Consider the following 72,089-nt stretch of genomic DNA (forward strand, 5'->3'; position numbering starts at 1 on the left):
GAGTGTCGACATGTTGTCTTGGTCTATTCGATCACTATATCTGTCTTTAGTCACGCACATATGGGACATCATCGTACACCAACTCGACCTCTTTTGTTGGCGTTCATGAACAGCATTCTAAGGTGTGTTTTCCAACAGGATAGCGCTCACCCACACACTGCTGTTGTAACACAACGTACTCTACAGAGTGTCGACATGTTGTCTTGGTCTATTCGATCACCATATCTGTCTTTAGTGGAGTACATATGGGACATCATCGGACACCAACTTGAACTCTTGTGTTGGCGTTCACGAACAGCATTCTAAGGAGTGTTTTCCAACAGGATAGCGCTCACCCACACACCGCAGTAGTAACACAACGTACTCTACAGAGTGTCGACATGTTGTCTTGGTCTATTCGATCACTATATCTGTCTTTAGTCACGCACATATGGGACATCATCGTACACCAACTCGACCTCTTTTGTTGGCGTTCATGAACAGCATTCTAAGGTGTGTTTTCCAACAGGATAGCGCTCACCCACACACTGCTGTTGTAACACAACGTACTCTACAGAGTGTCGACATGTTGTCTTGGTCTATTCGATCACCATATCTGTCTTTAGTGGAGTACATATGGGACATCATCGGACACCAACTTGAACTCTTGTGTTGGCGTTCACGAACAGCATTCTAAGGAGTGTTTTCCAACAGGATAGCGCTCACCCACACACCGCAGTAGTAACACAACGTACTCTACAGAGTGTCGACATGTTGTCTTGGTCTATTCGATCACTATATCTGTCTTTAGTCACGCACATATGGGACATCATCGTACACCAACTCGACCTCTTTTGTTGGCGTTCATGAACAGCATTCTAAGGTGTGTTTTCCAACAGGATAGCGCTCACCCACACACCGCTGTTGTACACAACATACTCTACAGAGTGTCGACATGTTGTCTTGGTCTATTCGATCACCATATCTGTCTTTAGTGGAGTACATATGGGACATCATCGGACACCAACTTGAACTCTTGTGTTGGCGTTCACGAACAGCATTCTAAGGAGTGTTTTCCAACAGGATAGCGCTCACCCACACACCGCTGTTGTAACACAACGTACTCTACAGAGTGTGGACATGTTGTCTTGGTCTATTCAATCACCATATCTGTTTTTAGTCGAGCACATTTGGGACATCATCGGATACCAACTCGACCTCTTGTGTTGGCGTCCATGAACAGCATTCTAAGGAGTGTTTTCCAACCGGATAGCGCCCACCCACACACTGCTGTTGTAACACAACGTACTCCACAGAGTGTTGACATGTTGTCTTGGTCTATTCGATCACCATATCTGTCTTTAGTCGAGCACATAAGTGACATCACGGGACACCAACTCGACCTCTTGTGTTGGCGTTCATGAACAGCATTCTAAGGAGTGTTTTCCAACAGGATAACGCTCACCCACACACCACTGTTGTAACACAACATACTCTACAGAGTGTCGACATGTTGTCTTGGTCTATTCGATCAGTGTATCTGTCTGTAGTCGAGCACATATTGGACATCATCGGACACCAATTCGACCTCTTGTGTTGGCGTTCATGAACAGCTTTCTAAGGAGTGTTTTCCAACAGGATAGCGCTCACCCACACACCGCTGTTGTAACACAACGTACTCTACAGGGTGTCGACATGTTTTCTTGGTCTTTTCGATCACCATATCTGTCTTTAGTCGAGCACATATGGGACATCATTGGACATCAACTCTACCTCTTGTGTTGGCGTTCTTGAACAGCATTCTAAGGAGTGTTTTCCAACAGGATAGCGCTCACCCATACACCGCCGTTGTAACACAAAATACTCTACAGAGTGTCGACATGTTGTCTTGGTCTATTCGATCACCATATCTGTCTTTAGTCGAGCACATATGGGACATCATCGGACACCAACTCGACCTCCTGTGTTGGCGTTCATGAACAGCATTCTAAGGAGTGTTTTCCAATCGGATAGCGCTCACCCACACACTGCTGTTGTAACACAACGTACTCTACAGAGTGTCGACATGTTGTCTTGGTCTATTCGATCACCATATCTGTCTTTAGTCGAGCACATAAGTGACATCACGGGACACCAACTCGACCTCTTGTGTTGGCGTTCATGAACAGCATTCTAAGGAGTGTTTTCCGACAGGATAGCGCTCACCCACACACCGCTGTTGTAACACAACGTACTCTACAGGGTGTGGACATGTTGTCTTGGTCTATTCAATCACCATATCTGTTTTTAGTCGAGCACATTTGGGACATCATCGTATACCACCTCGACCTCTTGTGTTGGCGTCCATGAACAGCATTCTAAGGAGTGTTTTCCAATCGGATAGCGCTCACCCACACACTGCTGTTTTAACACAACGTACTCTACAGAGTGTCGACATGTTGTCTTGGTCTATTTGATCACCATATCTGTCTTTAGTCGAGCACATAAGTGACAATACGGGACACCAACTCGACCTCTTGTGTTGGGGTTCATGAACAGCATTCTAAGGAGTGTTTTCCGACAGGATAGCGCTCACCCACACACCGCTGTTGTAACACAACGTACTCTACAGAGTGTGGACATGTTGTCTTGGTCTATTCAATCACCATATCTGTTTTTAGTCGAGCACATTTGGGACATCATCATATACCAACTCGACCTCTTTTGTTGGCGTCCATGAACAGCATTCTAAGGAGTGTTTTCCAATCGGATAGCGCTCACCCACACACTGCTGTTGTAACACAACGTACTCTACAGAGTGTGGACATGTTGTCTTGGTCTATTCAATCACCATATCTGTTTTTAGTCGAGCACATTTGGGACATCATCGTATACCAACTCGACCTCTTGTGTTGGCGTCCATGAACAGCATTCTAAGGAGTGTTTTCCAATCGGATAGCGCTCACCCACACACTGCTGTTGTAACACAACGTACTCTACAGAGTGTCGACATGTTGTCTTGGTCTATTCGATCACCATATCTGTCTTTAGTCGAGCACATAAGTGACATCACGGGACACCAACTCGACCTCTTGTGTTGGCGTTCATGAACAGCATTCTAAGGAGTGTTTTCCGACAGGATAGCGGTCACCCACACACCGCTGTTGTAACACAACGTACTCTACAGAGTGTGGACATGTTGTCTTGGTCTATTCAATCACCATATCTGTTTTTAGTCGAGCACATTTGGGACATCATCGTATACCAACTCGACCTCTTGTGTTGGCGTCCATGAACAGCATTCTAAGGAGTGTTTTCCAATCGGATAGCGCTCACCCACACACTGCTGTTGTAACACAACGTACTCTACAGAGTGTCGACATGTTGTCTTGGTCTATTCGATCACCATATCTGTCTTTAGTCGAGCACATAAGTGACATCACGGGACACCAACTCGACCTCTTGTGTTGGCGTTCATGAACAGCATTCTAAGGAGTGTTTTCCGACAGGATAGCGCTCACCCACACTCCGCTGTTGTAACACAACGTACTCTACAGAGTGTCGACATGTTGGCTTGGTCTATTTAATCACCATATCTGTCTTTAGTCGAGCACATAAGTGACATCACGGGACACCAACTCGACCTCTTGTGTTGGCGTTCATGAACAGCATTCTAAGGAGTGTTTTCCGACAGGATAGCGCTCACCCACACACTGCTGTTGTAACACAACGTACTCTACAGAGTGTCGACATGTTGTCTTGGTCTATTCGATCACCATATCTGTCTTTAGTCGAGCACATAAGTGACATCACGGGACACCAACTCGACCTCTTGTGTTGGCGTTCATGAACAGCATTCTAAGGAGTGTTTTCCGACAGGATAGCGGTCACCCACACACCGCTGTTGTAACACAACGTACTCTACAGAGTGTGGACATGTTGTCTTGGTCTATTCAATCACCATATCTGTTTTTAGTCGAGCACATTTGGGACATCATCGTATACCAACTCGACCTCTTGTGTTGGCGTCCATGAACAGCATTCTAAGGAGTGTTTTCCAATCGGATAGCGCTCACCCACACACTGCTGTTGTAACACAACGTACTCTACAGAGTGTCGACATGTTGTCTTGGTCTATTCGATCACCATATCTGTCTTTAGTCGAGCACATAAGTGACATCACGGGACACCAACTCGACGTCTTGTGTTGGCGTTCATGAACAGCATTCTAAGGAGTGTTTTCCGACAGGATAGCGCTCACCCACACTCCGCTGTTGTAACACAACGTACTCTACAGAGTGTCGACATGTTGGCTTGGTCTATTTAATCACCATATCTGTCTTTAGTCGAGCACATATGGGACATCATCGGACACCAACTCGGCCTCTTGTGTTGGCGTTCATGAACAGCATTCTAAGGAGTGTTTTGCAACAGGATAGCGCTCACCCACATACCGCTGTTGTAGCACAACGTACTCTACAGTGTGTCGTCATATTGTCTTGGTCTATTCGATCACCATATCTGTCTTTAGTCGAGCACATTTGGGACATCATGGGACACCAACTCAAGTGTCGTCAACAGGCTTAACCATCCCTGTATTGGCCGACCATGGAACTCCCAAAGACTGACATCCGGCGTCTCTATGGCAAAAAACACTCAATACGATTTATTCAACATTCTGGAGGTAACGTCGGTTATTAATTTACCAACATTTCACAATTGCGATGGCTTTTCTCGCACTGGAATTGCCTTGTGAACTTGAGACGTTAATCACTAATCTATGTTACCTACACAAGTGTAATCCTGATTTTGAGTACTCTACATTAATTATTTCTTCGTGTTGCGATTTTCTTTTCCATCAGTGAATGGGTACTAAGTTCGGCTGAAGTCGATCCAGTGGATTAGGACATGCTGAAAAAGTGCATATGTGGCATACATTGCACAGATACATGTCTCAATCTCCGCTGTTTCACCCATACGGCAACATATTGGATGTTAAATTTATGTGACTTCGCCTCAGATCCCAATACACACTAACAAAATTATTGGCTTGCTGCAGTACACATTTCGCGACCTGTTTCACACATTGAAATAGAGACAAATTGCAGATCAAATATTCCAAGTCAACTACGTACAAAAAATACACTGATCAGCCAGAACATTATGGCCGCCTACCTAATATGCTGGTATGTCCATCTCTGGCACAGATAACAGCAGCGACCCGTCATGGTATAGAAGCCCTGAACCAATGGTAGGTCGCTGGAAGGAATTGGCACCACATCTGCACACGCATGTCACCTAACTCCCATATATTCCATATATTCCTTTCCTTGGATGGGGGCGATAAGCTCTGCCGCCACTTTCAATCACATTCCAGATCTACATCTACATCTACATTTATACTCCGCAAGCCACCCAACGGTGTGTGGCGGAATGCACTTTACGTGCCACTGTCATTACCTCCCTTTCCCGTTCCAGTCGCGTATGGTTCGCGGGAAGAACGACCGTCTGAAAGCCTCCGTGCTCGCTCTAATCTCTCTAATTTTACATTCGTGATCTCCCCCGGAGGTATAAGTAGGGGGAAGCAACATATTCGATACCTCATCCAGAAACGCACCCTCTCGAAACCCGGCGAGCAAGCTACACCGCGATGCAGAGCACCTCTCTTGCACAGTCTGCCACTTGAGTTTGCCAAACATCTCCGTAACGCTATCACGCTTACCAAATAACCCTGTGACGAAACGCGCCGCTCTTCTGTGGATCTTCTCTATCTCCTCCGTCAGACCGATCTGGTACGGATCCCACACTGATGAGCAATACTCAAGTATAGGTTGAACGAGTGTTTTGTAAGCCACCTCCTTTGTTGATGGACTACATTTTCTAAGGACTCTCCCAATGAATCTCAACCTGGTACCCGCCTTACCAACAATTAATTTTATATGATCATTCCACTTCAAATCGTTCCGCACGCATACTCCCAGATATTTTACAGAAGTAACTGCTACCAGTGTTTGTTCCGCTATCATATAATCATACAATAAAGGATCCTTCTTTCTATGTATTCGCAATACATTACATTTGTCTATGTTAGGGGTCAGTTGCCACTCCCTGCACCAAGTGCCTATCCGCTGCAGATCTTCCTGCATTTCGCTACAATTTTCTAATGCTGCAACTTCTCTGTATACTACAGCATCACCCGCGAAAAGCCGCATGGAACTTCCGACACTATCTACTGGGTCATTTATATATATTGTGAAAAGCAATTGTCCCGTAACACTCCCCTGTGGCACGCCAGAGGTTACTTTAACGTCTGTAGACGTCTTTCCATTGAGAACAACATGCTGTATTCTGTTTGCTAAAAACTCTTCAATCCAACCACACAGCTGATCTGATATTCCGTAGGCTCTTACTTTGTTTATCAGGCGACAGTGCGGAACTGTATCGAACGCCTTCCGGAAGTCAAGAAAAATAGCATCTACCTCGGAGCCTGTATCTAATATTTTCTGGGTCTCATGAACAAATAAAGCGAGTTGGGTCTCACACGATCGCTGTTTCCGGAATCCATGTTGATTCCTACAGAGTAGATTCTGGGTTTCCAAAAACGACATGATACTCGAGCAAAAAACATGTTCTAAAATTCTACAACAGATCGACGTCAGAGATATGGGTCTATAGTTTTGCGCATCTGCTCGACGACCCTTCTTGAAGACTGGGACTACCTGTGCTCTTTTCCAATCATTTGGAACCTTCCGTTCCTCTAGAGACTTTCGGTACACGGCTGTTAGAAGGGGGGCAAGTTCTTTAGCGTACTCTGTGTAGAATCGAATTGGTATCCCGTCAGGTCCAGTGGACTTTCCTCTGTTGAGTGCTTCGAGTTGCTTTTCTATTCCTTGGACACTTATTTCGATGCCAGCCATTTTTTCGTTTCTGCGAGGATTTAGAGAAGGAACTGCAGTGCGGTCTTCCTCTGTGAAACAGCTTTGGAAAAAGGTGTTTAGTATTTCAGCTTTACGCGTGTCATCCTCTGTTTCAATGCCATCATCATCCCGGAGTGTCTGGATATGCTATTTCGAGTCACTTACTGATTTAACGTAAGACCAGAACTTCCTAGGATTTTCTGTCTAGTCGGTACATAGAATTTTACTTTCGAATTCACTGAACGCTTCACGCATAGCCCTCCTTACGCTAACTTTGACATCGTTTAGCTTCTGTTTGTCTGAGAGGTTTTGGCTGCGTTTAAACTTGGAGTGAAGCTCTCTTTGCTTTGGCAGTAGTTTACTAACTTTGTTGTTGTACCACGGTGGGTTTTTCCCGTCCCTCACAGTTTTACTCGGCACGTACCTGTCTAAAACACATTTTACGATTGCCTTGAACTTTTTCCATAAACACTCAACATTGTCAGTGTCGGAAGAGAAATTTTCGTTTTGATCTGTTAGGTAGTCTGAAATCTCCCTTCTATTACTCTTGCTAAACAGATAAACCTTCCTCCCTTTTGTTATATTCCTATTAACTTCCTTATTCAGGGATGCTGCAACGGCCTTATGATCACTGATTCCCTGTTCTACACATACAGAGTCGAAAAGTTCGGGTCTGTTTGTTATCAGTAGGTCCAAGATGTTATCTCCACGAGTCGGTTCTCTGTTTAATTGCTCGAGGTAATTTTCGGATAGTGCACTCAATATAATGTCACTCGATGCTCTGTCCCTACCACCCGTCCTAAACATCTGAGTGTCCCAGTCTATATCTGGTAAATTGAAATATCCACCTAAGACTATAACATGCTGAGAAAATTTATGTGAAATGTATTCCAAATTTTCTCTCAGTTGTTCTGCTACTAATGCTGCTGAGTCGGGAGGTCGGTAAAGGGAGCCAATTACTAACGTAGCTCGGTTGTTGAGTGTAACCTCCACCCATAATAATTCACAGGAACTATCCACTTCTACTTCACTACAGGATAAACTACTACTAACAGATGTGTTCGATCGGGTTCGGATTTAGCGAGTTGTGGCGGGGGGAGGGGGGTGGGAGGTGGGGCGCTAGCACATCAATTGGAACTGTGTTTCTCGGTCCGCTCCCTCCCGGCCTTGTGATATGGCGCATTATCTTCCTGTAAAATGGCGCTGCCTTCGGGAAACATGATCCTCATGAATGGGAGTACGTGGTCTGCAACCAATGTACTATGCTGATTGGCTGTCATGATACCTTACACGAGCACCAATGCACCAAAGGAAGCCCACGTGAATGTTCCATAGAGTATAATGGAGCAGCCGCCAGCTTGCCTTTTTCCCGCATTACAGGTGTCAAGGAGCTGTTCCCCTTCCATCGGCACGATGAAGAAGGTGTCGGGATTCATAAGACCACACATTGCTCCGCCACTATGCCAGCATACAATACCGAGGATCACGTACACATTGCAATTGTAGTTGCCGACGTCATTGTGTTAACATTGGCACATGCATGGGTCGTCGGCTGCGGAGTGTTTGTTGCACTGTGCATTCAGACACACTTGCACTCTGCCCAGCGTTAAAGTCCTATGTTAGTTCCACCACAGTTCCTGTCAGCCCAGGCTACAATGTACATCTGTAATGAGAGATGGCCGCCCACCCAACGACGTCTGGACGTGCTTTCACCACATGGTGAAGACACCACAGCAGTCCCCAAACACCCGACAACTCGTGCAGTTTCCGAAATGCCCATGCAGAGCCTCTGGGCCGTCACAGTCTGCCCTCAGTCAAACTCAGATATATGGCGCGCTTTCCCCATTCTACCCCCATACAATTAATAAGTCCTGTATCCAACAGATTTGTTTCAGATTGCTCCAGATGTTCCTGAGCTATGCTTCAACATCATCCCCAAAAGCATCAAGCTTCTGACTACAAATTATTTAAATATTTGACATTAAGCATGAAATCAAAAAAAGTTTAGGAAATGTTTCGAACTAAGTATCAATTTTGTTGGAAGTCGCTAAGTGCTCTCATTATGAAACACTGGATGAGTGCAGCTTGGATAAGCAAAAGTTATTTTTTCACACATTTCAGTATATATGACGTCATATATGTTTTATGATTGTTGTTGTTGTTGTGGTCTTCAGTCCTGAGACTGGTTTGATGCAGCTCTCCATGCTATTCTATCCTGTGCAAGCTTCTTCATCTCCCAGTACGTACTGCAGCCTACATCCTTCTGAATCTGCTTAGTGTATTCATCTCTTGGTCTCCCTCTACGATTTTTACCCTCCACGCTGCCCTCCAATACTAAATTGGCGATCCCTTGATGCCTCAGAACATGTGCTACCAACCGATCCCTTCTTCTAGTCAAGTTGTGCCACAAACTCCTCTTCTCCCCACTCCTATTCAATACCTCCTCATTAGTTATGTGATCTACCCATCTAATATTCAGCATTCTTCTGTAGCACCACATTTCGAAATCTTCTATTCTCTTCTTGTCCAAACTATTTATCGTCCATGTTTCACTTCCATACATGGCTACACTCCATACAAATACTTTCAGAAACGACTTCCTGACACTTAAATCTATACTCGATGTTAATAAATTTCTCTTCTTCAGAAACGCTTTCCTTGCCATTGCCAGTCTACATTTTATATCCCCTATTTTGCTCCCCAAACAGCAAAACTCCTTTACTACTTTAAGTGTCTCATTTCCTAATCTAATTCCCTCAGCATCCCCCGACTTCATTCCACTACATTCCATTATCCTCGTTTTGCTTTGGTTTACGTTCATCTTATCTCCTCCTTTCAAGACACTGTCCATTCCGTTCAACTGCTCTTCCAAGTCCTTTGCTGCCTTTGACAGAATTACAGTGTCATCGGCGAAACTTAAATTAAAGGCGCTACAGTCTGGATCCGCGTAGCCGCTACGGTCGCAGGTTCGAATCCTGTGTGATGTCCTGAGGTTAGTTAGGTTTAAGTAGTTCTAAGTTCTAGGGGACTGATGACCTTAGAAGTTAAGTCCCATAGTGCTCAGAGCCAGTCGAACCATTTTGAACCTTAAAGTTTTTATTTCCTCTACATGGATTTTAATACCTACTCCGAATTTTTCTTTTGTTTCTTTTACTGCTTGCTCAGTATACAGATTGAATAACTTCATGGAGAGGCTACAACCCTGTCTCACTCCCTTCCCAACCACTGCTTCCCTTTCATGTCCCTCGACTCTTATAACTGATCTGGTTTCTGTACAAATTGTAAACAGCCTTTCGCTCCCTGTATTTTACCCCTGCCTCCTTCAGAATTTGAAAGAGATTGTATATGATACGATTTTGCGGGTACTTTCAGTGGTATATATAGAATTATTTTTGTGGTGCAGTTAGGCTGCTAGGGTCCGCCGCGTAAGTAGTTTTGTGTGGCCCATAGTGCTTCACCTAGTCCATGCAGCACCACATGAAGGTGGGGCTTCCTGGAGGTCTTTTTCCCTGTGTTATACATACAAAACTATCAACACTCATGTTCAGAAAAAAAAGAACAGGTCGTCTTGAACTGCGAGATAGGATGTTGACATTCATAGGTCATGTACACTAGTATGTTCTGTAGAAATGATTAGCATCAGCCACCTCAGTTCAGCACGTGTCCAGTTGCCTAGCAGGGACAGAGTCCGCCATGGACCCTGATAACCTGTTCCCTCCGTGATGGCATTGACGCGTACAAGGCGCGAATGGCGTCCTATGGCATAGTCATCTATGCTGCATTCACCTGGCTCAAAATTCATCTGTGGTGGTTGGCATTTCGTCACGGCCCTCCAGTTGGTTGGTTGGTTGTTTCGGGGAAGGAGACCAGACAGCGAGGTCATCGGTCTCATCGGATTAGGGAAGGACGGGGAAGGAAGTCGGCCGTGCCCTTTGAAAGGAACCATCCCGGCATTTGCCTGGAGCGATTTAGAGAAATCACGGAAAACCTAAATCAGGATGGCCGGACGCGGGATTGAACCGTCGTCCTCCCGAATGCGAGTCCAGTGTCTAACCACTGCGCCACCTCGCTCGGTCACAGCCCTCCAGTCGTGGTTCCAGCGTATACCACTGATTTTCAATTGGCAACAAGTGTGGTTATCTGGCGGTCCAGGGCAAAAGGCTGTCGTGACACCAAGAAGCCACATGTGATAGCGCATAGCCTTGCTGAAAAAAATGGCGTCTCGGGTGTTATACAGAAAGAGCATGGATACATGTCACAGGATGTTTATTCTCATAGGTCACACTGCTCCCAGAGACCAGGACTCGCACCAACTGTGATTTGGGGCTATATCCAACAGCATCTCACACCATAAGGACTTGAGATAGCACTATATGTCTTGTGCGAATGCAGTTACTCTAATGCCGCTCCCTCTGTCTGTGGTGAAGCAAAACGTGGCCTTCATTTTCCGACAACAGAACCTGAATTCGTTCAAAACTATTACCTGATGCTATCCCTGTCCGTTCACCATTAGCATCTAGCATGTTTCTGCGTAATCGTCAGCGGTAGGTAACGAAATGGACATGCCGTAATAAACGGTGACGGACTGTCACCACTGATAGTTTACTATCTGTTACACCGTTTCATTGTAGCGCCAGAGCCGAGGGGGACGCAGATCTGCTGTCCTTCAGTGCTACTGGGATGAGGTGTAGATCTTCACGTGAGGTGATCTCTGACTCACCTCGACGTGTACTACGGCCTTCAATGCACCATTCTGCACACACCCGCTGGGTTGAAACGTTTCACCCCAAACGAGAAGCTATTTCCGGGACGGATGTATCACATTCATGGCATTTTTTTTTTGGTCATCAGGCTACCGACTGGTTTGATGTGGCCCGCCACGAATTTCTTTCCTGTGCTAACCTCTTCATCTCAGAGAGTAGCACTTGCAACCTACGTCCTCAATTATTTGCTTGACGTATTCCAATCTCTGTCTTCCTCTACAGTTTTTGCCCTCTACAGCTCCCTCTAGTACCACGGAAGTCATTCCCTCATGTCTTAGCAGATGTCCTATCATCCTGTCCCTTCTCGTTATCAGTGTTTTCCCCATATTCCTTTCCTCTCCGATTCTGCGTAGAACCTCCTCATTCCTTACCTTATCAGTCCACCTAATTTTCAACATTCGACTACATCACCACATCTCAAATGCTTCGATTCTCATCTCTTCCGGTTTTCCCACAGTCCATGTTTCACTACCATACAATGCTGTACTGCAGACGTACATCCTCAGAAATTTCTTCCTCAAATTAAGGCCGGTATTTGATATTAGTAGACTTCTATTCGCCAGAAATGCCTTTTTTGCCATAACGAGTCTGCTTTTGATATCCTCCTTGCTCCGTCCGTCATTGGTTATTTTACTGCCTAGCTAGCAGAATTCCTTAACTTCATTGACTTCGTGACCATCAATCCTGATGTTAAGTTTCTCGCTGTTCTCTTTTCTACTACTTCTCGTTACCTTCGTCTTTCTCCGATTTACTCTCAAACCATACTGTGTACTCATTAGACTGTTCATTCGGTTCAGCAGATCATTTAATTCACTTTCACCCAGGATAGCAATGTCATCAGCGAATCGTATCATTGATATCCTTTCACGTTGTATTTTAATTCCACTCCTGAACCTTTCTTTTATTTCCATCATTGCTTCCTCGATGTACAGATTGAAGAGTAGGGGCGAAAGGCTACAGCCTTGTCTTACACCCTTCTTAATACGAGCACTTCGTTCTTGATCGTCCACTCTTATTATTCCCTCTTGGTTGTTGTACATATTGTATATGACCCGTCTCTCCCTATAGCTTACCCCTACTTTTTTCAGAATCTCGAACAGCTTGCACCATTTTATATTGTCGAACGGTTTTTCCAGGTCGACAAATCCTATGAAAGTGTCTTGATTTTTCTTTAGCCTTGCTTCCATTATTAGCCGTAACGTCAGGAATGCCTCTCTCGTCCCTTTACTTTTCCTAAAGCCAAACTGATCGTCACCTAGCGAATTCTCAATTTTCTTTTCCATTCTTCTGTATATTATTCTTGTAAGCAGCTTCGATGCATGAGCTGTTAAGCTGATTGTGCGATAATTCTCGCACTTGTCAGCTCTTGCCGTCTTCGGAATTGTGTGGATGATGCTTTTCCGAAAGTCAGATGGTATATCGCCAGACTCATATATTCTACACACCAACGTGAATAGTCGTTTTGTTGCCACTTCCCCCAATGATTTTAGAAATTCTGATGGAATGTTATCTATCCCTTCTGCCTTACTTGACCATAAGTCCTCCAAAGCTCTTTTAAATTCCGATTCTAATACTGGAGCCCCTATCTCTTCTAAATCGACTCCTGTTTCTTCTTCTATCACATCAGACAAATTTTCACCCTCATAGAGCCTTTCAATATATTCTTTCCACCTATCTGCTCTCTCCTCTGCATTTAACAGTGGAATTCCCGTTGCACTCTTAATGTTACCACCGTTGCTTTTAATGTCGTTTTGACTTTCCTGTATGCTGAGTCTGTCCTTCCGACAATCATATCTTTTTCGATGTCTTCACATTTTTCCTGCAGCCATTTCGCAATAATGCAGCCTATTTCAATCTCACTGATTTGATGGTTTGGTTCGTGCATACGTGTACGAAGCATATTGCAGGTCTGCTCAAGTCACACTGACCCATGCCATCGGCTCATAATGATGACAGCCTCAGGCACGTTTCACCGGTAGGTGGTGTTGTGCCGCATCATTGATGTTGACTTTGAACACCCGGACCGACATGGTTCAAACCCTAATCATTTCTGCAGAACACACTAACGTACATGTCCTGTGAATATGAATGTGCTACCTCTAGTCGTTCAAGGTGTTCTGCTTGTAATGTCACTTCCTCAGACGAGAAATAAAAATCAAAAATTAGCTCCCAATACCCCAAAGATTTCCCCTCGAGTCCCAAATTCCCAGAAAAGGGAATAAGCGAACGAAGTTCCATTTATCACTATTATTAGGACAATAACAAGTAATTAAATCAGGAATCTAAGACTTAACAATTTAGCAATCTACGAAAGAAAGATAAAATTTCATTAAAATTAAAATCAAAATCATAATAAATCGCAAAATTAGTATAAATTAACATTCGCGAAGTAGAACCAACGATCCCAAAGAATACTCCGTGTGAGTACTCTTTGGGAATCGTGAGTAATGACTAAGTATAATTCAATGAATTGTCACTACGTTACGAGAGTTAGCCGAAACAAGTCATACACTCCTGGAAATGGAAAAAAGAACACATTGACACCGGTGTGTCAGACCCACCATACTTGCTCTGGACACTGCGAGAGGGCTGTACAAGCAATGATCACACGCACGGCACAGCGGACACACCAGGAACCGCGGTGTTGGCCGTCGAATGGCGCTAGCTGCGCAGCATTTGTGCACCGCCGCCGTCAGTGTCAGCCAGTTTGCCGTGGCATACGGAGCTCCATCGCAGTCTTTAACACTGGTAGCATGCCGCGACAGCGTGGACGTGAACCGTATGTGCAGTTGACGGACTTTGAGCGAGGGCGTATAGTGGTCATGCGGGAAGCCGGGTGGACGTACCGCCGAATTGCTCAACACGTGGGGCGTGAGGTCTCCACAGTACATCGATGTTGTCGCCAGTGGTCGGCGGAAGGTGCACGTGCCCGTCGACCTGGGACCGGACCGCAGCGACGCACGGATGCACGCCAAGACCGTAGGATCCTACGCAGTGCCGTAGGGGACCGCACCGCCACTTCCCAGCAAATTAGGGACACTGTTGCTCCTGGGGTATCGGCGAGGACCATTCGCAACCGTCTCCATGAAGCTGGGCTACGGTCCCGCACACCGTTAGGCCGTCTTCCGCTCACGCCCCAACATCGTGCAGCCCGCCTCCAGTGGTGTCGCGACAGGCGTGAATGGAGGGACGAATGGAGACGTGTCGTCTTCAGCGATGAGAGTCGCTTCTGCCTTGGTGCCAATGATGGTCGTATGCGTGTTTGGCGCCGTGCAGGTGAGCGCCACAATCAGGACTGCATACGACCGAGGCACACAGGGCCAACACCCGGCATCATGGTGTGGGGAGCGATCTCCTACACTGGCCGTACACCACTGGTGATCGTCGAGGGGACACTGAATAGTGCACGGTACATCCAAACCGTCATCGAACCCATCGTTCTACCATTCCTAGACCGGCAAGGGAACTTGCTGTTCCAACAGGACAATGCACGTCCGCATGTATCCCGTGCCACCCAACGTGCTCTAGAAGGTGTAAGTCAACTACCCTGGCCAGCAAGATCTCCGGATCTGTCCCCCATTGAGCATGTTTGGGACTGGATGAAGTGTCGTCTCACGCGGTCTGCACGTCCAGCACGAACGCTGGTCCAACTGAGGCGCCAGGTGGAAATGGCATGGCAAGCCGTTCCACAGTACTACATCCAGCATCTCTACGATCGTCTCCATGGGAGAATAGCAGCCTGCATTGCTGCGAAAGGTGGATATACACTGTACTAGTGCCGACATTGTGCATGCTCTGTTGCCTGTGTCTATGTGCCTGTGGTTCTGTCAGTGTGATCATGTGATGTATCTGACCCCAGGAATGTGTCAATAAAGTTTCCCCTTCCTGGTACAATGAATTCACGGCGTTCTTATTTCAATTTCCAGGAGTGTATATTTGAATGCTCCTACATGTAGGCGCGCTTGGATTGTTTTTGAGATTGAATAATTGCGATCTATTATGACGCAGTAATACGATCTTCTGACTTCAAATATCACGGCATTAGAATTCGGAGGACTTTTACCTACTAGAATAAAGTGAACTTTTAAGTAGATAATTGAAGTAAACGTTGCTTAGACAGTGAATTAGGCAACGAACACTGATAGACAATTTTCATTCATAGTAGCCAGTTGTTTATGGAACTTCAGTGATAGGTCCGAAACATATAATTTAAATCCCCCCAACACCTGAGAAAGTTTTCTTCTGAAGGCTCGGTTACGAAGTGACTGATATGGTGCAATAAAACACCCTCTCGTGCCAAGTCGCGCATTTGTGATTTAAAATTCTATCAAATTATTGACATGAAACTCCCGAGTAATAATTACGCGCAGCGATAATATTTGACTGTAGCGCTCGGCGCTTGTGTAGAATAATTGACTCAAATAACAAGCCCACTGTTACGATTTCTTAGATACTTGAAATTACGACCAGTTTGTAGGGAATTTGTTGTGGATGTGACTGTATTGGTTTTATCATTAATATTTCATCGTTAATCAGTTAAACATCGATTACGAACGATTAATTACGATTCTTGGTGAAGTAAATATCCCACGCACGTCGACATTTCGGTTCAGCACTTTTATTTTGGGTAACGCCGTCTTCGTAATTTGGTAACGATCTCAACACTCTAGCGACTGTCGCCGAGTTTTAGCCGAGGCCAAGTACAAATCAAACCATATCATCAAGAAGAAGAGGCGTTATATGCTTTTTTCTGGACATAATTATATATCAAACTGGGAAAATAAATAATAAAAGACAAAACCACGTAGATACTGTCTGGGAAATGTGTTGCGAATCGAGTTAGTAGTAAAGAAGTAATAAATTGGAGTCCCTTGCCTGATGCGGCAGAATTTCAAACACCTCTATATTTATGGTGTCTTATCTGCTGCACTATACTGAAGCGCCAAAAAAAAAAAACTGCTATAGACATGCCTATTCAAATACATAGGTAAACAGGCAGAAGACGGTTCTGCGGTAGGCAACGCCTACATGGCACAAGTGTCTGGCGCAGTTGTTATATCGGATAATGCTGCTACAATGGCAGGCTATCAAGATTTAAGTGAGTCTGAGTGTGATCTTATAGTCGGCGTACGGGCGATGGTACACAACATCTTCGAGGTAGCGATGAAGTGGGGATTTTCCTGTAGGACCATTACACGAGTGTACCGTGAACATCAGGTAAAATCTCCGACATCGCTGCGGCCGGAAAAAGATCCTGGAAGAACGGGACCAACGACGACTGAAGAGAATCGTTCAAGGGGACAGAAGTGCAACTCATCCGCATACTGCTGCAGATTTCTGTGCTGGGCCATCAACAAGTGTCAGCGTCGGAACCATTCAACGAAACATCATCGACATGGGCTTTCGGAGTCGAATTCCCACTCATGTTTGATGACTGCACGACACAAAGCTTTACACCTCGCCTGGGCCCGTCAACACCGACATTGGACTGTAGATGACTAGAAACATGTTGCCTGGTCGGACGAGTCTCGTTTCGAATTGTGTCGAGCGGGTAGGGATACAACCTCATGAACCCATGGACCCTGCATATAAGCAAGGGACTGTCCAAGTTGTTGGAAACTCTGTAATGGTGTGGAGTGTATGCAGTTGGAGTGATATATGGTCCCTGATACGTCTAGATACGACTCTCGCGGGTGGTAAGTACGTAAGCATCCTGTCTGATCAACTGCATCAATTCATGTCCATTGATCATTCCGACGGGCTTGGACAATTCCAGCAGGACAGAGCAACACCTCACACGACCAGAATTGTTATAGATTGGCTCCAGGAACACACTTCTGAATTTAAACACTTCCGCTGGCCACCATACTCCCCAGACATGAACATTATTGAGCCTATCTGGGATGTCTTGTAACGTGCTGTTCACAAGAGATCTCCAACCCTTCGTACTCTTACGGATTTACGGACAGCCCTGCAGGATTCATGGTGTCAATTTCCTCCAGCACTAACTCAGCATTTAGTCGAATCAATGTCACGTCGTGTTGAGGCACTTCTACGTGCTCGCGGGGGCCCTACACGATGTTAAGCAGGTGTACCAGTTTCTTTGGCTCCTCGTTGTACGTGTTGTACTATGATATACACTGACACCAGTTCCAAAAGTAGTTGCGATCAGAGTTAGTAGTAAAGAAGAAAAAAATTAAAATCTCATGCGTAGTGCGGAAGATTTACTGCACGAGCAGCGAAAATGAGTAACCGATCAACTACTTCTCTTCCATTTTGTAGGGGCTGCCAGCATGTTGCAAGTCACCAAGTGCTCCTATTCTGAAATACTGGATGAATAAAATCTGGGTATTTCAGCACGGTGTGTTATGGTTCTTTTTCACTTGCACCTCCAACATTTTTAGAGTTGGTGGTTCGTAGCCCACAGCCGATGGTATGTGCACTTAGTTTGATTGAAGTCGATTCAATAGTTTAGGAGGTGGTATTGAACATACATACATGTACTTTTTAAAAGATACAGGTATTTCATATTTCATTAACAAAAGTTTTCTTAAAGAAACTATTATCTCTGTCCAGACTTTAGATACGCCTTCCCTTCAAAGAAAAAAGCGAATTTTTTTAGAGCAGGCCACCACAGCAGAACAGTCGATTCGCATCTATCAGCATTAGTCATGAAGAGCCAAGTGAAGTACAAGAAGATGCAGAGAAGAGAACGGAATGCTTCAGAAGTGAGATTTAATTTCATGGTACAAAAAAATCAAGGATGAGATTTGCTAATGACCTTCCTTTTCTTTGCTAACATAAATAACAATTATAGGACCTGTCAAAAGAAATTAACGGTGTGACGAACGTAGAAAACCGGTTGGAAATAAACCGAAGAGGAACTGAGGTAACGGAGGCAGGAGAAACGAGATTAGTGCAAATTTCACATGAAAATTGGGATTCACGAAGAAAATGATGTGAAGGAAGTAACAAAATAATGCATGGCGGATGAAGTAAGAAGCACATAAGAAGCCCAGACCAACACATACAAAGGAAGAAATCTCTAAAAACAAGACTGCTAATATCAGTATAGGCCAACATCTGAGGAAGAACGTTCTGAGAATGTTGCTGTTGTTGGTTTGTTTCGTGGCCTGCAGCCGTAAGACTGATTTGGTCCAGCTCCCCACACCTAAGTATGTGCCCTATGAGCGGTTCCCTTCTCTCAATCAAGTACTCACATAAACATCTTTTCTACACATTATGATTCAGTACAGCCTCACTGGTAATGCGATCTACTCATCTAATCTACAGTATTCTTCAGCAGCACCCTATTTGAAAGGCTATTATTCTGTCCTATGATCTGCTGCAGCTCAGAGACCGCGGCAGCACACAGCTATTCCCGTGGTGAATAACCGTATGTGCGACAGCGCAAGGCACGCAGTAACACCGGCCCCAGTACAGAGCCCTGGGGGACACCGCACCGCGCCGCGCCGCGCAGCACTGCCGCTATCGCTGCCCGCCGTAATTCCGTTCTGCGGTCGCGGTAGACCCGCCCCCATTTTCAGCCCACAGCGGCTGCATTGATTGCGGTGCGTGCGGCTTGTGCCCATAGCCGTTTCGGAGGAACGGGCTCTGGGCGCATCAAGCCGCCCATATATCATAGCCACACGGTTGTGGGCCGGCTCGTATCTGCATATGGACTCCGAGGCGTACAAATTCCAGTACACACCATCCCAATGCCTTTTCGTGGCATTAGCGTCCACTAATACTGCTCATTTATCTGTAAAATTCGCAACCTGACAAAAGAGATCAAGCATCCAGAAATGGCGGGCGAAACGAAATGAAACTCCGCCATTTGAAAGGGTATGCGATGTTATTTCTGTGATTACAATATCAAGTCAAGTGAAGAACGAACTTGCCAGTATGAGGCCACATACCACTCTGATTTAGGCATTCAGTGATTCAGTTTGAAAGGATGTCATTAAACCATTGTATCTTCTCCTGAGCCGAACTGGCATACAACTGTTGTAACTGTACCTTGAGATCCTGCATACATGCACTGAGTAAAAGTCAACGTCCGGGATAACTGGGACCTTACTGGCCATGAGAGTTTCTCAAAAAAAATCAAATGGCTCCGAGCACTATGGGACTTAACTTCTGAGGTCATCAGTCCCCTAGAACTCAGAACTACTTAAACCTAACTAACCTAAGGACATCACACACATCCAAGCCATGCCATGCCATGCGGCTCCAGACTGTAGCGCCTAGAACCGCTCGGCCACTCGAGTACCTCAACATCACGCAGGCAGTTCATAGAGTTGCGTGCCAATTGTGTATGACCGTTGTCCTGATGAGAAAAGGGACCTTGAGAGTATCGCAAGTGGAGTTACACATGAGGACGCAGGAAGTCCGTGTTGTTCTGTTGTCCCATCACAATTCCCTCTATACTGCCAGCTGTGAGCTGAAGCCATACCCAATGGCTCCCTATAATGTGACGCCCTCTCAAAAACATTGAGAGAATAAGACCTCTCCTCAGGTTGCCGCCATTCTGTGCGACGATGGTCATCAAATGGTTCAAATGGTTCTAAGCACTATGGGACATAACTACTTAAACCTAAGGACATAACACACATCCATGCGAGGCAGGATTCGAACCTGCGACCATAGCGATCGCGCGGTTCCAGACTGTAGCGCCTAGAACCGCTCGGCCACCCCGGCCGACACGATGGTCATCCGCGCCACAGCAGAAACGCTATTAATCGTTGAAAACAGTGTGACGCCGTTCATCAGCTGGCCATGCTTCCCAATGACAGCACCACCACAGTCCAGTTGCCACGTACAGATCAAAAGTGTAGGCTGACACAAATTTTTGCAGGCAGTTTATAATTTGTTGGTTTGGCTGATTTTGGGGAGGGGACCACACTGCGTGATCATTGGTCCCGTCGAATTCGGGAAGGACAGAGAAGGAAGTCGGCAGTACTCTTTCAAAGGAACCATCTCAGCATTTCCCTGAAGCGAATTATGGAAACAACAGAGAACCTAACACAGGATGGCCGGACGCAGGTTTGAACCATTTTCCTCCCTGAATGTGAGTCCAGTGCGCTAAAGACTGCGCCACCTCTCTCCGACATAATTTGTTCCAGCATAGCTGGTGCGGATACCCAGTGGGGATCATCCCTTGCGGCGGTCGGACATCGTCAGACGAGAGTGCCAGCCCTCAGGACCATATGCAGTGCAACATCGGCCCAGCATCACATCAGAACGCCCCACTGGTCTGGATATTCCACAAGCTCCTTCAAACTTTCCCAGCCGCTGGTAGCACTGTCCCACATGCGTACAGGGCGTCCCCATGGACTCGGCAGTGGTCAATAATCATCCAACGCTATTCACGTCCCTTACGTACTCGTAGCTTACCAGGCCTGGCAACAACACTAAACACGAGCGGTACTGTTGTTGTACTCTGATGGCCGTTCCACCTGCCACAGATACGTTTGCTCAAAAAATTCGGATACATTCGTAATTTCACGCCAATGGTGTGTAGGAGCCTGCATATATCGCTAATCTCTTGCCCAACGTAAAGTCCCGAGCGACTGGAAAAAAGCGCAGGTGACGCCTGTATACAAGAAGGGTAGAAGGACGCATCCCCAAAATTACAGACCAATATCCTTAACATCGGTTTGTTGCAGGATTCTCGAACATATTCTCACTTCGAATATAATGAATCTCCTTGAGACAGATAAATTGTTGACCATGCATCAGCACGGCTTTAGAAAGCATCGCTCCTGCGAAACGCAACTCGCCCTTTTTTCACATGATATCTTGCGAACCATGGATGAAGGGTACCAGACGGATGTCATATTCCTTGACTTCCGGAAAGCGTTTGACTCGGTGCCCCACTGCAGACTCCTAACTAAGGTACGAACATATGGGATTGGTTCCCAAGCATGTGAGTGACTTCATAAGTAATAGAACCCAGCACGTGGTCCTCGATGGTGAGTGTTCATCGGAGGTGAGGGTATCATATGGAGTGCCCCAGGGAAGTGTGGTCGGTCCGCTGTTGTTTTCTATCTACATAAATGATCTATTGGATAGGGTGGATAGCACTGTGCGGCTGTTTGCTGATGATGCTGTGGTGTACGGGAAGGTGTCGTCGTTGAGTGTAGGAGGATACAAGATGACTTGGACAAGATTTGTGATTGGTGTAAAGAATGGCAGCTAACTATAAATATAGATAAATGTGAATTAATGCAGATGAATAGGAAAAAGAATCCCGTAATGTTTGAATGCTCCATTAGTAGCGTAGCGCTTGACACAGTCACGTCGCTTAAATATTTGGGCGTAACATTGCAGAGCGATATGAAGTGGGACAAGCATGTAATGGCAGTTGTGGGCAATGCGGATAACCGTCTTCGATTCCTTGGTAGACTTTTGAAAACATGTGGCTCATCTGTAAAGGAGACCGCTTATAAAACACTAACACGACCTATTCTTTAGTACTGTTCGAGCGTTTGGGATCCCTATCAGGTCGGATTGAGCGAGGACACAGAAGCAATTCAGAGGCGGGCTGCTAGATTTGTTAGTGGTAGGTTTGATCATCACGCGAGTGTTACGGAAATGCTTCAGGAACTCGAGTGGGAATCTCTAGAGGAAAGGAGGCGTTATTTTCGTGAATCGCTACTGAAGAAATTTAGGGAACCAGCATTTGAGGCTGACTGCAGTACAATTTTACTGCCACCAACTTACATTTCGCGGAAAGACCACAAAACTAAGATAAGAGAGTTTAGGGCTCGTACAGAGGCATATAGGCAGTCATTTTTCCCTCGTTCTGTTTGGGAGTGGAACAGGGGGAGAAGATGCTAGTTGTGGTACGAGGTACCCTCCGCCACGCACCGTATGGTGGATTGCGGAGTATGTATGTAGATGTAGATGTAGATGTAGGAGTAAAATGCGGTTGGCATCCCTGAACATGCATATGTTTCATATGTAACTGCCGAAAGTTTCATTGCTGTATGTCTGTTAGTTATTGTTCAGTGCTGTATTGAGCAGGACATCGTGTCAAACAGTTTGCGAATTTCGAGATTGCAGATTCAGAGGAGATACTCGTCTGCATCAGATTTTACGTGAAACTCAAGATCTCTACACAGACACAGCAAATGATGCAGGAAGCCTGCGTTGATGACTGTTTCAGCTGTACTCGATGTTACGAACTGTTGACACGCTTTAAAAATGGCCAGATGGAAGTTAAAGATGACCTTCGTTCGAGACGCTCTTCGACGTCTAGCGACGGCGTTCATGTCAGGAACGTCAACGACACTGAAGGTGCTACTCGAAGACTGGCTGTCCGAGATATTGCAGAAGAATGTAACATTTCAGTTGGACCATGTGATGGAATCCTGACACAGCATCTAGGAATGCATCGTGTTGCCGCCAAGTTCGTCCCACGGGTCATGAGTCAAGACCAGAAAGACCTTCACCTCGCAATCTATGAAGAGCTTTTGGATCGCGCAAGCGAGATGTTCCTTAAGAGAATCATAACTGGCGATGAGACGTGGGTCTACGCTTATGATGTTGTGACCAAGGTTCAAATGGCTCTGAGCACTATGGGACTTAACTTCTGAGGTCATCAGTCCCCTAGAACTTAGAACTACTTAAACCTAACTAACCTAAGGACGTCTCACACATCCATGCCCGAGGCAGGTTTCGAACCTGCGACCGTAGCGGTCGCGCGGTTCGAGACCATAGCGCCTAGAACCACTCGGTCACTCTGGCCCCCACCAAGGTTCAATCTTCACAAAGTGTCGTGAAATGTTCTACAAGAGCAAAATATGCTCGTTAGATCAGGTCAAATGTCAAAGCCATGTTGATAGTTTGCTTAGACTTTGGAGGATTATTTCATCATGAATTCGTGCCACAGGGACTAACTGTTCATCGTTGGTACTATCTGGACGAGTTGCGACTCCTGTGAGAAAATGTGAGGAAGGAACGACCTGAAATGTGGCGAGACAGTTCATGGCTCTTGCATCGCGATAACGACGGATTTTTTTTTATTTATTTCCGAAGTTGAAAGCCCCGCTGAACAAACGGAAATTTTCAACGGTAGACGAGACCAAAGGAAATTCGCAGTTGGCACTTCTCGCGATGCAGCAAGAGGCCTGTCATGACTCGTCCGGAAGTGGAAACGGTGCTGGGAGTGGTGCATCAATTGTGGAGGAGAGTATTTTGAAGGAGATCATGCACAATAAGTAAAAGATAAGCGTAGAAAAATTTCGTAGACAAATTTCCGGCATTTTGTGAACACACCTCGTAATTGCAACTCTGTCCATTCACGTACCACTAGTGATGTTTAGGTGTACATTGACACCTGGAAGTATAATACAGAAAGGCGGGATATTCTTGTCTGTCAACACGAAAAAGTATAAGACTTTTAGTGAACCGCCATCACGCCCATTATTCCCGGTTCACGAATTCCATCTATGCACTATGGGGACGAGAAACTTTTGTTTATGGTATTAATTGTTTACGTAGTAAGACGAACTGTTATCCTGTGTACAAAAGAGTATGTAAAAGTATTATCTCACTGCGATGTATATGAGAAGCAGTATCGATGATTCACGATAATGAACCTATGTCTGGTAGTAAAGATACTGACAACAATGAAAACAAAAGAAATGGATTTTAATAAATCTTTTTGCTCTTGTTTGAATCTTCCTGCTGGAAAGACATGGATAGAGACGTGTGCATATTGTATTTCTGGTAAATATATGCTCCTACTGATAATCAAACCACTTATTTCAGTAGCTTTAACATCCTTACTTGTATCAGAAATCATTAGCGCATTTTACAGAGATTAATAACACGCGGTACAGCGTGCGTTGAGATTAGCAGTGCTGGCCGCCATCTGCAAGACGGCAGATTCATTTTTAATTTACTCCAATATTACATGGCGCAAAGGTAAAAGGAGACGGTTTACAATTAATATCATGTATAAACAGACTAAAGTCAAGTTAATTTCATTCATTTTGCAAAGAGGAGCGTCGATATCAAAACAGATTCTCGTGGTTGACGTTTCCCGGCTATCTTCTGTTCAAATGACGAGACATTTTACACTTCAGAAAGGGCTCGGTTTTGAATTAATAATAAGTGTACCAAGAAAGTGTTATTTCTCTACGCAAACCTACGAAACTACAAATTATTATTCATACTAAAAGACATTCCATTTCAACCCTGAGATATTTCTGAATGTAAACGATTAAGATGCTTGGCACCGACCTGTTCGTTATTTATTTTACGTCCATATAGACACTCTAAAGTTATTTATTTATCTCGGGAATTCAGTATAAGAAGCTTTAACAATATCAAAGATATAATTACTTGCCCGTGGAATGAAATTGTATTGCGTATATTGTACGTTGCCTCATCTGATCTTATGAAGTTTTTCTAACAGCACAAGTGGGAAGTGTACTCACCCAGTAACTCGTACATACACACACACACACACACACACACACACACACACACACACACACACACGCACATTTACACCAAAAATCATTACACCCCCTTTGGGCTCGCACTTAACATCCATATTCTCATGACTGTACACATACGGTAGTCATTCAATAAATAATGGCCCAATTAATTTTCAGCCATTGTCCTACGAAAAGAATGTTCCGGATGAAAAGATATTTTCAAGGTGGACATCTCAGAACCTCCGACAGGGCAGTTTTAGCGCAAATTCGTTTCTGCCCCCAAAAAATACCTATGGTGTACCAAAAAGATAGCGCTGCCATCGAGAAAATTCCTCCACTTTCTGCAACTGATAACCGACACATCTGATTCTACTTCACACTTTTCATATGATTGTAAAAAAAAAATATATATATGATATTTTTCATCTTCCACTGCTATGAGTGTAAATCCTGAATCCTTTCTGGCCATTTTGACAAAGTTTTATGAATTTATTCGTAAAAGTATAATATCAAAACAGTTGATATTATTGTCAAAAATTTAATGTGGTTTCGAAAATACACTACTGGCCATTAAAATTGCTGCATGAAGAAGATGATAAACGAGTATTCATTGGACAAAAATATATTATACTAGAAGTGATTACATTTTCACGCAATTTGGGTGCATATATCCTGAGAAATCAGTACCCAGAACAACCACCTCTGGCCGTAATAACGGCCTTGATACCCCTGGGCATTGAGTCAAAAAGAGCTTGGATAGTGTGTACAGGTTCAGCTACCCGTGCAGCTTCAACACGATACCACAGTTCATCAGGAGTAGTGACTGGCGTATTGTGAAGAGCCAGTTGCTCAGTCACCATTGACCAGACGTTTTCAATTGGTGAGAGATCTGGAGAATGTGCTGGTCAGGGCAGCAGTCGAACATTTTCTGTATCCAGAAAGGCCCGTACAGGGCCTGCAACAGCGGTCGTGCATTATCCTGCTGAAATGTAGGGTTACGCAGGGATCGAATGAAGGGTAGAGCCACATCTGAAATGTAACGTCCACTGTTCAAAGTGCCGTCAATGCGAACAAGAGGTGGCCGAGACGTGTAACCGATGGCATCCCATACCATCACGCCGGGTGATATGCCAGTATGGCGATGACGCTTCCAATGTGCGTTCACCGCGATGTCGCCACACACCGATGTGACAATCATGATGCTGTAAACAGAACCTGGATTCATCCGAAAAAATGACGTTTTGCCATTCGTGCACCCAGGTTCGTCGTTGAGTACACCATCGCAGGCGCTCCTGTCTGTGATGCAGCGTCAAGGGTAACCACATTTCATCTGCGTCGTGATCACCAATCCTGATGTTAAGTTTCTCGCTATAGTCATTTCTGCTACTCCTCATTACTTTCGACCTCCTTCGATTTACTCTCAATCCACATTTCTACTCATTATACTACCCATTCCGTTCAGTAGATCCTGTAATTCTTCTTCACTTTCACTCAGGATAGCAATGTCATCAACGAATCTTATTACTGAGTGATGAGACATCCCTGTCTTACACCCTTATTAATCCGAGCACTTTTTCATCGTCTACCACTCTTATTGTTCCCTCTTGGAACTTGTTTGTACATATTGTACATTACCCGTATTTCCGTATGACATACCCCTTTCAGAATTTTGACTATATTACACTGTTTCACACTGTCGATCGCTTTTGCCAGGTCGACAATTCGTATGAACGTGTCTTGATATTTTCTTAAGTCTTGCCTCCATTACCGATCGCAATATCAAAACTTCCTCTCTGGTTCATTTATCTCTCCTAAATCCAAATTGATCGTCATATAACATATTCTTAGTTTTATCAATTTTCCTCAATTTTATTTATATCTACAATAATCGCTGTGCACTGGAAGTGCTTGTGCAGCGGTGGAGACTCTTGGATATTCAAAGGCGTGCTTAAGATCGGTTACAGGAATGCTCACAACACACCACAAGATTCAGAGAAATGCCATTTCATCTGAACAGTTGGAGCAGTTTGTAGTCAATATTGTAGTATTGTCGAGAGATCGCGGTGCTATGCCAAAGTCGGCAACGAGAATCGACATCATAGACATTGGCGAGGGTGCACTGCAATCCGTAACAACGTGTGGGAGGTGTTGCTGATGATGACACCTGCATCTCAGCACAGCTGCGCCCTCACGCCGAGGTCAATATAGTTCTGAGCATGCATAAGCTCAGCCGGGTTCTGGGTCTCAGCTCAGCTACAGCAGGCAGTTAAAGTTTCAGATGAACTTTTAGTGTTGTTAACGCTGAGCATTGTACACCAAGAGAACAGTTCCATAATTAGTGCATCAAGTGACGCTTTGCTTGTCCACGACAGTTGTAAATTGTCCAGTACTCCATTGGGAAAGAAGAGTATCAAAATTAAGTAACTCTTTTATTCATGTATATAATAAAGGAACTAATTTTCAATGCAGCCAGAAGACGTCGTCGCCAACTGTGCATATTTTGACAGCAGCACAGCCTGCCATTTTTAACGCAAAACTGCAGCAAGTAAGCTCTGTGCAAGTGTATTTAAATGCTCGATTTTCACAGGAAATCCGCTAATATGACACACATACACACGCACACATTGTAAACACAAATACCACCGCAAACCAAGGATGACCGACGTCAGAAACTATCGATGGTGAAATTAATAATTAGCAGAGAGCATAAACTCTGTCCTTTTCTTTTTTGAGAAGAGAGAGAGAGAGAGAGAGAGCAGGAGTCCATGCAGAACAAACCAAAAAACCGTCATCACTATGTATACAGTTGGTTGCAAATTGAATTTCAACAGGTCCTTTAATAACACTATTGAACCGTGATTTATTTTCAAAGAATATTCTTAAGAATTTATTTTATTTACAAGCGATTCATCAAGAACATTAACACATTTAATCACACTATGTAAGGATGGAAGTAGTTGCCAGGGAGTAACTGATGAAATCATAACCAAATTCCTTTTAACAAATGAGAATTTTACTCACTTTAATAGTGCCTAAAAGCATTTTTTAAAAGAGATTTAAAATTATAATCAGAAAGCACCCTCTAAATATCAACGATACAATTCATTCAGAGGCAGAAAGAAACAGGTTTTGACTGTATGAGCTTCCGGACAGAGATCCTTGCTGTTCCGTTTTGACACGGCTGTAGTTACGACCGCTCACAACAGCCTCTGAAAGACTACATTGATGCAAATCTGCAACACACCAGATAACTATAAACTAAGAGTTTGAACAATTTACACAAGCACACAAACTATGCACCCCCCGTTAGAGGGATGGAAATGGTACAAAACACTAACAAGGTGCAATTTGATTTCAACTTCTAAGAAATGTCTTACGGTGAAAGGGTGGCAACTTTATATACTAAAATGATTATTTAAGTAAAAGCCCATGAAATGCAATCTTATATAAACTTCTACAAGGTTGGCCAAACAATAGTTAAGATGCTATACAGTACACAGATACCGCCTCTCAAGGTCATAGGCAATAATATCAAAGTTTCCAAAGATCAAAACATATTTCAGGTACTAGGCCGTTACACTCAAAGCAATAAATTCGTTAACACCCCAAATCCGACAAACATGACAGAGGCAGCTACTAGCGTACGGTAGATTGATAGGGAGAGTACCGAACAACCCGAACCGCAGGTTGCTCTAACCTGCCCCTACTCCACAAGGGAAAAACGGACCACCCAACTTATAAACAACCACCTTCCCGCGAGTGGGCAAACGGAGGAGAATGGTGGGACGACCCGAAAGAAAAACGGCTGGTGACCTCATCAAGAAAACAAGTAGAATTTAACAACAGTAAATGAAACAACATATCACCAATCACTTAACTTCTAACAAACTGCGATTTCTAGAGAAGACCTGGCGCATCACCCCCAAATCGCTCTCCCGAACTGCCAGCCGCTTCAACGGACGCAGGAAGGCGCGCCGATCTCCCGTCTCACGGCGTCGCAGCTCACACCGGCCAGACCGATGTCGTGGGTGGACTCCTGTTGCTCTCGTGTCAACCCCGAAGTCACTACCCCTCGCTATACGGCGCGGCCCAATGGACTCACGTGGCGACCTCACATGCGCCGACGCTCAAGACGGACAAGTCATCTTGTGTCTCAGTGCGCGTCCGACCAACCGATCGATCCAACCGCCAATGAGCATTGCCTGAGGAAACTCGAGCAGACTGGCGGCCTAACGCGCAGACTCAGATGCAGGAACTAAGCCCCGACCGGGCGACCACTCGCTGAGTTCTCGTACTGGCGGAGTGAAAAGACTCTTATTTTCTGGCTTTAAAGGTTGATCCGAACGACAGACATACTAGCACTCCGAACGACAGACAGACACTAACTGCCTAACAAATGCGGACGAGAGACAGACTAGCAAGCTGGGGGCGATAGACTGACACAGACTAACCGACTGGCGAGCTCATAGCGCCCCTTAAATGCACGTGAACAGGCTACCTTTCCCCTTTCCCACCAGAGGGAGACACCAAAGCTGCGATTTCGACAGCGGTGCCACTGCCAGAAACGGAGGGCGACTGCTTTACAGTACGCGCTGCGGCGCGCTCTTCAAAACAGCAATTTTTACCACGGCTCAACTATTCCAGTAGCTGGAAGTCCATCCCAGAAACTCCATATTGTTGTATTCCATAGGATCAAGAGGATGTTCTGCAATGGTGAATTTGCCCGGCCGTTGTAAGCGTGTGTGGCGCTTATGTTCAGTACACCGGTCTTCCACAGTCCTCGTAGTCTCACCAACAAATCACATGCCACAACTGCAGGGAGTACAGTAGACACCCATCTTATGCAAACCGAGATCATCCATAACGGAACCTAAAAGGACCCTTATCTTAGATGGTGGTCAAAAAATACCCTTGAAATTTCCGCAAAACACGACCATTCCTGTTCGAAATACTCCCTGCATAAGATATAAAGTCAGTAGGCTTTGATACCTTCTCGGTGTTATCAACACTTACCCGGTGCACAGTTGGTCGATAGCGCAAAACCCGTATAATTGTCTTTCACTTTAATCATTCTGACGAAGGGCGACTTCGAGATGGGTTATACCAGCTACCAACTTCTCAGGGACCGAGAAGACACGGGCACTGTGAACACAAGGCACGAAGTACCCATTAACGCTTAGCCGGATGGTCACAATTGTCAGCCTGCAGATACAGGTCAGTGTGAGCTGGCTTCCTATGAACGTCGTGTCCCAGCGCTCCATCCACCTTCCTTCTGACCAACACACCAACAAGTCAAGGAAGGAAAGACAGCCCCATCGTGAAACGAATATTCGAATGGATTGAATTCAGGCGTTCTAGAAAGTCGTTCAAATCCTCGCTACCATGAGGCCAAACAACGAAAGTATCGTCTACATATCTGGAAAAAAAAAAAAACACGTAGATTTCAAAGCCGCCGACTCCTAGTTAGGTTCCTCGAAATCTTCCATAAAGAAACCGGCAATAATTGATGCCAGTGAGTTGTACTCTTAGTACAGGTCAATGAATTAAAAGTAAGTAAAAGTTAACACATGTCGAAATAGGTTCGTTAATTTAGCACTCAACCTAACTTAAATCAACCGTAACGAATAAGACAGAGGAACACTAGTGAAGAGAGACCACCCACAGCGATCAAAGTTGCTAGAACATTCAAAACTGTTCCTTCCAATCGACGAATGTGGTGCTCACATCAATCTACAATAGCGCTCAACAGGACGATATGTCGGAGCACCGATGTTACTCACAATCGGAGAAAGAGGAACCACTTCCCTATGGACCTTGCGGAGACCACATAATCCAGGGGGAACAGCAAGGTAAGAATTGAGACTATTGATGGTCTCCAGCGATAAGGAACTTTTCTTCAGGAGGCTGTTAGTTTTTCTCTCAACACATTTTGTCGGGTCAGCACCGATCATGCGATACTGTTAATCAGGCGCTAAACACTGCATTTTTTGAAGGTAATCCTGCTTGTCCAAACCAACTATAGCATTGCCCTTGTCCACAGATAAAATGACAATATCCAGGTCAACTGTGAGTGAATATAAAACAACCATTGCACAGCGTTTACTTGCTGCATTTTTGCTCTGAAAATGGCAGGGTGTGCTCCTGTCCAAATATCAGCTGCATTCACATAAAGGGGGGTAGGACGTCAAACGGGCCGACTTGGAGCAGGAGGGGCACCATAGGACATTTTATTTTCTACTGTCTATAGTTTTACAAATAAATTCATAAAACTCTGTCAGCATGACCAGGAAGGATTCAGGATTCACACTCGTAGGAGTGGAAGTGCAAAAACATAACGAAATAATTTTTTTTAGTAATGAAATTTCATGTATGAAACTCTAGAATTTTACAAATCTATTGAAAGCTGTGGTAAAAATTGAGATAATTAACTATACAATTTGAGTTTTTTCTAAACATGAAGTTTAAAATGTAACAGCACCTTCAGTTTTTGATAAATTAAATAATTTCTAGAGTTTCTTACACCTGTAAGTATGGTTTGTATGCTGTGCAATATTCATCGAAGAATCTCTCTTACTTACGTAGAAACGTGTACCTACAGCAACATACGCAGCCAATAGTAAGTGAAAAAATGATGAACTTTCACATGTAAAACAAAATTAATTTTGTTATGTTTTTGAACTTCCACTGCTATGATTGTGAATCTTGAATCCTTCCTGGTCATGCTGACAAAGTTTTATGAATTGATTCGTAAAAGTATAGACTGTGGGAATTAAAAAGTCCTGTGGTGTCTCTCCTGCTCCAAGACGCCCCGTTTAACGTCCTACCCCCCTTAAGTTATTTGATCACTGTATAAGCCGGGTAAAATTACGGTCCTGCTAAGGAACAAAATATTTAATCTTGTTGATTAGCCTTCTCCCAGAGCATTCAAATGGTTCAAATGGCTCTGAGCACTATGGGACTCAATTGCTGAGGTCATTAGTCCCCTAGAACTTAGAACTAGTTAAACCTAACTAACCTAAGGACATCACACACATCCATGCCCGAGGCAGGATTCGAACCTGCGACCGTAGCGGTCTCGCGGTTCCAGACTGCAGCGCCAGAACCGCGCGGCCACTTCGGCCGGCCATATCGAGATAGGCACGGACGTCCAAACCCCAATGAGGCGGTGCACCGTCTTGCTCAAACAAGACATCGAAGTGATACTGAAGCAGCTGAGGAACAGCATACATTTGCAACATGTCCAGACACACTGCAGATGTGATGGTAGCCTCAGCGAAGAAGAACGGTCCGATAATTCGATCGTGCAATAGCGCGCACCAAACATTCACATTTGGACTGCCTCTGGTGCACTCCATGCCCTCGCCAGGGGATTGTGAACCCCCAATGCGCACATTATGGCGATTCTCTACTCCACTGACAAAAAACGTCGCTTCGTCGGAAAAGGCAATTCGTCTGAGATAACCATCATCGTCCTCAATACGTTATAGCATATCGACCGCAAAGTCATATCGACGTGTACTGTCATTGAGCAACAAGGCCTGAACGTTTGTGTAAAATGTCATGGAGAGAGCTTTTTGGCATCTGTAATTCACGTGAGGCCCTGCGCACCTATTTCTTCGGACTTCGCAGAAAAGACTGCCTTACAGCTTCCACCCTGTCTGCTGAGGTTCTTGGTCGACCAGACCTCGGAAGGTCAGCAACCGATCCTGTGTTCTTGAACTTCTCACACCAGGCTTTAATGCTCTTGACATCAGGTGGATTCCTTCCAAATGTTGTCTGGAAGTGTCTCTGCACTACGGTTGGTGATCGTGTCTCATGGTACCACAGGACACACTGTGCCTTCTCCTGACTGGTTAACATGGCTTCTTGGGCACTGCACCTCATCCACTACTTACGGACTGCGAACCTAAAACAGAAAAAAAACTTTGATAGTTGTAAACAATTCGACACGTTTCATATTTGTATCTTAATTCCTGCCTGCGTTATCAATTCATGTGATCAGGGAAAGTCTTTTCGGACATCTGTACATACAAGTTATTGTGAAACACATAATTGGAGGTAAAATTTGGTATTTTACTGGCCAGTATTAGATGCTATTGTACGAGGTGCATTCAAGTTCTATGGCCTCCGATTTTTTTTCTCCAGACTGGAAACAGATAGAAACATGCGCATTGTTTTAGAATGAGGCAGCGTGCATTGTCAATACGTCCCAGAGATGGCAGCACCGTACGGCAGATGGAATTTTACCACCAGCGGCGAGAATGAGAACTGTTTTAATTACTTAAAATGGCGACGTTTTCCTTACTTGAACAGTGTGCAATCATTCGTTTTCTGAATTTGCGTGGTGTGAAACCAATTGAAATTCATCGACAGTTGAAGGAGACATGTGGTGATGGAGTTATGGATGTGTCGAAAGTGCGTTCATGGGTGCGACAGTTTAATGAAGGCAGAACATCGTGTGACAACAAACCGAAACAACCTCAGGCTCGCACAAGCCGGTCTGACGACATGATCGAAAAAGTGGAGAGAGTTGTTTTAGTGGATCGCCGAATGACTGTTGAACAGATCGCCTCCAGAGTTGGCATTTCTGTGGGTTCTGTGCACACAATCCTGCATGACGACCTGAGAATGCGAAAAGTGTCATCCAGGTGGGTGCCACGAATGCTGACGGACGACCACATGGCTGCCCATGTGGCATGTTGCCGAGCAATGTTGATGCGCAACGACAGCATGAATGGGACTTTCTTTTCGTCGGTTGTGACAATGGATGAGACGTGGATGCCATTTTTCAATCCAGAAACAAAGAGCCAGTCAGCTCAATGGAAGCACACAGATTCACCGCCACCAAAAAAATTTCGGGTAACCACCAGTGCTGAAAACATGATGGTGTCCATGTTCTGGGACAGCGAGGGCGTAATCCTTACCCATTGCGTTCCAAAGGGCACTACGGTAACAGGTGCATCCTACGAAAATGTTTTGAAGAACAAATTCCTTCCTGCACTGCAACAAAAAGTCCGGGAAGGGCTGCGCGTGTGCTGTTTCACCAAGACAACGCAACCGCACGTCGAGCTAACGTTACGCAACAGTTTCTTCGTGATAACAACTTTGAAGTAATTCCTTATGCTCCATACTCACCTGACCCGGCTCCTAGTGACTTTTGGCTTTTTCCAACAATGAAAGACACTCTCCGTGGCCGCACATTCACCAGCCGTGCTGCTATTGCCTCAGCGATTTTCCAGTGGTCAAAACAGACTCCTAAAGAAGCCTTCGCCGCTGCCATGGAATCATGGCGTCAGCGTTGTGAAAAATGTGTACGTCTGCAGGGAGATTACGTCGAGAAGTAACGCCAGTTGCATCGATTTAGGGTGAGTGGTTAATTAGAAAAAAAATCGGAGGCCTTAGAACTTGAATGCACCTCGTATAATTGCCTATTTGACAAGGTGATCCTTTCCCTAGAGTACTCTGATTTCTGTATCTAACTACATTTTCTCAACTTTCTTTCGGAATATGTTATCAGATCGCGAATTCTGTGTGGATTTTCGCCTTGATGTGTTTTGGGATACTTCCTTATCTCCCGCATTCTTTGTTGAAATCAGTACTACCGATGGTTTTCGCAAGTCTGAACTTCATTCTGTTAGCAACTGCAGGAACTGTGTCATTTGGATGTAGCACATACATTCTGAAGCTGGGTGAGCGTGCGGTCCGTGTCCGTGTCCAGTGTCCAGGAAAAGTTCACAGGCCATACTCACTGAGGGTGAAAGATGACAGAGCAGAGCACAAACTGTCGTACGTTTGTCAGAGTTTGGTCAGCTGGTTACAGTGTGGCCGTTTGCTCTGGGACGGTTGATATCGGCTTTATTCAGTTTGTTGTGTGAAACCACGGCTATGCTGTGAGGAATCCGAGTCCTCCAGAGCTACTATCAAATGTTTTTCGCTGTACAGCTGTGGAGCCATACAGTGTTTCATTTTTTATTCTGAAATTTTACGAGGGGCCTTCATTAAGTAATGGAACACTTTTTTCACATATCGGGATGTTTGACAAACAAATGTCACTCACAACCTGAAGCAATTCCGCACAAATGGTCCTTGGTTGCACTTTATCGTCTTCTGTTACGTGTTGGGGAATCAAGTGGGCACACACCTGTGAGTACGTCAGCTGGTGGACGGGTGTGTCAGCACTGCCAACAGAAACGTCCAGTTTCGCAGCGACGTGCTCTGTTGTGATCCGTTAGTCACCTCGAATGAGACTGTCCGCACGTTCCAACATTCCAGAAGTCACAGCCGGTAGGCGGGTGACAGAACAGGTTTGTGCGACCTTGTTGCGATGATTACAAGCAGCTGACCAAACAACTCACCGTGCTTTTGTTCACTGCCAGGTCTCTGTAGACATTCTGCAAGCCGCGTGAAGTGGCCGCGCGGTTTGAGGCACCATGTCACGGATTGCGCGGCCCCTCCCGCCGGAGATTCGAGTCCTCCCCCTGGCAAGGGTGTGTGTGTTGTTCTTAGCATAGGTTGGCTTAAGTAGTGTGTAAGTCTAGGGACCGATGACCTCAGCAGTTTGGTCTCTTAGGAATTCACACACACTTGAACATTTCAACATTCTGCAAGCGCCTTTGAATACGTGCGATTCTCTGGTTTTCTGCCATAAGAAACTCAATTACAGCCCTCTGCTTGGAACGCACTTCCGTCATAGACGCCATTTTGAAGGTACGTATAGCGCCGCCACGTATTGGAACTGTGGGGCTGTAGCGGTTATATACCATGATGCCGCAGAACAAATTCCCCATTTTTATAACCTAAATTGCTTGAGAAAAAATTACATTGCATTACCTATTGAATGTTTCCTGTAAATACAACTAGGCCGTTGTTTGATGACAGTGTACTAGCAACAAGTTATTGTGTCTTTGTTTACCTGCATTTACTGTTACTGTGTCTTTGATTATCTGCATTTTCTTGTGGTCGATATAGCAGTTATAGTTCTGTGTGGATATCTTGTCTGTAGGTCCTTGGTGTTGGTAATAGTAGACTGTATATTATTATAATGACTCAGTTACTCGTACTTGTTTATTTTAGTGCGTCCTTGTAAGATTGTTAATGGGTAGGAACTAGTTTGTTCTTTTGTTTGGGTCACACTTGTTAAATTAATCATAAGCAGGAACAAGTTATCCCTTTCTTGTGAGTCGCCTTGTATAGTCATTCTGGGCTGAAGTCAGTATTTTATTTATGTTATATAAAGATGTATTTTAACCCAAGTTCAATTGTAATTCATTATAATATGGGCTTATTGTATATCATTTTCCGGGGCTGGGGGGAATATTAATTTTGACATCTTCTATCATAAGAGTCCTGAAATTATTATTCTTGAAACTGTATGCACTCTATTGTTGTAATGTATTGTTTAATAAAGGAAAAACTAATTATAAGCCCATGCTTGTACAACCTACATTCAAATTCCACTCCATTCACCCCTGCGTCACAGTGAAGACTTTGTACAAACTTAAGAACCGTTTCTGACGTGTTCAATTTGACTATTATCCAAAATAAATCTTGCTCCAAAATGACAGTGAATACTTACAAGCAAGTCTCAGACCTAAGAGCACATCGCCAAACTGTGTGGGACTTGATTTCCACATTCACCCTATAGGACCTGGACATCTCCGACTTTTTGGGCTACTTAAGGATTCTCTACGTAGTCCAAGCTTTGAAGATGACGAGAGCGTTACTCATGCTACGAAAACGTGGCTCGAGCACAGGACAAGAGATTTTACCAACAAGGAGTAAGTGCTCTTACACAACGCTGGCTTGGGGCTATGGAAAGTGAAAAAAGCCATATAGTGAAACGTTGCACGTAAATCCGACTCACCTCTGAAGCCGAGGACCTGCTATCAAAGTAGCTCTGTGTTCGGTCAGGAGACTGCCCACCCTCTGCAATAAAAAACAAGCCGAGTAGTTGGATGAGGAATTATGCAAAACACCTTTGGAGTTTTGTTTTACGCAGACATGTTTCAACACTTTTTGTGCTATCTTCAGTAAAAATTATTATTGCATATTAACGTTTAGAGAAAACGCTTCGCACAAAGTATTTAAATTTTCGAATTAAGTGACTGTTGTCAAATATTATACACGATTTTTTGCAGTTCACAGTTGCGATACATATTACTCGGCTGATGCATTGTATGTTGTTTATTACACTATACCTAAAGTTTTATAGGGGAAAATTGGTGGATTCATGCACTAGGTTACACACCTTACATGAAGTTTTTGAATGTTCGTGTTAATAGCTGTAAATAAGAATCTGCAATTTGTCATCTGCAAACGACAAAACATAATTTTTATTTTTGTTTATTATGCATTTCCGAACGAAAATGAGTATGTATCGCGCTATTTTGCGCGTTACTTGCGGCTTTGATGTTGCGATGTGTGTCTCCTTTCCTTACGGTGTGGTGTGGTGTGATGTGGTGATTTCTACTACTTCGGTCGTTTCACAGGCATTTTCTGCAATTGTTCGAACTTGCACAGTTTTTCCGCCCCCCCCCCCCCCCTTACGTGTTGTTTTGGCTGTGTAGATTTCATTTGTTTCATGGCAAGTTTGTCTGGGTGAGGCGCACGGATTTGAAGTACTGTTGGTGTTTATGATGTTTGGTGTGTGTGTGTGTGTGTGTGTGTGTGTGTGTGTGTGTGTGTGTGTGTGTGTGTGTGTATGTGTGTGTGTGTGTGTGTGTGTGTGTGTCAGTTCAGAGCTGGGAGAGAGGGAGGAGGAGAGAGAGAAAGAAAGAGAGAGAGAGAGACAGAGAGACACAGCTTCATGTAAGGTACGTAAACTATTGCATACATCCAATGCATACATCCATCCTTTTTCCAAATAAACTATAAAACCAGAACTTTAGACATACTGTAAAAAACAACATCCAACGCATCAGTGCATCAGCCCAATAGTACATATCTCAGCTGTGAACTGTAAACAAACCATACACAATATTTCCAACGATCGTTTTATTCACAAATGTAAATATTTTGTACCAAATGTCCTTCAAAAATGGTTCAAATGGCTCTGAGCACTATGCGACTTAACTTCTGAGGTCATCAGTCGCCTAGAAATTAGAACTAATTAAACCTAACTAACCTAGGGACATCACACACATCCATGCCCGAGGCAGGATTCGAACCTGCGACCGTGGCGGTGGCTCGGCTCCAGACTGTAGCGCCTAGAACCGCACGGCCACTCCGGCCGGCCCAAATGCTTTCTCTGAACGTTAATATGTAATAAGGATTTTACAGAAACGAGATGAAGTAACCCACTGAAAACAGCGCAAAAAACATGTCAGGGTAAAACAAAACTACAAAGATGTCTTTCATCAGGCGGAATTCCTCATCCAGTTTTTTTAGTAAGCATGGAAATATGAAGAACTTCAACACCACAAGATAATTAAGTAACATTTTCGGTGATGAACCTGAAGAGGTGTCTTGGACATCTGCCCTGACCTAATGACAAAAAATAACTAACAAAGAGATGAACGAAAAAAAATGTTCGTCGTCGTGGCTGACTGGCATGCAGAGGTCCTATGTTCGATTACCGGTACTAACACGGATTTTTTTTTTGTTTTTAGGACTATAACACGGTACAGTCAGCCTTGTGATGCCGGCTGAGGAGCTGGTTGAATGAGAAGTAGCGGCATGCAGGTCTACAGGACTGACAATGGCTGGGAGACAAGTGTGCGTACCCCTCCAAATGACGCATGTGGTGAAGGGTGACATAGCGGCCGGTCGGTTCCGATTCTCCCCCGAGGCGTGAACGGCGGTGCAGTTCTGCTACCAGAAATTTTGTTCTAGTAGCACATTTGGACTCTTGAGGATAAATTCTGGTTCATTGTTTATTATTTGATATACTCATACACACTATCGTATCTTAATTCCACAGAAAATGCCTCCTTTAAAGCCAGCAAAATAAGAGTCTTTCCACTCCGCCAGTAAGAGAACTCAGCGAGTGGTCGCCCGGTCGGGGCTTAGTTCCTGCATCTGAGTCTGCGCGTTAGGCCGCCAGTCTGCTCGAGTTGCTCAGGCAACAGTCATTAGTGGTTGGATCGATCGGTTGGTCAGTCGCGCACTGAGAAACAAGATGACTTGTCCGTCTTGAGCGTCGGCACATGTGAGGTCGCCACGTGAGTACAGTGGGCCGCGGCGTATAGCGAGGGGACAGTATATTCGCAGTCGACACGAGAGTAACAGGAGTCAACGCACGACATCTGTCTGGCAGGTGCGAACTGTGACACCGTGAGACGGGAGATCGGCGCGACTTCCTGCGTCCGTTGAAGCGGCTGGCAGCGGACGGTTCGGGAGAGCCATTTGGGGGTGCTGCGCCAGGTCTTCTCGAGATATCGCAGTTCATTGGAAGTTAAGTGATTCGTTATATGTTGTTTGATTTACTCTTGTTAAATTCTACTTGTTTTCTTGGTGAGGTCACCAGCCGTTTTGCTTTGGGGTCGTCCCACCATTGCTCTCCATTTGCCCACCCGCGGGAAGGTGGTTGTTTATAAATTGGGTGGTCCGTTTTTTTTTTTTCTTGTGGAGTAGGGGCGGGTTAGAGCATCCCGCGGTTCGGGTTGTTCGGTACCCTCCCTATCAATCTGCAGTACGTTAGTAGCTGCCCTGTCATGTTTGTCGGATTTGGTGTGTTAACGAATTTATTGTTTGGAGTGTAACGGCCTAATTCCTGAAATATGTTTTGATCTTGCCTATCATCTCGAGAGGCGGTATCTGTGTACTGTAGGGCATCTTAAATTCTTTAGCCAACCTTGTAGAATTTTGTATAAGATTGCATTTAATGGGCTTTTATTTAAATGATCATTTTAGTATATAAAGTTGCCACTCTTTGACCCTAAGACTTTTCTTAGAAGTCAAGTTGCACCTTCGGTGGCAAGGTTGATATTTTAATTGTTAGTGTTTTGTACCATTTCAATCTCTCCTACTGCGGGTGCATAGTTTGTATGCTTGTGTAAATTGTTAAAACTCTTAGTTTAAAGTTATCTGGTGTGTTGCAGATTTGCACCAGTGTAGTCTTTCAGACGCTGTTGTGAGCGGCCGTAACTACAGCCGTGTCAAAAGGGAGCGGCAAGGTTCTCTGCCAGTAAGCTCATACAATCAAAACTTGTGTCTTTCTCCCTCTGAATAAACTGTAACTTTGATATTTAGAGGGTGCTTTCTGATTATAATTTTAGATCTGTTTCTTCGAAAAATGCTTTTAGGCACTATTAAAGTGAATAAAATTCCCATTTGTTAAAAGGAATTTGGTTGTGATTTCATCATTTACTTCCATGCTTACATAATGTGATTAAATGTGTTAATGTTCTTGATGAATCGCTAGTAAATAAAATAAATTCTTAAGAATATTCTTTGAAAATAAATCACGGTTCACTTGTCATAGAAGGCAAGTCACCTGTGCTTTCCGGCAATTCTCTATGCTGGTCTGCAACTCGCTGCCTCCGCCAAAATGTTGTCTTCATAGTCAGAAGTTCAAGTGAGCAGACATGACAATCGGAGGGGGTCACGTCCGGGTTGTATGGTGGGTGATCAAACACTTGCCATCGAAAATGCCGCAAGAGCGTCTTCATTGCCCGTGCTGTGTGCGTCCGAGAGCTGTCGTGAAGAAGAAAATGCATGACAGTTGCGTTATGTGTGGTTGCATGAAATCAGACCAAATCTTTCGGCAGGCACCTATTGACGCTGCCCGACACATCTGTGCTTCATCGGGTTCTCACTCTGGTTTCCATTTCACGACCGATGGGAACTTAGTTTCTCGTACATGTAGATGTGTGTTGCGTGTCTAGCTCTGTAAGTGGAAAGTGGAATATGTCCCTCAAGCCTTTGGTTTGAGGAAAGGCAGAGCTGGAGGCGATTCTGACGTCGCCGACGCCGCTGCTGTTGCCACTGCGAAGTCGCGCGGTTTGGTGCGAGCTTCGGACTGGGGGCTGGGGGCTGGGGGCGGGGGACGGGGACGAACGAACGAGTCGAGTTTTAATTGCCAGAGATGATGTTTAATGCATTTTTAATGGGTGCGCGCCGGCAGCGGGGCGTCGCAGAAAACGACGGAAAAGCGACGCGGCGTGGAATTATTCAGCGGCGGTGGCGGCGGCGTCGGTGGTGGAGACGCAGGGGGCGGGAGGCGGGAAGTGGCGCTGCCTGGAGCGGGGGTCGGGAGGCGGGAGGCGACAGTGCCTGCAGCAGGAGGTAGGGGCGGGGGGTGGGGGCCGCTTTTTGCTGTCGAAACTCGAGCTGGAGCGAGGCGAGGCGCTTCAGCCAGGGAGAACAACTTTGTCTGCAGGTGGCTGCACGATACAGCGAGCTGTGTGTGTGAGTGTGTGTGTGTGTGTGTGTGTGTGTGTGTGTGTGTGTGTGTGTGTGAGTGAGCAGACGAGGGGTCTACACCACAATTATGGCTTGTTTCTAAGGAGACTTATCACTAAGTACTAACACCCAGAAGATGAACTTGGTGATCGTAGAAACCTGATGTTTTATGCGAATCTTGAAACTTTACCAGTGTACCAGAACAAAGAAAACAGGCAGTGGGGAACATAGCAGTCATAAATGTAAGGAATGACGTGGAGGACAGCGGATTTAGACATATTGATCAGTATATTGGAGGTAGGTGAAGCAGTGAAATATGGAGAACTCTGAAGTCTCCAAAACGAAATAGAATAGAAAGCTTAATTTCATAGGAAGATTAGAGGAGGTGTTATGGGAAACTTTTTACTGTAGACGGTACAGAATTCTTTGTAAAAAATAACGATTAGTTGTGTAGCTCTGAGTCATTTTAGGAAGTAAGAGAAATAATTATGCCTGTACAAGTCTGAGAGGAAACCGCTTATGACTATGAAGGATGAACGAGCTTCAGGTCCAGTTGGATTGCCCATCGAATTGTTCATAAGCGGAGCAGATAAATTTCTGGAATGGGTGGCCTATGTTTGGAGTTGCTTCCTGTGGGGTAGGGGGCGGCAATTACCAGAGAAATGGAAAACGTTATATATATACAACGTACGTGGATAAAAAGTTGACAGTAAAATAATTCTCAAACTATGGAGAAGTAAGTGTAATAAGTCCAATCTCTAGATTGTGTGGGAAACTTTCGAAGGCGAGAATCGAATTACACGTTGTGCAAAAAGACCACAAAATTAGTTCCATATCCTAAGGTCATGCGTCAACAATATCTTTTTTTTTATTTTCTCTAAGACAGCTCGTGGAAAAATATGGCCAGGAATCTGGAGACATTGGGTAACAGCACTTCTCCCTCCACAATTGTGGAACGCAATATCACAGATTGGAGTGAGTTCCAGCTGTTAGAGCTTTATATAGTTCCACGTTTATCTAGAGATATTCCAGCACCCCAAGGGTTATGACGAGGATGCGTGATAGCACCTACATTATTTTAAAAAATTCTTGAATTCTATCTTATGGTTACAGAAACGTGTGCCTGTAATTGATGACAGTCTCTTCACTTCGCATTTTTTGTTGATGACCAAGTCAGGGTTAGAAAGCTGCACGGAGAATATCAGAAACAAGGTTTAACTCTTAGTTTGGAAAAAATGAAATACAGGGTTTTCCAATAAAATGTTGCCACTCGTATGGTGCCACATAATTTTAAATTTTCTTTTGTTGCGCATTAGAAACGGCCACCCGACTTACTTTGAAAGAAAGAAGAAGGTAACAACTTGGGAAAGGCAGCAACTTGGATGGAAGCATTTGGGTCACCCCCAACAGTGAGAAGAAATATCGGCAGTTGTTTCGTAAGGAGCCTCCGTGCCGTTTCACACCATTCGCAGACTGCAAGAGAAATTTGTGCTCACCGAGTCTGTGTCCAGTGACTCCAAAGGAAACAACGGACGTCCAAGAAGCATTCGAACGGATGATAACATCACAAACGTTCAAGGCGCAATGGTTAGGAGCCGAGGAAAGTCGAGAATGATGTCGGCACTGGGACTCGTACAGACGAGTGTGTCAAGAATTTTCCGCCTCGATCTGGGAGTGGAGCCGCATCGCTCTCAAATGGCACATGCCCTATCCGATGCTGATAAAATTCCTCATGTACGAGCTGCAGAAGTCTTATTAGAAATGAAGCACGTAGACCCTAACGATGTGTTCCTTGCATCACATGAAGCCACCTGTCACGGGAAACGTAAATAAGCAGAGTCATACTATTTAGGTGTACAGACAATTAGCATGAACTAAGAGAGCACACTCGACCCTCGCAGACATTTAATGTATGGTGCGGTAATTTGGAGTTTCGAGTACTTGGTCCATATTTATTTTAATGATCAGACTGTAACGGGAGAGTCTTACCTTCATGTTGTTGTTGTTGTGGTCTTCAGTCCTGAGACTGGTTTGATGCAGCTCTCCATGCTACTCTATCCTGTGCAAGCTTTTTCATCTCCCAGTACCTACTGCAACCTACATCCTTCTGAATCTGCTTAGTGTATTCATCTCTTGGTCTCCCTCTACGATTTTTACCCTCCACGCTGCCCTCCAATACTAAATTGGTGATCCCTTGATGCCTCAGAACATGTCCTACCAACCGATCCCTTCTTCTGGTCAAGTTGTGCCACAAACTTCTCTTCTCCCCAATCCTATTCAATACTTCCTCATTAGTTATGTGATCTACCCATCTAATCTTCAGCATTCTTCTGTAGCACCACATTTCGAAAGCTTCTATTCTCTTCTTGTCCAAACTATTTATCGTCCATGTTTCACTTCCATACATGGCTACACTCCATACGAATACTTTCAGAAATGACTTCCTGACACTTAAATCTATACTGGATGTTAACAAATTTCTCTTCTTCAGAAACGCTTTCCTTGCCATTGCCAGCCTACATTTTATATCCTCTCTACTTCGACCATCATCAGTTATTTTGCTCCCCAAATAGCAAAACTCCTTTACTACTTTAAGTGTCTCATTTCCTAATCTAATTCCCTCAGCATCACCCGACTTAATTAGACTACATTCCATTATCCTTGTTTTGCTTTTGTTGATGTTCATCTTATATCCTCCTTTCAAGACACTGTCCATTCCATTCAACTGCTCTTCCAAGTCCTTTGCTGTCTCTGACAGAATTACAATGTCATCGGCGAACCTCAAAGTTTTTATTTCTTCTCCATGAATTTTAATACCTACTCCGAATTTTTCTTTTGTTTCCTTTACTGCTTGCTCAATATACAGATTGAACAACATCGGGGAGAGGCTACAACCCTGTCTTACTCCCTTCCCAACCACTGCTTCCCTTTCATGTCCCTCGACTCTTGTAACTGCCATCTGGTTTCTGTACAAATTGTAAATAGCCTTTCGCTCCCTGTATTTTACCCCTGCCACCTTTAGAATTTGAAAGAGAGTATTCCAATCAACATTGTCAAAAGCTTTCTCTAAGTCTACAAATGCTAGAAACGTAGGTTTGCCTTTCCTTAATCTTTCTTCTAAGATAAGTCGTAAGGTCAGTATTGCCTCACGTGTTCCAGTGTTTCTACGGAATCCAAACTGATCTTCCCCGAGGTTGTCTTCTACTAGTTTTTCCATTCGTCTGTAAAGAATTCGTGTTAGTATTTTGCAGCTGTGACTTATTAAACTGATAGTTCGGTAATTTTCACATCTGTCAACACCTCCTTTCTTTGGGATTGGAATTATTATATTCTTCTTGAAGTCTGAGGGTATTTCGCCTGTTTCATACGTCTTGCTCACCAGATGGTAGAGTTTTGTCAGGACTGGCTCTCCCACGGCCGTCAGTAGTTCCAATGGAATATTGTCTACTCCGGGGGCCTTGTTTCGACTCAGGTCTTTCAGTGTTCTGTCAAACTCTTCACGCAGTATCATATCTCCCATTTCATCTTCATCTACATCCTCTTCCATTTCCATAATATCGTCCTCAAGTACATCGCCCTTGTATAGACCCTCTATATACTCCTTCCACCTTTCTGCTTTCCCTTCTTTGCTTAGAACTGGGTTTCCATCTGAGCTCTTGATATTCATACAAGTCGTTCTCTTATCTCCAAAGGTCTCTTTAATTTTCCTGTAGGCGGTATCTATCTTACCCCTAGTGAGATAGGCCTCTACATCCTTACATTTGTCCTCTAGCCATCCCTGCTTAGCCATTTTGCACTTCCTGTCGATCTCATTTTTGAGATGTTTGTATTCCTTTTTGCCTGTTTCTCTTACTGCATTTTTATATTTTCTCCTTTCATCAATTAAATTCAATATTTCTTCTGTTACCCAAGGCTTTCTACTAGTCCTCGTCTTTTTACCTACTTGATCCTCTGCTGCCTTCACTACTTCATCCCTCAAAGCTACCCATTCTTCTTCTACTGTATTTATTTCCCCCATTCCTGTCAATTGCTCCCTTATGCTCTCCCTGAATCTCTGTACAACCTCTGGTTCTTTTAGTTTATCCAGGTCCCATCTCCTTAAATTCCCACCTTTTTGCAGTTTCTTCAGTTTTAATCTACAGGTCATAACCAATAGATTGTGGTCAGAGTCCACATCTGCCCCTGGAAATGTCTTACAATTTAAAACCTGGTTCCTAAATCTCTGTCTTACCATTATATAATCTATCTGATACCTTTTAGTATCTCCAGGGTTCTTCCATGTATACAACCTTCTTTCATGATTCTTAAACCAAGTGTTAGTTATGATTATGTTGTGCTCTGTGCAAAATTCGACTAGGCGGCTTCCTCTTTCATTTCTGTCCCCCAATCCATATTCACCTACTATGTTTCCTTCTCTCCCTTTTCCTACACTCGAATTCCAGTCACCCATGACTATTAAATTTTCGTCTCCCTTCACAATCTGAATAATTTCTTTTATTTCATCATATATTTCTTCAATTTCTTCGTCATCTGCAGAGCTAGTTGGCATATAAACTTGTACTACTGTAGTAGGCGTGGGCTTCGTATCTATCTTGGCCACAATAATGCGTTCACTATGCTGTTTGTAGTAGCTTACCCGCATTCCTATTTTCCTATTCATTATTAAACCTACTCCTGCATTACCCCTATTTGATTTTGTGTTTATAACCCTGTAGTCACCTGACCAGAAGTCTTGTTCCTCCTGCCACCGAACTTCACTAATTCCCACTATATCTAACTTCAACCTATCCATTTCCCTTTTTAAATTTTCTAACCTACCTGCCCGATTAAGGGATCTGACATTCCACGCTCCGATCCGTAGAACGCCAGTTTTCTTTCTCCTGATAATGACATCCTCTTGAGTAGTCCCCGCCCGGAGATCCGAATGGGGGACTATTTTACCTCCGGAATATTTTACCCAAGAGGACGCCATCATCATGTAATCATACAGTAAAGCTGCATGCCCTCGGGAAAAATTACGGCTGTAGTTTCCCCTTGCTTTCAGCCGTTCGCAGTACCAGCACAGCAAGGCCGTTTTGGTTATTGTTACAAGGCCAGATCAGTCAATCATCCAGATTGTTGCCCTTGCTACTACTGAAAAGGCTGCTGCCCCTCTTCAGGAACCACACGTTTGTCTGGCCTCTCAACAGATACCCCTCCGTTATGGTTGCACCTACGGTACGGCTATCTGTATCGCTGAGGCACGCAAGCCTCCCCACCAACGGCAAGGTCCATGGTTCATGGGGGGGCTTACCTTCATATGTTGCATAATTTTATTGTTGGTAATGTTCCCCTTCATATCCTAGCATCACGTTGCTCATAGCAATTGTGGGCCAATCTGAGCATAGCTGCATGCCTACGCCGAAGGTAAAGATCAGCGCATCATTCACGCCTCACTACCAATATGCAGTTCTGCTCGTGAGTCTAAGGCGAGGTTTTTAAAAATTCTTTTACGAGGGCAGTTCAATAAGTAATGCAACACATTTTTTTTCTCGGCCAATTTTGGTTGAAAAAACCGGAAATTTCTTGTGGAATATTTTCAAACATTCCTGCTTCGTCTCGTATAGTTTCATTGACTTCCGACAGGTGGCAGCGCTGTACGGAGCTGTTAAAATGGCGTCTGTAACGGATGTGCGTTGCAAACAACGGGCAGTGATCGAGTTTCTTTTGGCGGAAAACCAGGGCATCTCAGAAATTCATAGGCGCTTGCAGAATGTCTACGGTGATCTGGCAGTGGACAAAAGCTAGGTGAGTCGTTGGGCAAAGCGTGTGTCATCATCGCCGCAAGGTCAAGCAAGACTGTCTGATCTCCCGCGTGCGGGCCGGCCGTGCACAGCTTTGACTCCTGCAATGGCGGAGCGTGCGAACACACTCGTTCGAGATGATCGACGGATCACCATCAAACAACTCAGTGCTCAACTTGACATCTCTGTTGGTAGTGCTGTCACAATTGTTCACCAGTTGGGATATTCAAAGGTTTGTTCCCGCTGGGTCCCTCGTTGTCTAACCGAACACCATAAAGAGCAAAGGAGAACCATCTGTGCGAAATTGCTTGCTCGTCGTGTGGCTGAGGGTGACAATTTCTTGTCAAAGATTGTTACAGGCGATGAAACATGGGTTCATCACTTCGAACCTGAAACAAGACGGCAATCAATGGAGTGGCGCCACACCCACTCCCCTACCAAGAAAAAGTTTAAAGCCATACCCTCAGCCGGTAAAGTCATGGTTACACTCTTCTGGGACGCTGAAGGGGTTATTCTATTCGATGTCCTTCCCCATGGTCAAACGATCAACTCTGAAGTGTATTGTGCTACTCTTCAGAAATTGAAGAAACGACTTCAGCGTGTTTGTAGGCACAAAAATCTGAACGAACTTCTCCTTCTTCATGACAACGCAAGACCTCACACAAGTCTTCGCACCCGAGAGGAGCTCACAAAACTTCAGTGGACTGTTCTTTCTCATGCACCCTACAGCCCCGATTTCGCACTGTCGGATTTCCATATGTTTGGCCCAATGAAGGATGCAATCCGTGGGAGGCACTACGCGGATGATGAAGAAGTTATTGATGCAGTACGACGTTGGCTCCGACATCGACCAGTGGAATAGTACCGTGCAGGCATACAGGCCCTCATTTCAAGGTGGCGTAAGGCCGTAGCATTGAATGGAGATTACGTTGAAAAATAGTGTTGTGTAGCTAAAAGATTGGGGAATAACCTGGTGTATTTCAATGCTGAATAAAACAACCCCTGTTTCAGAAAAAAAATGTGTTGCATTACTTATTGAACTGCCCTCGTACTTTTGTATTTCAGATGCACACTGAAGTTTCAACTATTTATAACTAATGCGTTACCCGCAGTTCCTAACCGTAAGTCCGCCTTCACTATGATGTCTTTATAATACTTCAAAAAAGGTTTTATTACCTTCTTATGCTAGTAGGACCACATCCCTAATCTGCTTTCATGTATTTTCCCAATGTAGGATTTCTGAAGATGCCTGAAAAATTCGAAAATCGTCAATAAAGCTTACGCTATTTTTGCAACTCAGACTTTTTTTTCCTTCTGCACCATGGCCATAAAGTGGGAGGATTTATAAAATCAGAATTCTTTTTCAATCCTATATCCGATTTCAAAAGCATTTGCCGACAAGCAGACAGTGACAGAATCCATAACATACTAACTGTCAATGTAACTTTTCCAACGACACCATTTGAAATTATTCACGTATTTAAAAACAAGATAAGCAATTCAGCTCTCAAAACAACCCATGAACAGCTCAAATAACTACTAGGGATGCTATTAGTACTCCTAAAAAGATGTGCAAATATGTAAAATTTAACTATTTTCCTGAAAAATGGAAACTAGTATAATCAAAGAACCATTGACCAAAGGCAACACATCTAGACTGGTACAGCTCTGAATCAAGAGGAAACTAATCAGCAGAGACCAGGAGACTAACTGAAAGTACCGCGTGATCAAAAAGTCAGCGTAAATTTGAACGCTAAGTAAATCACGGAATAATGTAGATAGGTACAAATTGACACACATGCTTGGAATGACATGGGGTTTTATTAGAACCAAAAAAATACAAAAGTTTAAAAAATGTCCGACAGATGGCGCTTCATCTGATCAGAATAGCAATAATTAGCATAACAAAGTAAGACAAAACAAAGATGATGTTCTTTACAGGAAATGCTCAATATGTCCACCATCATTCCTCATCAATAGCTGTAGTCGAGGAATAATGTTGTGAACAGCACTGTAAAGCATGTGCGGAGTTATGGTGAGGCATTGGCGTCGGATGTTGTCTTTCAGCATCCCTAGAGATGTCGGTCGATCACGATACACTTGCGACTTCAGGTAACCCCAAAGCCAATAATCGCACGGACTGAGATCTGGGGACCTGGGAGACCAAGCATGACGAAAGTGGCGGCTGAACACACGATCATCACCAAACGACGCGCGCAAGAGATCCTTCATCTGTCTACCAATATGGGGTGGAGCACCAACCCCGTGTCATTCCAAGCATGTGTGTCAATTTTTACCTCTCTATCTACATTATTCCGTAGTTTATTAAGTTTTCAAATTTATACTGGCTTTTTGATCGCTCGGTACTACAACCAACATTAATGTGTCGGCATCGAAGACTGCTGTATTAATGGAATGGACAAAAGCCTACGACAAAGTCAGGAGAGACAAACTGATTCTGAAACTAGTGACGAAAACCACAATCCCCGGCTACTTGGTTAAGATTGCCGATAACTTTAATACAAACAGATGTGTAGTTATCGCCAAAGAAAGTAAAAGATTAGCAACAAATCCCGTACATCTGACAGTCCCATAAGAGTCAGTGGTCTCGCCGTCTGTATTTAATGTATACATTAGTGACTACCTACCACTGCATAAAGGGGTGGACCTAATATGTGACACTTTTCACAAAAAAAATTAAAGGTCAGAGTTGCAGTACCAGTTCTATCTCCAAATTTAAGATCACTGATAAGAAAAAATAAGACCTCTGCTGATACAATAAGACTTCTGACGTATCACACTACACCTGAGGCAATTGCGTGAAGTATATTTAATGTCAAATCCACCCGCCTACCCCAGTGGACATCGAAACCCCCACACCTTCACATCCGCCCTTTTCTCTCTGATTCAGGAGGATTGCTTAAAAAAAGGTGGGGAACCCTTGGACCAATAGGGATCAAGCTCCCCTCGCTTTTTTTTATTATAAAATTCGACTACACTAGTCCCATAATTTAAGGTCTGTACGCATAGTGAAAACATCATCATAAAGAACCAGCAGCAGCAGCCAATTCCATTAAACAGAATCTAAGAAGACAGATTTGGAAATAGTAAAAATTTCTCCATCCATTATTAACGTTATTAAGATGATTAATATATGTGTATTAATATATTTCTTAATACTTTGTTTTGTTATCAATTTTCCAACGGCACAATATGCCCTTGATGAGTCCTAGCAGAACTGCTAGATGAGAATACTTATGCGTTCGAACTACCATTTTACGTGCCACCACAGCTGGTCATCCTGATTTATCGGACTATTCTACACCACGACCACACAGGTAGCAACAGAAGCCTCAGTTGCCATAACAATGCTGCTATTCGCCAGCATATGTAATTTGACTGCTAGTGGACCAAAACGTGTGGATGTAGGCCTAGAGCCCGACAGCGACTTTGATGTAGTATTAGATGTAGTGAAATTTGAACGTGCTGGTACTAGAGTGCAGTATTTGTGTTACAAATGGGACTATTTTTGCAGCATGACAAGTACATTCAGAAGAGGATGATGGCCGGGTATCCTATGAATCAATTAATCTCCATGTGTTTGGGAGGGAGATACTGAGTTTATATGTATGGAGAAGCAGTGCTGGCATTAACTTCAGGAACATGCACATTTACATAAAACATCGTGCTTTTGCTCATTCGCATGGCCTATACTGAACATTAGCGACCACTACAGACAAACTGAGCCACTGGCATTCATACGTTAGAGGTGCATACTATGACGTTTCGTGAGCTTAGTGTAAATATGACATAATATTCCTCCCCCATGAACCATGGACCTTGCCGTTGGTGGGGAGGCTTGCGTGCCTCAGCGATACAGATGGCCGTACCGTAGGTGCAACCACAACGGAGGGGTATCTGTTGAGAGGCCAGACAAACGTGTGGTTCCTGAAGATGGGCAGCAGCAGGGTTATAAACACAAAATCAAATAGGGGTAATGCAGGAGTAGGTTTAATAATGAATAAAAAAAATAGGAGTGCGGGTAAGCTACTACAAACAGCATAGTGAACGCATTATTGTGGCCTGATAGACACAAAGCCCACGCCTACTACAGTGGTAAAAGTTTATATGCCAACTAGCTCCCCAGTTGATGAAGAAATTAATGAAATGTATGATGAGATAAAAGAAATTATTCAGGTAGTGAAGGGAGATGAAAATTTTTTAGTCATGGGTGACTGGAATTCGAGTGTAGGAAAAGGGAGAGACGGAAACATAGTAGGTGAATATGGATTGGGGCTAAGAAACGAAAGAGGAAGCCGTCTGGTAGAATTTTGCACAGAGCACAACTTAATCATAGCTAACACTTGGTTCAAGAATCATAAAAGAAGGTTGTATACGTGGAGGAATCCCGGGGATACTAAAAGGTATCAGATTACATAATGGTAAGACAGAGATTTAGGAACCAGGTTTTAAGACATTTCCAGGGGCAGATGTGGACTCTGACCACAATATATTGGTTATGAAATGCAGAGTAAAATTGAAGAAACTGCAAAAAGGTGGGAATTTAAGGAGACGGGACCTGGATAAACTGACTAAACCAGAGGTTGTACAGAGTTTCAGGGAGAGCATAAGGGAACAATTGACAGCAGTGGGGGAAAGAAGTACAGTAGATGAAGAATGGGTAGCTCTGATGGATGAAGTAGTGAAGGCAGCAGAGGATCAAGTAGGCAAAAAGACGAGGGCTAGTAGAAATCCTTGGGTAACAGAAGAAATATTGAATTTATTTGATGATAGGAGAAAATATAAAAATGCAGTAAATGAAGCAGGCAAAAAGAAATACAAACGTCTCAAAAATGAGATCGAAAGGAGGTGCAATATGGCTAAGCAGGGATGGCTAGAGGACAAATGTAAGGATGTAGAGGCTTATCTCACTAGGGGTAAGATAGATACTGCCTACAGGAAAATTAAAGAGACCTTTGGAGAAAAGAGAACGACTTGTATGAATATCAAGAGCTCAGATGGGAACCCAGTTCTAACCAAAGAAGGCAAAGCAGAAAGATGGAAGGAGTATATAGAGGGTCGATACAAGGGCGATGTACTTGAGGACAATATTATAGAAATGGAAGAGAATGTCGATGAAGATGAAATGGGAGATAAGATACTGCGTGGTTTGACAGAGCACTGAAATACCTGAGCCGTAACAAGGCCCCGGGAGTAGACAACATTCCATTAGAACTACTGACAGCCTTGGGAGAGCCAGTCCTGACAAAACTCTACCATCTGGTGAGGAAGATGTATGAGACAGGCGAAGTACCCTCAGACTTCAAGAAGAATATAATAATTCCAATCCCAAAGAAAGCAGGTGTTGACAGATGTGAAAATTACCGAACTATCAGTTTAATAAGTCACAGCTGCAAAATACTAACGCGAATTCTTTACAGACGAATGTAAAAACTGGTAGACGCCGACATCGGGGAAGATTAGTTTGAATTCCGTAGAAATATTGGAACACGTGAGGCAATACTGACCTTACGACTTATCTTAGAAGAAAGATTAAGGAAAGGCAAACTTATGTTCCTAGCATTTGTAGACTTAGAGAAAGCTTTTGATAATGTTGACTGGAATACTCTCTTTCAAATTCTAAAGGTGGCAGGGGTAAAATACAGGGATCGAAGGGCTATTTACAATTTGTACAGAAACCAGATGGTAGTTATAAGAGTCGAGAGACACGAAAGGGAAGCAGTGGTTGGGAAGGGAGTGAGACACGGTTGTAGCCTCTCCCCGATGTTGTTCAATCTGTATATTGAGAAAGCAGTAACTCAAACAAAAGAAAAATTCGGAGTAGGTATTAAAATCCATGACGAAGAAATAAAAACTTTGAGGTTCGCCGATGACATTGTAATTCTGTCAGAGACATTAAAGGACTTGGAAGAGCAGTTGAACGGAATGGACAGTGTCTTGAAAGGAGGATATAAGATGAACATCAACAAAAGCAAAACGAGGATAATGGAATGTAGTCGAATTAAGTCGGGTGATGCTGAGGGAATTGGATTAGGAAATGAGACACTTAAAGTAGTAAAGGAGTTTTGCTATTTGGGGAGCAAAATAACTGATGATGGTCGAAGTAGAGAGGATATAAAACGTAGATTGGCAATGGTAAGGAAAGCGTTTCTGAAGAAAAGAAATTTGTTAACATCGAGTGTAGATTTAAGTGTCAGGAAGTCGTTTCTGAAAGTATTTGTATGGAGTGTAGCCATGTATGGAAGTGAAACATGGACGATAAATAGTTTGGACAGGAAGAGAATAGAAGCTTTCGAAATGTGGTGCTACAGAAGAATGCTGAAGATTAGGTGGGTAGATCACATAAGTAATGAGGAGGTATTGAATAGAATTGGGGAGAAGAGGAGTTTGTGGCACAACTTGACGAAAAGAAGGGACCGGTTGGTAGGACATGTTCTGAGGCATCAAGGGATCACAAGTTTAGCATTGGAGGGCAGCGTGGAGGATAAAAATCGTAGAGGGAGACCAAGAGATGAATACACTAAGCAGATTCAGAAGGATGTAGGTTGCAGTAGGTACTGGGAGATGAAGAAACTTGCACAGGATAGGGTAGCATGGAGAGCTGCATCAAACCAGTCTCAGGACTGAAGACCACAACAACAACAACAACAGTGTAAATATGAATAAATTAGAGCAGTGTATAAATCTCTAAATGCATGCAGCGCCAAAGTCCACAATTGTAGATCCTATAAGCATAAAGTCAGTACAAGTTGAATTTATGGACAGAAAAGCTAGGTATTCAGGGTGTACCATTTATCTTGACCACCCTAAATAGGCTGGTCAGGGTGGCCGAGCGGTTCTAGGCGCTTCTGTCTGGAACCGTGCGACCGCTACGGTCACAGGTTCGAATCCTGCCTCGGGCACGGATGTGTGTGATGTCCTTAGATTAGTTAGATTTAAGTAGTTCTATGTTCTACGGGACTGATGACCTCAGATGTTAAGTCCCATAGTGCTCAGAGCCATTTGAACCATTTTGAACCACCCTAAATAACTGTTTGTCCAGATGCAAATTACAAAATGTTTCAAGCAAATGTTCTTTAGCCGTCATGTGGACATCAATCAGCATGATTGCCTTCGTTGTAGCTTTGTTTTTATTAAGTTTTGTTTTTTTACAAGGATATGAACTGCGGTATGACTTTTTTAAATGGCACCCTATATTTTTATTCGGTAATTCATTACCTCTGCTAAAGATTTATTCAAAAATGTATCACAGTGTACCATTCACTGGCACACGACGTTATTAATTGCATAACATAACATTGACTTTGAGCCCAGGATCACAAAATCATAAACTTGCTGGAGTTGTCAGAAATAAAATGAAAAACAAGTAAAAACATAGCACAAAATTGTGTTGACTCTCCTGTACCATTGGCCAGGAGTAGAACATTCAAAGGTGCTCAAAGCGGTGACCCTGGACACCATTACACTGTGCACTCGTTGAATGAAAGAATTATTTACTGCCTCCAGTGTTGCCTGCTGAAGAGAATTACAAACAAACACGTTACTCTCCTGCATATCTTCTGGAGTTGTTGGAATATCGCGATAGACAACTTCTTTAACGCATCCCCAAAGAAAAAAGTCCAGAGGATTTAAATCAGGAGACCTAGCAGGCTAAGTAACTGTTCCTCCTCGACCAATCCATCTGGCAGGATACCTTCGGTACAGAACATGACTTACACGCAAGGCATTATGTGCTGAACAACCATCTTGTTGACACTTCATCCAGAAGAGGAAGTGGAATTCGTCTGAGGAAGTTGGCATACGCTGTGCCGTTTAGACTACCATTGATGAAATAAGAGACAATAATTGTAGTACCAAGCATCCCATACCAGATGTTAACTTTCCATTGACGCTGATGTTCCATCTGTCTAAGTCATCGTGGGTTGCCACTGGACCAATAATGCCTGTTTCTTGTATTTACCTGTCCTTTGTTTGAGAAGGAACATTCATCGGTAAATAGAACATCGGAGCTGTGCTCACTGACAGAACTGTACACGATTCTAGAAATCATTCCCATGCAATTCTTGATGTAGGTGTACATGGTAAGGATGGAACAGATGACGTGTAAGAATACGATGTACACTGGTTTTAAGAATGCCAATCTTGTGTTCAAGCTGTCGTGTGCTCACATATGGATTCATAGCAACAGAAGCGAGAACAGTAACTTCGGCAGCATCATCTGTGCGAGTGCTACGACGATTGCGTTGTCGCGGGTTGAAACTTCCCGTTTCCGGAAGGGACACAACAAGACGAGAAAACATCCGTCGGGAAGGTAGGTTCTTGCCATGACATCGCTCTCTGTAAAGCTCCGCTGTCTGCGTAGCGTTTAACCTACCTTCGACAACAACAATAAAAGAAACGTTATGTCGATGCAGTTTGTAGGAAGGACAGCCTTTACTGCATGCCTACTCTACACAACTGTGTTTAAAAGGACTAAACTACTGTACTAAATGTACCCGTACATAAGAAAACAGTACTGCAATTACTGTTCTGATGACTTACATTGTCCACAGATGAGTAGCATTTCTACACTACTGGCCATCAGCATTTCTGCCCTACTGGCCATTAAAATTGCTACACCAAGAAGAAATGTAGATGATAAACCGGTATTCATTGGACAAATATATTATACTAGGACTGACATGTGATTACATTTTCACGCAATTTGGGTGCATAGATCCTGAGAAATCAGTACCCAGAACAATCACCTCTGGCCGTAATAACCGCCTTGATACGCCTGGGTAATTGAGTCAAGTAGAGCTAGGACGACGTGTGCAGGTACAGCTGCCCATGCAACTTCAACACGATACCACAGTTCATCAAGAGTAGTGACTGGCCTATTGTGACGAGCCAGTTGCTCGGCCACCATTGACCAGAGGTTTTAAGTTGGTGAGTGATCTGGAGAATGTGCTGGCCAGGGCAGCAGTCGAACATTTTCTGTATCTAGAAAGGCCCTTACAGGACCTGCAACATGCGGTCATGCATTATCCTGCTGAAATGTAGGGTTTCGCAGGGATCGAATGAAGGGTAGAGCCACGGGTCGTAACACATCTGAAATGTAACGTCCACTGTTCAAAGTGCCGTCAATGCGAACAAGAGGTGACCGAGACGTGTAACCAATGGCACCCCATACCATCACGCCGGGTGATACGCCAGTATGGCGACGACGAATACACGCTTCCAACGTGCGGTCACCGCGATGTCGCGAAACACGGATGCGACCATCATGATGCTGTAAGCAGAACCTGGATTCATCCGAAAAAATGACATTTTGCCATTCGTGCACCCAGGTACGTCGTGGAGTGCACCATCGCAGGCGCTCCTGTCTGTGATGCAACGTCAAGGGTAACCGCAGCCATGGTCTCCGAGCAAATACTGCATGCTGCTGCAAACGACGTCGAACTGTTCGTGCAGATGGTTGTTGTCTTGCAAACGTCCCCATCTGTTGACTCAGGGACCGAGACGTGGCTGCACGATCCGTTACAGCCATGCGGATAAGATGCTTGTCATCTCGACTGCTAGTGGTACGAGGCCGTTGGGATCCAGCACGGCGTTCCGTATTACCCTCCTGAACCCACCGATTCCATATTCTGCTAACAGTTATTGGATCTCGATTAACGCGAGCAGCAATGTCGCGATACGATAAACCGCAATCGCGATAGGCTACAATCCGACCTTTATCAAAGTCGGAAACGTGATGGTACGCTTTTCTCCTGCTTACACGAGGCATCACAACAACATTTCACCAGGCAACGCCGGTCAACTGCTGTCTGTGTATGAGAAATTGGTTGGAAACTTTCCTCATGTCAGCACGTTGTAGGTGTCGCCACCGGCGCCAACCTCGTGTTAATGCTCTGAAAAGCTAATCATTTGCGTATCACAGCATCTTCTTCCTGTACGTTAAATTTGGCGTCTGTAGCACGTCATCTTCGTGGTGCAGCAATTTTAATGGCCAGTAGTGTACTTCCTTTACCGTTTCACGCGACCTAAACGCCACTAGGGGTGGGCAGTATCGTAATATGTTGGCGCATGAGTGTGTCCATCGATCGTTCTTTCAGCTTTACCCCTTCAGTCCATGGGTACATATATGTGTAGTTCACAAAATTAATAAACGATTTCTTTCCAACTAGAGACCTGTATGACACGTGTAGGTTACGTAGTTTTATACTGAAGAACCAATGAAACTGGCACACCTGACTAGGCACAGCGAGCGCACAGATGTGTCGCAGCACGACTTCACTAACGTCTGAAGTAGCGCTGGAGGGAGCTGAAACCATCAATCCTGCTGAGCTGTCCATAAATCCGTAAGAGTGCGCGGGGGTTAGGACCTCGTCTGAACAGCATGTCGCAAGGTATCCCAGAAACGCTCAAAAAAGTTCATGTCTGGCGAGTTTGGTGGCCAGCGGAAGAACTCAGAAGAGTGTTCCTGGAATCACTCCGTAGCAATTCTGGACGTGTGGAATGTCGCATTGTCACGCTGGAATTGCCCAAGTCCGTCGGAATGCCCAATGGACATGAATGGATGCAGGTGATCAGACAGGATGCTCACGTACGTGTCACCTGTCACAGTCGTATCTAGACGTATCATCGGTCCCATATCACTCCAACTGCACACGACCCACGCCCTTACACAGCCTCCACCAGATAGAACATTCCCCTGCTGACATGTACCGTCCATGGATTCATGAGGTTGTCTCCATACCCATACACGTTCATTCGCTCGATACAATTTGAAACGAACTCGTCCGACCAGGCAACCTGTTTCCAGTCATCAACAATCCAATGTCAGTGTTGACGGGCCCAGGCGAGGCGTAAAGTTTTATCTCGTGCAGTCATCAATGGTGCACGAATGGGCCTTCGGTGCAGAAAGCCCATATGGATGATGTTTTGTTGAATGATCCGCACGCTGACACATTCTAATCTGCAGCAATTTACGGAAGGGTTGGACTTCTGTCACGTTGAACGATTCTGTTCAGTCGCCGTTGGTCCCGTTCTTGCAGGATCTTTTTCCGACCACGGCGATGTAAGAGATTCGATGTTTCACCGGATTCCTGATATCCACGGGACACTCGTGAAATGAAAAATTCCCACTCCATCGCTACCTCGAAGATACTGTGTCACATCTCTCGTGCGCCGACTACAACATCACGTTCAAACTCACTTAAATCTTGATAACATGCCACTGTAGCAGCAGTAACCGGTGTAACATCGGCGCCAGACAGTTGTTGTTTTACATAGGCGTTGTCGACAGCAGCGCCGTATTCTGCCTGTCTACACATCTCTGTATATGCATACGCATGCGTATACCAGTTTCTTTGGCGCTTCAGTGTCGTCTGTGCTGCTAGACCGCATCGCACTTCGCTCGCAGCGCCCGACTGAACACAGTAGCTGCCCACAGAGCGCGCTTTCAATGTATTTCAAAATATATTTCCAGACAAAGAAAATGACACATCGCGAAGAAATTATCCGAGCCGGACGAAAATCCGTAGATGTCACGTACATGCACAGAAGAACAAATGATTACAATTTAGAAATAAAAAATGGATGATTTATTCAAGACAAAGAGCTTCACAAATAGAGCAAGTCAATAAGTGTTGCCGGCCGGAGTGGCCGTGCGGTTCTAGGCGCTACAGTCTGCCTCGGGCATGGATGTGCGTGATGTCCTTAGGTTAGTTAGGTTTAAGTAGTTCTAGGGGACTGATGACCTCAAAAGTTGAGTCCCATAGTGCTCAGAGCCATTTGAACCATTTTGAACCAATAAGTGTTGGTCCACCTTGGGTCTCTAAGCAAGCAGTTATTCCGTTTGGGATTCATAGATTTGTTGAATGTCTCCTGACTCACGTTGTGTCAAATTCTGTCCACTTAATGCGTTACATTGTCCAGATTCCGTGATTGTTGGTTGTAGGGTGAAATCTGGTTTCCAAACTTTACTTTCCTGAAAACATTTAATCACACATGCCCTTAAGACGATTCAAAACAATACGGCTGAAAGCCCGAATGAAAGTTATTACAATCGCTTTAAGGAATACACGCGGCTGAAGGCCTTACTTAAAAAAGAAAATCTTACGTAAATACTCGGCTGAAGGCCACACACTGGACACAGAAGAATTGAGGCTTAAGGCCTGGTTAAAGAGAATTTCCAATAGGGAAGAAAATTAAAAAAGGTTTTAAACAAGCGAATTTTAATATTTTAATAAAAGACCGCTGAAGGACTTATTTTAGAAATATTTGACATAAAAGCTCGGCTGAACATAGGACAACTTACGCATTAAGGCCTGGATAACAAGGATTTGCAATAGAGAAATGTTCCCCTACTCTTTTAAAAAACATTTAGTTCAAACAAGAATTCAAAGTTTTAACTTAAGACGGCTGAAGGTCTTATTTCAATATTAAAACAAACCAAATTAATATGCGGCTGAAGGACTCGCACCGTACTTGAGACAAGAGTCACAATCTAAACGGAACGATGGTGCTCAGAAGTGTTCCAAGGGTCGGCCTGAGGAGGTAACTCTAACGTAAGGTTAGGTGAGACAGGCAGCCAAGAATCAGATTAAGTAATCAGATGGCAACTTGACCCACGGACGGCTGAAGGACCGACCAACAACCTAATCAATTCCGCTGCGCCGACCAACGGCACGACAACGGGAAATATTAGCCGAGGACGAAATACCAGCAGCACTACGTCTTCAAAATTGGCGTCTAAAAACAGCCAAGGCACAAAAACCACTCAAAATTATGAACAACACCAGAGGCTGCCAAACTACACGCGGTACGGACAGCAGCAACACGGCGCGGTAAAACACACTGCGGAACACCACGTGTAACACTCCAGTCTGCTACTGCTGTACCATAACCTTAAAGTTGTAGGCAGGTCGTGAAATAAAACTATGTTGTTAAAGCAGTTATGGTATAAAGCAACAGAGCAGTGTTACCCTCTGAGAGGAATTTTGTTGTGTTGACCGTGTTGTACCTAACGGAGGTGGCTTATCGGAAATGAGAGTCACAATTACGTAAATATTTTAACAGTAACAAACAAAATTTTGCCTATCTGCACTGTTTAACTGATAGAGAAAAACGGTCGCCAGCCTAACTAGGCAAGAGAATGATTAACATTCTCGTTCAAGAAAATAGTTATTAGTAACTTTAATGGATAAACACAACCTATACTTTGTCACACGCGAGTGCAGTGAACTCTGACACATACATATGTATACGGTAAGATTGAAACTAACAGTTAGAGCAGCAGAAACTATTTGCAAAATTATAATAGATACCGAAACACACTATTACTTTCGGGGCTTATACAAACTGAATGGTCCTTATAACGTTGTTATTACTTTTCACTGCAGAATCATTAATTGGATATAGGTTAAGTCTCTCTCAGTTAAATACTTTACTATTTAAAATGAAAGTTAATTGGAATCCACTAACAGGTTGCTTCTCACTATCATTTGAATAAAGAAATTATGGTTTTCATAATTAGTGGTCTTCCCATTACTTGTTACCCAGCATTAACACAATAGACAAACTGTGGATCCTGTTATATTATTAATATGCACTTCCAATACACAAGAGAGACAAACACTTAGCAAACATGGGTATATAACGTTTCACAACTGCAGTTTTCCACTTTTACTACATTGAGAGAAAAAATTAACATATACATAAGATACTGACTCACCTTCTGCGATTTGCAACAGACAGTAATGTGATCATTTACTAAGCAAAACTTTATAAGCCTCAGTCTTAAGAACTTTTAATTTGAATTTGGCAACAACACATTAATAAGCAGTTTTACTAGGAAAATTATTTTCAGCAAGCATCATTAACTTTAACTCACTCTCTTGCCGCATTAACTTTAACTTTCTTTTTACTATGTTCAAGAGGTATTAATTAGCAAAAACACTGGTCTTTAGTGTTCTTTCAGTAGGGACATTCGGTAATCACTTTAGTTCAAACGGAGAGGAACCTGAGAGGTGTTATGATGAGGAAAAAATCAAGGTAGGTACATAAATTCAGTAATAGGTTACCTTATATTTGTGCACACTAACACATCCAATGAGCCGATCCTTCACTGTACATTATTATAGCATTCCGATACAGTGATTGCGCAATGTGGTGGCAACTGGATGTTGGTAGGTGGATTTGCAGGCAGAATTGCTGGACTCTGTCCCTTCTTGGTGGCGATGATGAATACCAATTCCAGAATCGTTCCAGCTATTTATCCACCCATCCGAGGCATGGGAAAGTGGCAAAAGAAAAAAACCCTCTCTCGGAACCAGCACAATATACAACATTAACATGGCAGTGGACAGTCGGGTAGCTCTTCCCCGACTCGTAGCTCGTTCCCGACTGACTCTTGGTTCCACCTTTTCTACCTAGGCCAACCACAATTAGCGCGCGCTACACAGTTCCGTTCCCGAGGGGAACCACAACATCTTTTACATACAAATTAACTAAGAACCCTAAGTGAGGATCAGCAGTTTACATAACAGCAACCAAGTACATTAGATAAGACAGAACGTTTGCACATATTGACATTTCTACAAAAAGTTACTCACACTGAAATTACAATTATATATTGTAAGTTTTGTTCCCTCCAAATGGGACAAAGAATTTAAATGACAGATACACTAATTTGCATAGAATCAAACCATGACATCAAAGTTTTTTTTTACAAAGAAAGGAGTATACAGTTTTGTGTTATCGATTCAAACAAACACATTGACAGAAGCTCAACGATGTAATATTAAATAAAACAGAAGGGAAGATAAATCCGTACAGCATTAGAGCTATGGTGTTACATACGCTAACGCCCTCGCCGCGGCGACTTCCTCGCTGCACTGTCCCAACCGACCGACTGCCTACTCCAGTACGTAGACAGCATTAACATAACTGCTCAGTCTAAATTACACAAGCTAGACACAGTTCCGCGAAAACACTTCCACGAGAACTCGAACAACCGTAAAAGCAATCACTGAGGAACAACTGGGACGAATGACAAGTCGACACACACACAGAGAAACCGAAGCGGTCGGCGACCAAATAAATATACGTCGTCCATTGAGACGACCGACCGAACGACCAACCAAGGTCGTCCCCACTCAAGTGATGTGTGTCAGCAACAGGCGGGCGAGTCCTGGCTGTCCGGACCTCACTGCAGCTCCATCCCGACTCAACTCCACTTCCGTTCGGAACTCGGAGACACGACGACCCGGACACACTGGCTCGGACCCAACCATTCGCCACCCGACATCTCTGCACAAGGAAGGAACCGATCCACGTCCGGCAAGATGACCAATTGACGAGGCCCAGAAACGGTCAAAAGACAAAATACACGTCTCCCCATGGAGGTAAGAATAGATGGAGACGCCGTGACGTCACAGCTGCGAAGCTAGGTGAAGCCGATGGTAGCCATCTCAATCCGACCAAAACATTGCTGCTGTAAGCTTGTGTGCACAGGCTTGTCGCTCGCTTTTGGAAGGATTTTGCGCTATTATGGTGACTTGTGTGGTGTTCGGATGTACGAATCGTTCTGATCGTGATGCGAAATCGAAGGGAATAACATTTCATGTGTAAGTTGTCTCGTTAAGAGTGATTTTACAACTTCATTGTGAATGAACGTGTGCTACATCGGTACTTGTACTATAGCGTGTTTTTCTCCTGTATGATTTTAGATTTCCTAAAAATGAAAGTCGGAAAGGTCTGTGGGAGAATGCCGTGAGGAGGAACAATTGGCGTGCGTCTAAATGGAGCACTATATGTTCTGAGCATTTCCGAGAAGAGGACATAGACAGAACTTCAACAGTAAGGCTCGGATAAAATGGTGTACTATCAGTTTTCCCTACACACCCAAAACATTTGCAAAAGGTATGTTAATTCAAAGAATTAAATTCTTAGTTTTCAAGTTCACGTTTCAGTATAATACGTACGTATCGTCGATAATCGAAGTGTTGAGTAACTCACTTTGTCTTCATCATGTACCAAATTAAAAGCTAACACTACATTAACTGGCGTAAAGTGTAGGCCTAAACAGGACACTGTGTAGATTTGCTATTCTATGTACCTTATATCAGTAAATATTGGTGGTAATGAACAGTGTTTCCCAGTAGTGTAACGTAACTGAAATGTCCCAGTATGTATTGCAAACAAGATGTATTTATGGGGCTTTGGAGGGAGGGTATACCTAACTTAGTTTTCAGTTTCTATTATTTAGTTTGTGATACACGTTTATTACTGAATTAACAAAACTGTATCGTTTACATTGAAGGCTAGCTATTCGTAACATTACATTAAGAACTATTTTTAATCAGAAGAAACGCGGAATTTCGCCTTTACGAGATTTTATTTTAAACAAAAACTTTGAAACAACCAATCTGATAACGTTACATGTGTATAAGATGCAATTAGCGACTGTAATACACTATGGCACACTGGCAATGTTTTGGTCAGAGTGTCATGGCAGCGAGCCACGCCCCCATGGCTTCAAAACGTAGTACGCCTGTGATACGTAGCGCCATCTCCCCTTATTCTTACCTCCATGCGTCTCCCGATGAGACGACCAACCAACTGTCGTTCCCGCTCCAGTCTCCTTCCCCTGGACAGTGTACGTGTGTCGCCAGCGGTCGGCGAGTACTGGCTGCGCAGACCTCACTGGAGCTGCGTCCCGACCCAATTCCCCACACACGACGACCCGGAAATACTAGCGGTCGCTCCAAAGATAATACGACAGTGATCTTATCGATAAGCGCTGCTGCTGCTGCCGCCACTCACGGGCAGGCAAGCCAGCAACTTAGTGACGCCAGTAAATCGAATAAGAAACAAAGCGACAGTTACGTAAAGAGAAGCTGTCAAGCAAGAAACGGCATTAACACTAGCCGTGCAGGGCACATAGGGCCCTGCCCATAAAGCTCCAAAGAGATCCGGCGGCCTTGCTGACCAAGGCAAGGACGTAGACAGGCAGCCGAGACTCTCGCCTTGTGCAGGCGGGCGTTGTCTTGCTGAAGTGTAGCATCAGGAGGGTTTATCAACGGCACGTAGAATATAGTCTACGTACCCCTGTCCTCTAAATGTGCCGCAGATGACAACCGAAATCTCTCCTGGTTGTCAGGACGTATGGTGGTGACAGTCAGGATGGAATCCCACCGGTGGCTGGGGCGTTTCGAGACACGTCTTTGCTGGTGATTGAGGCTCAGTTCGAAGCGCGACTCATCTCCGAACACGATTCTACTCCAGTCACTGAGATTTCATGTCCTCGCCAACTCGGAAGGATGGTCTGGGATGCCGTTTCGTTTCATTGCATTACCACTTTGATTGTTATCTGCGGCACCCTTAAAGCAAAGCGGTACGTCGACGACATTCTATGCCCCGTTTTAATGCCTTTCTGGGACTACATTTCAGCCATATAACGCCCCCCCCCCCCCCCCCCCGCGCACGACGAAGAAAAATACACTGAAGCACTTTGGTATAGGTATGTGTATTCGAACAGAGATATGTAAACGGGCAGAATATGGTGCTGTAGTCGGTAACGCCTATATAAGAAAAGTGTTTAGCGAAATTGTTATATCGGTTGTTGTTGTTGTTGTTGTGGTCTTCAGTCCTGAGACTGGTTTGATGCAGCTCTCCATGCTACTCTATTCTGTGCAAGCTTCTTCATCTCCCAGTACCTACTGCAACCTACATCCTTCTGAATCTGCTTAGTGAATTCATCTCTTGGTCTCCCTCTACGATTTTTACCCTCCACGCTGCCCTCCAGTACTAAACTGGTGATCCCTTGATGCCTCAGAACATGTCCTACAAACCGATCCCTTCTTCTAGTCAAGTTGTGCCACAAACTCCTCTTCTCCCCAATTCTATTCAACACCTCCTCGTTAGTTACGTGATCCACCCATCTAATCTTCAGCATTCTGCTGTAGCACCACATTTCGAAAGCTTCTATTCTCTTCTTGTCCAAACTATTTATCGTCCATGTTTCACTTCCATACATGGCTACACTCCATACAAATACTTTCAGAAACGACTTCCTGACACTTAATACTAGATGTTATATCGGTTACTACTGCTATAATGGCTTGTTACCAAGATTTAAGTGAGTCTGAACGTGGTGTTATTGGCGCGCGCACAAGTGGTGGGACACAGCATCTCCGAGGTAGCGATGAAGTGGGGATTGTCCCGTGCGACCATTTCACGAGAGTACCTAGAATATCAGGAATCCCGTAAAACATCAAATGTCCGACATCACTGCGGCCGGAAAAAGGTCCTGCAAGAACGGGACCAACAACGACTGAAGAGAATCGTTCAACGTGATATGGGTGCAACCCTCTTGCAAGTTACTGTAGATTTCAGTGATGGGCCATCAACAAGTGCGAACCATTCGACGAAACATGATCGATATGGGCTTTCGGAGTCGATGGCCCGATCATGTATCCTTGATGACTGCACGAGTCGCCTGGGCCCGTCAACACCGACATTGATGACTGGGGACATGTTGCGTGGTCGGAATTGTCTCGTTTCAAATATTATCTAGCGGGTGGGCGTCTACGGGTATGGAGACAACCTCATGAATCCATGGACCCTGCAAGTCAGCATGGGGCTGCTCAAGCTGGTGGATGCTCTGTGCGGGGCGCGTACAGTTGGAGTTATAAGGGGCCTATGATACGTGTAGATGCGACTCTGACAGGTGACACGTATGTAAGCATTCTGTCTGGTCACCTGCAACCATTCATGTCCATTGTACATTCCGGCGGAGTTAGGTAATTCCAGCAGGACAATTCGACACCCTGAACGTCCAGAATTGCTACAAACTGGCTCCAGGAACACTCTTCTGAGTTTAAACACTTCCACTGGCCACCAAACTCCTCAGAAATGAACTTTATTGAGCATATCTGGGATACCTTGCAATGTGCCTTGTACTCTTACGGATTTACGGACAGCCCTGCAGAAAACACTGCGTCAATTCCTTGCAGCACTACTTCAGAAATTAGTCGAGTCCTTCCCACTCGTGTTGCGGCACTTCTCGCGAGGACCCTACACGATATTAGGCAGTTGTATCACTTTCTTTGGTTTTTCAGCGTAAAAACCACAAATGCGGCGTGAACAAGATAGGTATTACATAAGACAGACGGAACCAAAATTCGAAATCCAATGCAAGGGACATTGCAGTCATAGTAATCAGACAGCATTAGGAGAGCATCAGAAATATAGCAAACATAAGGTTAGCGCATTTAGTGAACGAATGAAAGTGCTACTCAGAGCTCTTAAAATTTTTGCTTGAATGTACTGGAGGAGCTAGAAAGTCAAGGCCACCAAGCGTAAGACCGAGAAAAATTGCTTAATGAGCAAAATGACTTGACGCACAGTAATTATTACGAAATGTTCAAAGACTTGCTATTACAGTCTTGCGTTGGGGTATGGCGCGGCGCCCTACCAAACACAGGCTGCGACGGCCCTCGGTACACTGCCGGCGGCTAATTGGAACATCAGCGTAGTAACTCTACTGTCAAACAACAGGGACAGAACTTTGTAAAAGCTTTTAAAGCGTAATGATACTGAAGCCCTGATTTTTGAGCGTCGTGCCTAGGAACGCTTTTATGCATGAATTATTAGAGTACATTCAGGGATACTATTGAGCGGCACCGGCTTTGTGATAGCCAAATGGAAGGATGAGAAAATATTTTTGCAATATTTTAAAGCTCTTTCAAACTTTTTGATGATAACAATATTTCGTTTTTTCATATTTACGAACATCATTTACGTGTTATACCAATCAACAGAATGCACTTTCGAGCGCCATAAAATTTGCGTCCGGCAGGATCCGTACAAAAGAATTTAAAAAAGGTTCTTAATAGTTTTATGAAGTTCTCTTAAATATTTTGTTGCTATTAAATTCGACATCAGTGTTTTGTGCTGTATTCATGAGCATTTCTTATGAATTACAGCAGTCCTTATTCCTTAGAGAGAGGGCGCTTTTCAGTTTTGCGTCAATCAGATTTATTAATTTTCTTTTGTAAACCAGCAGCACTTTTATGTATGACTAGTTATGACAACAGGTCTTCAGTTCCACAATGGGCAAGTTACTCTGTAACTGTAACAAATGATCTGTTGCACAATTTAGCATTATAACTAACTGCTTAGACATTTTGAGCCACTTGTAACTTGCACTAACTGTAATTATAAAATAATTTTTTTTAGTGGATCTGAAGATGGACAACTGGCCCAAAACAGGTCGTGTGAAGATAATGGAAAGGGATCTGTAGACGACTCTAAACACTTTCCTAAAACTTTATTAACATTCTACATCTTTATTCTTTATGTCTACATGTCTATTTCTCACTCTAACGACGGACAAATTTCTCCCAACGACGTACCAGTTTGCTGACCGATGCACAATCTCACCTTTGCTTGCACCGCTTCGACGCTCTCAAAGTAAAAGTCTTTGAAGATGTTCGTGAAGTTTTGGGAAGAGATGAAAATCGAGTGGGGCCAGGTAGCGGCTGTATGATTAATGAATGATGAGAGGCAGTCCAAGGCGTCAGATTTTTTCAGATGTCTCAGAGTTCGTGTGTGGTGTGGCATTGTCTTGCTGAAGGAGGGGGTACACCATGTTGGGACGAACTCTTCAGATTCTAAACTCAATTACAAGCTGTTTCTCCTGCACTGACACAGTTACATCCACTCCGTCATGTTAAAAGCTACATTTTGGAGGCATGTAGCGTCAGAGGGCTGCAAATATATTGACATAAAGAATAAATAATGTTAATTAAGTTTGGTTTATTTACACTACTGGACAATAAAATAGCTACACCAAGAAGAAATGCAGATGATAAACGGGTATTCATTGTGCAAATATATTATACTAGAACAGACATGTGATTACATTTTCACGCAATTTGGGTGGATAGATCCTGCGAAATCAGTACCCAGAAAACCATCTCTGGCCGTAATAACGGCCTTGATACGCCTGGGCATTGAGTCAAACACAGCTTGGATGGCGTGTACAGGTACAGCTGCCCATGCACCTTCAACACGATACCACAGTTCATCAAGAGTGGCGTATTGTGACGAGCCAGTTGCTCCGCCACCATTGACCAGACGTTTTCAATTGCTGAGAGATCTGGAGAATGTACTGGCCAGGGCGACAGTCGAACATTTTTTGTATCCAGAAAGGCACGTACAGGACCTGCAACATGCGGTCATGCATTATCCTGTTGAAATGTAGGGTTTCACAGGGATCGAATGAAGGGTAGAGCCACGGATCGTAACACGTCTGAAATGTAACGTCCACTGTTCAAAGTGCCGTCAGTGCGAACAAGAGGTGACCGAGACGTGTAACCAATAGCACCCCATACCATCATGCTGGGTGATACGCCAGTATGGCGATGGCGAATATACGCTTCCAATGTGCGTTCGCCGCATTGTCGCCAAACACGGATGCGACCCCCATGATGCTGTAAACAGAACCTGGATTCATCCGAAAAAATGAAGTTTTGCCATTCGTGCACCCGGGTTCGTCTTTGAGTACACCATTGCAGGCGATCCTGTCTGTTCGTGCAGATGGTTGTTGTCTTGCAAACGTCCCCATCTGTTGACTCAGGGATCGAGACGTGGCTGCACGATCCGTTACAGCCATGCGGATAACATGCCTGCCATCTCGACTGCTAGTGATACGAGGCCGTTGGGATCCAGCACGGCGTTCCGTATTACCCTCTTGAACCCACCGATTCCATATTCTGCTAACAGTCATTGGATCTCGATCAACGCGCGCAGCAGTGCCGCGATACGATAAACCGCAATGGCGGTAGGCTACAATCCGACCTTTATCAAAGTCGGAAACGTGATGGTACGCATTTCTCCTCCTTACACGAGGCATCACAACAACATTTCACCAGGCAACGCCGGTCAACTGCTGTTTGTTTATGAGAAAATGGTTGGAAACTTTCCTCATGTCGGCACGTTGTAGGTGTCGCCACCGGCGCCAACCTTGTGTGATGATTTGCATATCACAGCATTTTCTTCCTGTCGGTTAAATTTCGCGTCTGTAGCATGTCATCTTCGTGGTGTAGATATTGTAATGGGCAGTAGTGTAGAATACTTTAAGAGTTAAAAATTAGGTGGCGTTACTTTTTAGAAGGCCCTTGTAACATGTCACATTGTATCTTAGACTTACATTATTTATTACTTTCAATACACGAAAAAGATAGAGAGGGCAAGGTACGCTCATACCTATTTTATGCTTACGGAAAGTTATTGAAGATTTTGTTATAACCTGATGTACCTTGAGTGATAACCTAGAAAGTTGACGACCTGAGCAAATGTTGATAGAGCCTGTTAGGGCACTAAAAGCATGAGGTATTTTTATGGTTCTTAGCTCATAGAAAAGGTATGCTGGGAGTCGAAAGCTGGGAGACGAGCTCATCCCTCAGTGCATCCTGTCGGACAGGCCCACAGCCATACAGGGCAGTCAGGGCTGGCCCTCTTCGAGCCTGGTCTCCAGCAGAACAATGCCGAGCTACCTGCAGCAGCGCCAGCAGAAGGCTCTCATTCAAAAACATGATGGCAACTCTGCTATCACGTCTTCGAATGAAGCAATTGTATAACGAATGAATTCACGATATCCAGTTATTTATGGCGCTATAAGACAAGTTCATTAATCTGGATAGATGTGTGTGGGGCCTGAAGATTGGACAGCGTAAAAGTTGTACATGACCACAAACAAAGCGTCATCAAACAAATAGCTCTTTCTCACAGGAGATGTTCAATAAGCCCTCCACGAAACTTATACATGCATCAGCCCGCCACCATAGCAAACTTCGGATGCACTGACATGTCCCTGGAGTGTTGCGTATGGTTTCACAGACTTCCATAATACGGGCACGGAGACTCTGGAATCTTGTACTGGGATTCCGTACACAAGAGCTTTCAAATGGCCCTACAAGTGAAAGCCCAGTGAGTTTAGGTCCTGAGAGCGTGGAGGCCAGGTAATTGGTCCATCTCTACATATCCAACTGTCACCGAATGTTAATTAGAAGCCGACGGATATGGCTGGCTCTGAGCACTATGCGACTTAACTTCTGAAATCATCATGCGCTTAGAATTTAGAACTAATTAAACCTAACTAACCTAAGGACATCACACACATCCATGCCTGAGGTAGGATTCGAACCTGCGACCGTCGCAGTCGCTCGGTTCCAGACTGTAGCGCCTAGAACCGCACGGTCACTCCGGCCGGCGAGGACGGATACTAACACTAAAATGAGGAGTTGCTCCATCGTGCATGAAGTACATGCTTCGTCGCACAGCTAAAGGGATATCTGCTAACGGATCAGGTAGAGCATTCTCTAAGAAATTATGACAACTTTGTCTTTAGAGCCTAGGTGGAAAAAAGTGAGACTCTTCCCAACAGTCAACAACAACGACGCATGGCAACGAGGACATATAAAACAAAACGAGGCGCAAAACGTAACCAGACGTCACCAAGAGGGCATTTCCCCCATCACTCTAACGTTGTGTTCTTATGGGTTACCCACGATTAATGAGTTGAAGAAAATGATTTGTAATATCGAAACAAAGCGTTTTCAGACACACTTTCATGTAACATAGTTTCTACGTATACGTGTGAGGAACGCCGTACATTTTTGTTACACCCTATGTAACGGTCACCTACAGCGCCATTTTTTGTACCAGACGAAGAGAAACTCATCGATACAACGATGGGTTTTTAGTTTGCTCCAGGAGGAGGCCAAGTGGGTAACATGACGCATAAAATTTAGTTCAATTTATTACAACATAGATGAGAAGAATTACATAACTTTGTGCAGTCCTTCCCCCAGGAATGTTATGAGTATTTACAATTGTCTCTGGATATTGAAGTATCAACAACAGGTTAGTGTTCATCACGAACGTGGTTTTGCAGTCAATGCAATGTTTACAAATGCGGAGTTGGCAGATGCCCATTTGAAGTATGGATTGGCACGGGGAAATAGCTGTGGCGCGGTACGTTTGTATCGAGACAGATTTCCAGATCGAAGGTGTCCCGACAGGAAGACGTTCGAAGCAATTGATCGGCGTCTTAGGGAGCACGGAACATTCCAGCCTATGACTCTCGACTGGGGAAGACCTAGAACAACGAGGACACCTGCAATGGACGAGGCAATTCTTCGTGCAGTTGACGATAAACCTAATGTCAGCGTCAGAGAAGTTGCTGCTGTAAAAGGTAACGTTGACCACGTCACTGTATGGAGAGTTCTACGGGAGAACCAATTGTTTCCGTACCATGTACAGCGTGTGCCGGCACTATCAGCAGCTGATTGGCCTCCACAGGTACACTTCTGCGAATGGTTCATACAACAACATGTCAATCCTCATTTCAGTGCAAACGTTCTCTTTACGGATGAGGCTTCATTCCAACGTGATAAAATTGTAAATTTTCGCAATCAACATGTGTGGGCTGACGAGAAGCCGCACGCAATTGTGCAATCACGTCATCAACACAGATTTTCTGTGAACGTTTGGGCAGGCATTGTTGGTGATGTCTTGAGCGGGCCCCATGTTCTTCCACCTACGCTCAATGGAGCACGTTATCATGATTTCATGCGGGATACTCTACCTGTGCTGCTAGAACATGTGCCTTTAGAAGTACGACACAACATGTGGTTCATGCACGATGGAGCTCCTGCACATTTCAGTCGAAGTGTTCGTACGCTTCTCAACAACAGATTCGGTGACCGATGGATTGGTAGAGGCGGACCAATTCCATGGCCTCCACGCTCTCCTGACCTCAACCCTCTTGACCTTCATTTATGGGGGCATTTGAAAGCT

The sequence above is a fragment of the Schistocerca piceifrons genome, chromosome 9 (genome assembly GCF_021461385.2).
Source record: "Schistocerca piceifrons isolate TAMUIC-IGC-003096 chromosome 9, iqSchPice1.1, whole genome shotgun sequence".
Lineage (NCBI taxonomy): Eukaryota > Metazoa > Arthropoda > Insecta > Orthoptera > Acrididae > Schistocerca > Schistocerca piceifrons.